The sequence below is a fragment of the Columba livia genome, chromosome 10 (genome assembly GCF_036013475.1).
Source record: "Columba livia isolate bColLiv1 breed racing homer chromosome 10, bColLiv1.pat.W.v2, whole genome shotgun sequence".
Lineage (NCBI taxonomy): Eukaryota > Metazoa > Chordata > Aves > Columbiformes > Columbidae > Columba > Columba livia.
The window spans coordinates 20,672,093-20,737,050 of NC_088611.1; the positions used below are offsets into that span (position 1 = coordinate 20,672,093).

Genomic DNA, 64,958 nt, shown 5'->3' on the forward strand with positions numbered 1-64,958 from the left:
GCCTGACGGAGGAGCAAAAAGAGAGGGCTGGAGGCAGCAGATCCTAATCTTTATTAAATAAGAACAAAGCTTATGCCGGCTAATGAGAAAAACAAACCGATGAAAGATCCAGCGAGCTCCTCAGAAGGACACAAAGAAATTCTCTCTGAACGAGAGCAGGCTAAAAATATTCCTGAATATTTATTTTGCTGGCAGTGGCTTCACAGGCTCCAGATTCGATGCCGCCTCTTTGGGGATTGGCATGGCCATCACAGTGATTTCAGAGGAGGGTGCTCCAAACTCTGCACGACGCCCAGAGCCGTGGCAGAAACAGCCTCACAGCCCAGATGTGAGAGTGTCAACTGCTCCAGCACTGCGAGACGACAGCCGGTCCCTGTCCACCTCCGTTCCTGTACAGACAACAGAGTGTTTTACCATCATTTTCAGTCCATCATTCTGTTTGGAGCTGGTATGTAAGAGCCAGAGGTGCTGCAGACACTTTTCTCCAGTTTCATTCCCTTTCTTGATGTGGGTTCCAGTGCATGGGGTGCCGAGGCTGCTGCCACCAAGGCTTGTGCTGACGCTGCACATCCTCTGTATCGTGGCATCGGTCACATCGAGGACAACTGGCAGGAAACTGGGAATACTGGTGAGCTTGAGCTCACAATGTTCCCCTCAAAAAAATCTCCACGACCTGCTGGGCCTTGCCAGCTCCAGGTATTCTCCCTGCAGCCATTGTCGGCAAAGATACGGGCATCTTTTGCCACCAAACCACGTGAAGTTGCCCAGGTTGCGCATGTAGCGTAACGAACTCCAAGCGCAGATTGTGCCTGGGGAAACCAGTCCGGGAGAGGAGCGTTTTGGGACACGCAAACCTCTGTGCACCCGTGCAGGGGTTTGCAGAGATTTGGCTGTTCTGCTCCTGTGCTTTCCACCTCCCGTGGGCCCCCACGACCTCTGTCCAGCCCGTTATCTCCAGAGACGGTTCATGGGAGGTGACGATGGCAACGGCAGCGCTGGATCGGACCACCTGGCCGGGGCAGGGGCTGCTCAGAAATCACCTCCCAGCTTCACAACTGTCCCCCACTTTCCCACACAGGCTGAGCCCCGAACTTCAACCTTGAGTGCCACTAAGCTTGGCTGAAAACATTGCTTCTAAAGGCAAAAGCAACACAGCGACAAGGCCTGCTGTTCCTCCTCTGCCTCCGCTGACCATGAAACCTCAGCCTCTGCGCTTTTAATGGGCTGTGGCTGAACTTGCTGCCAGCAGGTCAAAGGGAACATAATTTACTTGGGCTTTGATGCATTTGATACAGTTTGGGCTGAGAAGGGAGAGGGGGAGGATGGGAGACGACGGGGATAAGCGGTGGCAAGGAAGGAGGGAGGTTTGTATGGCAACAGATTCCTATGAAGATGACAGAGCCATTTTCTAGCTAAGAGGGACTTGGCAATAACCAAAGGGGGTTTTGATGGGACTGAAGGGCTCCATGTGCTCGTGGTGGGTGGGAAGCAGCCTGAGCATTTGTCTATAGGCCCCTTTTTATCTGATTAGGAGATTGGCAAGGGGAGGGGGAGGGTGGTGTTTGTATTCTGTATTGCCTGGAAAAACCTTTTACTGCCCAGGCAGGAGGGTCACGGTTCCTCTCCCAGCACCCAGCTCACATCGTGTTTGCATTTCCTTAACACCTTCCTTGTCTTAGAGCCCTTTACCAGCTGCTTCATGAAGCCTCCCTGCCCATTTTCCTGCTGGAAGGAGGTTGCAAAGCACAAATCAGGTAAATGAACCCACGTGGTACCACAGGTGGTGTTTTCGGAGACAGAAACCAGAGGTACCAGTTGCCCAGTCTGCACTTGGAGCATGGGGAGCCCACAAACACCGAGGACAGGCTGAAATCCAGGGAGCACAGCCCTTGCCTCACATACGTTGGGCATTGGAACAGGCTGCCCAGGGCAGTGGTGGAGTCACCATCCCTGGAGGCTGGACAGACGGAAATGAGGTTCTCAGGACATGGGGCAGTGCCAGTGTTAGCAGTTGAACTCCATGATCTTGAGGGTCTTTTCCAACCTAAATGATTCTATTCTATGATCGCCTCTGGCTGTGCTTTCTCACAGCAAACTGGTCGAGATTGTCTCACCAGCCCTGTCCTCACTGGTGTTTTACAGCCCCCAAAAACACTGTAAAAATGCCCATCTTGCCCCCTTAGCAACCGTTCTCAGTCTTGGAGAAGTCAGGGGCCATCATGTGCTTCTTGATGTAGGTTTTTCTACAGGTACCTGAGCTGTATCTTGGCTATAGGCTTCAGGACAGGACTGAATTAAAGCAGAAGCCAGCAGCTTTTGCAAAGAGCCGCCTCCTGATGGCAACACTTTGGGGATCACATCACACACTTCATGGGCTGTCAGCACTTGGGCCAGAGCCTGACACTTTCAGACACAGGTTTCTTCCCCCTTTTTTTTGTTGGGGGGTGGAAATAGAGGAAAGGGGTAACATCCCTTTTGAGAACCTAAATGTTTTACTCTCTAGTTTTTCTCTTGGCCGGCTGTTGTTTACACAGGGGCGCAGAGGCTGGCGGGGGGAAGCGAAGCGATGTGGCTGCTGTGGTTTCAGTTCTCACTCCACCTCGCTACTGAGAAACTGGACCCGTGGTTTGGTTTGTGGCTTGTGGGGGGAGAGGAAAGGTCCTTGGATCCTATCCCTGCTGGGGATGCTCTCCCAGCCCTGCAGAGGTGCCGGCAATGCTGACAGGGGCTCGAGTAGGAGGAGAGAAAACCAGCCCCCCCACAACAAACCCCACTCCGGCAGCCCACGGTGCATTAATATTCACTGCAGAGCGAGGGGTGTAAATTCACTGCTATCTCCCTGGAGTTTGCCGTTTATGCCGTTCGTTTCACATAGATGTCACTACTGCCTTATGAGCACTCCTCCGAGCCAGCCGCTTAAATGGACCCAGTGCATTATAGTAATGGAGTAACTGTATAAAAACAATGAAATCCAATCTCTTTAAACTGATTTGATGTCTGCCTGAACCACAACATTTCCTGCTAATGGCTTCCTTCATTTTGTAACTGTGATCTCCACCTGATCAGATTACAGCTGTTTTTAATTACAAAGCTAATAGAGTTTGTAGGCAGTGTCGGGCAGACGGCGCATGCCTGGGGTGGGCAGGGGGTGGCGGGGGCTCCGGGTGACTCTGTGAACACACTCAGCCCATCAAGCTGGCTGTCACAACACGGGGAGCGGGGGGCAGCACGGAGGGACGGTGATATTTTTTGGCAGGGAGCCAGCGTGCCGGGCTTGGGGCCGGTTTGCGTGACAGCCCCGGGTTGTGCTCCTGCTCCGTGCTCAGGGTGCCTTGTCACCAGGCCAGGGATTTGTGACATTTGGTGCCTCCTGCAAAGTGCCAGGCTTGCAGGAAGGCATGAGAAGGGCAAAAAGAGCTTTTCTTGATGACAGAGTATAAAAAGACCAAGGGAAATAAAAATAAAGGCATAAGGACCAGCATATGATGCAGGGTGCCATTTGACTGGTGCAACTGATGGGGCAGGAAAGAGCATTATGGATAACTGACAGTGGAAAGAGACCTCAAGATTGATGTCTTTCTTACGGGGCAGTGCTGTCAGCTGCGGGTCTGTGTCTTCTGTCCGGCCCAAGGCAGCAAAACCCCGGGGACCATCTCCAGGGCTCAGCCCGGTCCCTGGTGGCCTTGTTTAGTCCAGTGGTTTGTTTGTCTATTGATTGCTCCATCTCTCTGGGTGAGGGGCACAGACCAGCATCGCTGCAGGGAGAAAAGCCGTTTGAATGAGCCATTCCCGGGCAGCACTGGCCAGGGGTGCCTGCGTTCGGTAGAGCACGGGCATACATAGAATTAGAGAGTGGTTTGGGTTGGAAGGGACCACCAAAGCTCATCCAGTGCCACCCCTGCCATGAGCAGGGACATCTTCACCAGCTCAGGTTGCTCAGAGCCCCGTCCAGCCTGGCCTGGGATGTCTCCAGGGATGGGGCATCTACCACTTCTCTGGGAAAAATGTGCCAGTGTTTCAATACCCTCATTGTTTGACTCTCTGATGGTGGGGAAAAAACCTGTGGGTGTGTTACAGATGCTTCTGGGTACCTCATGCTGGTGTTTGGGATTTACCTGAGCTTGGGCTCAGTTGAAGCTGGCTGAAAAAATCTCAGCAGAGAAACAGCAACATTTCCCGCTCGTACCACCCTGTCCTGCTGCATAAAACTCTTTGGTAGGTTGGTGGAGTTACTCTTGGCTACCAAAGCATAATGCCGGGCAAGTGGGATGGCTCGGTGGTGAGCAGCTGGGGAAGGGTGGGAGCAGGCAGCAGGAGCACCCCAACTCAGCCAGGTCCTCATGGGGGTGTCCCCAGGCAGTGTGACACTCGCCAGAGCTGCCACCTCGATTCGCCCCGCCATGGGGGATGCTTGTCTCTTGCTGTTGTAATGCCGGAGCCGCGCATGGTGCATTATGCACCAGCCTGGTAAATGATTTAGGGTCCCCATCAAAAGAGCATCAATTATGTACCCTGGGACTTAATTATTCAGCTTGACAGGAGTCCCGTTAATTTCATTGACTTCTTGTTCTCCCCTTTCACAACAGAGCCATGGATGCTCTGCTGCAGAGGGTGCGTTGTTGCGTGTTTCTGCGCCTTCCTGGTATTGCCCAAGCTCATGTTTCCCTCCTTCCCGTAGCAGATGAGGAAAACAAACCCGAGAGACAATTCTGGGGTAAGATGCGGGTCTGGGCTCACGCACCATCGCTGCTGTGCTCTGCCCTTGAGGTGCATTGGGGACTGGACTCTGCCACCAGTTCCTAAATGAGAAAATTTAGGAGGCTTTGGGCATGTTGTAGGTGAGCTGGGTGCTGAGATGAACTTCTGTGATTTCCAAAGTCCTTTCTGCCGCCTGGTCGCCCACCCATAGCAGAGAAGAGAGTTCCCGCAGCCCTTCCAGATGCTGCCCACCACACCGGGAGCCATCAGCGAGCACCATCATTCAAGTCAGCGCTTCATTCCTCTCCTCCCCCCGGCTTTTCTTCTCCTTGTGCCTCTTCCTTTATCTGAACTTTTAATCCCCACGTCTTTTGCAGATTTTTACAGTAACTCAAGCCTTTGAGGATTGCTAATGCCATACTGTTTTCACAGGGACGCTAATACATGCTGCAAAAATGCCAGGTGTCACAAGCTGGTCGCTGCTGCTGGGAGGCTGCAGGTCACGGCAACCATGGGCGAGCAGGAGCGAGGACATGAGGACACAAGGACATGAGGACACAGCCGTGCTCGAGGGGCTCAGCTCCAGCAGGCGAGGCCCCGGATTTGACAGGATTTCCTCTCCGCGCCATCTCCTCACCTTGTCTTGGTACGTCTTCAAACATGTTTATTTTTCAACCCTTAAAAACTACCTTTTTCCTAAAATAAATAAATGATACTAAGATGGGGAGCCTAGGATTTTAAAGCGACCCTACAATAACAAAGCAGTGTGTGCAGATCAGTTGTCACCAGCAACCCTACAATAACAAAATAATACACACAACCCCATGCAACGCTAGAACAACCGTGACAGGCATGCGAGGAAGGAAATATATTTTCCAGTGTCAAGCTTAACGAGACTTTGTTCTGCCGTAAACTCAGGGCTCAGAAGGGGGATGTAAGGACCAAAACACCTTGAGCAGCGTAATTTTAATGTCACGCAGCAGGCAGGGTCGTCGGACACACGGCAAACAGCACTTCGTTGAGTGGGGTTTGATAGTCTGCAAAGGAAAAGAAAGCGAGGTTTTGCGATAAAACAGGAAGTTCTCTCGAATCCTGGAGCCTTTGAAGAATTGTCAAAGGAATGAGAAGCCTGTATGTTTGAAAAGGCTCTGGGCTGTGGAGCCGAAGGGGGCAGAGGGACACAGGAGAGGGAGGCACCGAGCACAGACCTTCTCCAGTCCCACACTCTGCTCTTTGTTCCCATCTTTTTTGTTATTATTATTTGATGCTTTTTCATTGCTGAATTTTTCTGTTGTTTCCTGGCACACACACATGCGCTCTCTGAGGTTAGCAGGAGTTTTCTCAGTTAGAGCAAAGCCCAATCCTCCGCAGGGCCGTTGCGGCTTTGCCCACACCTTGCTGTGAGTGGAAGTAGCTCTGTGTTCCAGGCTGTGCTCATGCCTGACACACAAAACCATTTTTTTGAGGAAGTGTTTCTGGAGTTTGAAAAGGTCTGGTTAGCTGCCTTTTTTGTTAAATTTATGCTGCTTCTATTTTTCGCGCGTGGCACTTCTGCATGGCTGCGGGAGCGGGTGGGCGATACCTCCCCTTCCCAGAGCACCTGGTCAGCCGAGAGCCACCAAAGAAAATTCCTGTATGATTTCCGACACATTTTCTCAGCGTTTGAAATACATATATGCTGAAAAAGTGTAGTTTGGTGGCTTAACTGTTACTAAAGGGAATCTGTTTGCCTCGATACTGATGATGATGGAAGGTTAAAGCCAAGAGGAAACGGCCTCAAGTTGCGCCAGGGGAGGTTGAGGTTGGATCTGGGGAACAATTTCTTCCCCAAAGGGCTGTGGGGCATTGGAACAGGCTGCCCAGGGCAGTGCTGGAGTCACCATCCCTGGAGGGTTGGACAGACGGAGATGAGGTTCTCAGAGACATGGGGTAGTGCCAGGGGTGGGTTATGGCCGGACTTGGTGATCTTGAGGGTCTTTTCCAACCCAAACCGTTGTGTGATGAAAGGCTGCGCAGGACTGATGTTAAAGGCCTGTTGTATGGCCGTACAGGGGCCTGGACACTAGACTCAAGAGGGGCTTTCAGCCAGTGGAAGGCATTGGGAGGATGCCCAGCGCTGGCAGGACGCCTGCGGGCACCTCTCTGCAAGCAGTGGGTTTAATTTCCTTGCAAGCCCAAAGTGTGGGAGGACCAACTCTTTCTTCCTACCCACCGAGGGAAACAGGATCTGCCCTTCCCCAGGCAAAAACTGCTGGTGCTGAGTTCCTTTTCCCCTTGCAGGGTTCCCTTCCCAGTGCCCAGAAATGGCAAGACGTGAGCGGCGAGGTGGCCGAGAGGAAGCACCCACGGGAAGAGCCAAGAGACTGTCATGAAACTACGCTCTCTTCTGTGCTAATTGTACGCTTGGGACCAAATTTAGCCTGGTGTAACTCTGCTGAAGTCGCCAGGGATTCATTTGGCCTCTGGTGGCTCCATTGTTTTAGTTAAATGAGTCAGAAGGAGCAGCCTATTCTTATCTGTGCACAGTGGGGCGGTGACAGTAATGGCTCGGTGAGGCAGACCCCAAAAGCAGCGTGACAAGGACCCGGGATTGGGGCTACCACGAGCCGAACGGGGCTGCAAGAGGAAATGTTTTGACATTTGGGTTATAGATGGAGGCAGGCTCGGCGTGGGCGCGCTAGCAGCGCTCACCGCCGCTGCAGGCAGAGGGGAAGGGGGCTGACAGGTTCCCTGAATATTTGGCGGTGCCGTTTGGAGTTCCTCAATTCTTCAGCCACCGGAGAGGGAAGCTGTGGCTCTGGAAAGGGCACGTGGTGTCTAAGGGGACTTCACGCCGCTTCCCGGCCCGGTGAGAAAGGGAGCCCAGGTTGGAAACGTCCAAAAAACACCAGCTGCATCCCTGGGCTGCTCGTTGGGTGGGAAGGAGGGGTGGGATGGAGCATGAGCTTGTGCAGGGCTGGAGGAGATGTCTTGGGCAAAAGTTTTGGCTATTGGCCCAAGGCAGCATTCCAGCTTGGTGTGTTGTGAATTCCCTCAAACTTTCACTATTTTACTGCCTTTGTTGTAAATTATTTCTTCTTTAGGTTAGATGCAAGGAAGAAAATTGTTGCCCCTGAGGGTGGTGAGAGCCTGGCCCAGGTTGGCCAGAGAGGTGGTGGATGAACCATCCCTGGAGACATCCCAGGCCAGGCTGGACGGGGCTCTGAGCAACCTGAGCTGGTGAAGATGTCCCTGCTCATGGCAGGGGGGGCACTGGGGGAGCTGGGACGGTGCCTTCAACACAAACTGTTGTATGATTCTGTGATTCTAGAGAATTCAGCAAGCTGTGATTTTTCCAGCCCAGGTTTCCAAGCAGGGAGGTGTTTGCTGGTTGGGCTGTGGGAGCCATGAGCCTTGGTCTGCCACATCCAGATGGTTTTGGATGGGAAACGGAGTGGGCAATGGAGAACAACGCTGTCCCACGCCTGCTGCTGCACCCCGTCCCCTCTTTTCATGCTGTGCCCACCGGGCACATAAAGCACAAGACTTCAGTCTCCGAGCCTGTCAACCTTTCACCGTGGCTAAACACACTTTAAACCTGAGTACAAAGGCAGATCTTCTTCTGAGGATGGAGATAACAATAGGTAGGAAGGGAGGGGAGAGCAGAGCTGGAGCCGCGCTCCTGCACCTCCACGGCTGGAACAGGCTCATTCCCCGCGTCCGGGGCCAGATAATAAGCAGAACCACAGGAGCTATTCAGGAGGCTCTGACCCTGGCCAGGTAACTACATAATGAGCCTGTTTGAATTGCTCCGGTCCCTGCCAAAGGGGTGGGATCAGGGGATGCTTTTGTTTGCAATAATGAACCTGTAATTATGCTGCATTTCTTGGTTTTAGCCGCATTTTTTTGTGTGCGCGTTGTTCTCTTTGTATTGACAGATTTATGGCCGGGATACTCCGGCGCAGCAGCAGCCGTACGGCACTGTGTGGAGACTGTCTGCCTGTCGTCTCGGAAAGGTGCGGGGAGAGGGGGGGGAAAGGGGGGTCTTTGTACCACCTCAACCCCCGAAGGGTTAAATAAATACATTAAAATTAATACAAACAACAGAGGCGCCGCCTTTCCAAAAGTCACTGTTTCAGCAAGGCAAAAAAAAAAACAAATCTTTTGAGCTCCAGGTGAATCTAAAAAAAAACCAAACAAGTAGGGAACAATTAAACTGCGTAAATAAATAAATAACACACACCAGATTTCAGCTCCAAGGCGTTCAATAAAATGACGCTTTGAAATGCAAGGATTAAGCAGGGTAGGTGACAAGGTAACTTTGTTAACAGGCTAATCTCTCGCCTTAACAGAGACAGGGGATTTACATGTGACTGCACAAAACTGCTTTATGGTCTCTTTTTCCATCTGGAGATAGAAGGAAGAGGGCAGGATGAGATGGGACAGGGTTGGATCTTTTAGCACCATTTGTAGGATGGATTTAACCTGCCTTTTTTTTTTTAGGTTTGTTTGTGTGCTTTTTAAGCAAGTCTGCGCGGAAATGTGTCACTAATAATCCACTGTTTCCAAACAGTTCAGGTAAGGGATGATGAACATGTCATGGGATGATGAATAGTTGGGTAAAAGCATCGGCGGTACCATTTCTCCCTGAACAGTTTTATTTGCTTTCTTATAAAAAGCCCATCAGCAGCACGGGGTATTCAAAATGTTATGTCAGGACTTCGCCCTGAGTCTTTCCCTCGGTTTCAGCACCTCTTCACCAAGGGACATGTGAAATCCAAATCCAGGTTACTTTTTTTTAAATGGCTCCTCTCCTCTTTGGGGAGGGAAAGATATAAAATAAAATTAAAGAAAAAAGAGCTTTATGTCTTTATGTTTCTGTTACTAAAATATGATAGTGCTGGGAGGGTGAATCTGCAATGAGACCTGGATCCCCCTGTGAGGGTTTGTTCACCCAAACTGGTGGCTGTTTCACTGTACCCCAGGTCCAGCCCCCCCACAGTGGGCAGGGGGCTCCTCACTTTGCAGTTGAAGTCTCTTGAGCATGAGTGAGAATCCCCACGGTGAACCAGGGGGCAATCTGGACTTCAAATCTTCTCTAGGCTTCTTCATTCTGGATAAAAATCACGATGAGAGAGCCGTCTCCCCCACAACGTTCGTTTGAAACTCAACAGAAAACAGCAGGCTGAGCATGTTTTCTGTTTTTAAATAGATCTGGTGAAAGTATTCATCGAGTATTTGTCTTTGTTGCAGCGTTGCTGGGTGTTGGTGCTGGCTGCTGGGACTGATCCTGGAAGGAGAATCTGTGTCAAGTCACCAGCCCGTTTCCAGATCCATGTGCTGGACCATTTCTGGCTGAGATTTCAGCTTTCTAAGGTGAGTGAGGGTGACCTCATCTGTAAGGGCATGGAACTGAGGTCCCAGTGAGGGAGGCTGCGGTCCCCACTCTTGTTGCTGGGCCAGAGGAGAGGCTTTTTTCTCCTTTGCTGTGACAGTTGGGTAGCAGGAGGGAACACTGCTTCACAGTTGAGTACAACCATTTAAATGTTTCCAAGCCATCAGCCCAAAGAGTCTTCTCTACTAACTAAAACAGAAAATGAAAAGGATGTGATGGCGCATTACCTTTCAGCCTCCCAACCTCAGGGTTCTGTCCATGCATTTCAAGCAGGAAGGTGGATGTAAAGGCTTAGCAGTGCATGTCCCCAAAACAACCATAGCCAACTTGCCCACAAATGTGCCAGCGGGTCACGGAGGTGATAAGAGTCCAGGCAGAGGTCAGAGCTGCCGTGGTGTGGCCAGAGGGGAGCCAGGGGACCCGGATAGGGCTGTCACGTGGAGTCACCATTTCCCCTGGAAGCCACTCAGCTCCCCGGCACACACAGCACCTTCCAAAGAACATGCCCAACTTTGAGCTGAGTTGAGTGAACCTGATGGAATTGCTGGTCCAAGCCCCAGCCATGACTTGAGTGGTGGGGACCTGGAGTGTCACGTTGAGGCTCCTCATCACCAGTCCAAACCCTCAACACAGCTTGGGGGTGACAATAAAACTTGTCCACTTGCCACTGCCATGTGCCAGGTCCCAGCGAGGGTCATTGGAGGTGGACTGCTGGCTGTGAGCACATCAGGCCCTTTCCCAAGCATGGATGGAACAGAAAGTATGCGTTACCCCTCTTTAAAAATGAGACATAATCCCAACTCCACTCTTTGGATGCTAAAACATATTCAAACTGAGCAGCAGACACTTATTCTGTGCAGGAATCCGACCAATTGTTTCCCTTCCCTCTCTTGTCCTTATACCTTAAATCATTTTGACCTTTAATTGGCCCTAATTTGCCCACAGACGGCCCTGGGACCCTTCAACACATTTGCTTGTAATTGGGTCCCTTTGTTATTTTTCCAGAGAGCCACTGCTGGTTGTTTCTTTTTGAAAACATTGCAGCGTGTCATTGAGAGCGGAGCCGCTTTTAAATTAGCCCTGCTGGGGGCCAGGAGAGCCCTGTGAAAAACCCAGCAGAGAGAGACAGGGCTATCTAAACGCAATTATCATATCACTGCAAAAACGTGAAACCAGCCTGAGCTTAAGCAAACATCACCCGCCCCTCGGCTGGAGGGTGGTAAATACTTTGCTGGGACACGCAGGGCTGAACGCCATGGAAGAGGTTTTTCTGCCATCCCACGTTTTGCTCTTGCTCGTTATGGTCTGGCAATGTAACTTTGCGATGTGGTTTTATTTAAATCCACCTGGTTTCAGCAAGTGGTTGCTCTGGTCCAGCTACAGGGAAGGAATAGGAAAGTCCGGGAGAGGAGCAGCAAGAGCAGTGAGAAGTTCTTTACCCTAAGGGTGGTGAGAGCCTGGCCCAGGTTGGCCAGAGAGGTGGTGGATGAACCATCCCTGGAGACATCCCAGGCCAGGCTGGACGGGGCTCTGAGCAACCTGAGCTGGTGAAGGTGTCCCTGCTCATGGCAGGGGGGGCACTGGGGGAGCTGGGAAGATCCCTTCAACTCAAACTGTTCTACAATTTTATGACTTTATTAGCAGCCCAAGCAAGGTCCTGTGTGCACTATTAATCTGGCTGTTGCCACGGTTCACCCCCAGCCCCGCTCATAATGTCATTAAGATCTTAACTGTCCAGAGCTAAATCAGAACAGCAAGGGAGGGATGATACTGCAGCTTGATAGCATCTGCACTGCCTCCTGCGCTAATGGACAGTTGTTCTGTAACCGAGTCTCCTGGCTCAGTTAGCCTTGCAACACTGAGACTTCGCTTTAATATTCACTCTGTGCAGACCTTGAAATCAAGTTAAGTTCCAGCACTGTCAAGCCTCTGACCATGGGCTGTTGTGCCATTGGTCCTTTTGTCACCAGCTGAGATGGAAGCTGGTCCCCGGGCAGCTGGAAGCTGCAGCATGTCCCATAAAGGCATTTTAGCACCAGATCCCAAATAAGTTTTACTTTCTGTGGCTTAAAGCATCCATGCAGGCATCACCCTCAGACTTCTAGTGCCTTGGAATGGGTTAGCAAATTACATCTCATGTTGATAGATTGAGGGCGATGGAGAAGGACTTGCTGCTCTGCGAAAGCAGCAGGTATGATGATGTCTGTGTTTCCTCGAGGTCGTGCGCTGAGGCAGGCATGGCACAGTGGTGACTGCAACGTAAAATGCACATGTTTGGAAGGGAGACATTGTCCTGCCCTGCCAGCGTGGCTGTTAAATCATTGCTGAAACCAGCAGAGATGGACCCTTAGAAACAGGGTCCTCCATTGCCTGTGGATATGTCTTGATCTGAGAGGCTGGACGCTGTAGTTTGTAACAGTCACGGCACCTAATTAGAGTGGAAGGTGGGTAGAATTAGCTCAGTAAAGTGAATCTTAACAGCTGGCAGCAAGACTCCTAGTTGCGTAAGGCTCCTACTACAGCTTGGGAACACATCATGGGCTCTGAGATGCCGGGGGAAGAAGTCTTCAGCATCTGTATCTCTCTTCTCGCTTAACTGTACATTTTTTCCATTTTTTTCTGATGTTTCTGTCCATCTTGTTTAGGATCCAAGGCGTTTTGTTTCTGCTAATAAGGTTCTGGTGAGACGTGGGCTTGTGCTGGAGCTGAGCGGTGGATCCCACCACACAATGTGAGAGGATGCGCACCCCGTGCGTTCAGTGTCAGGCCAGGCCTGGCAGAGCCTGGTCCACATAAGTGTGTTTAGACACATGATCCTTCCCCTGGAGCTCAGAGTGCCCAGGATTCTTGCGTATGTAAATGTTTGCAAGGTCAGGGCTCTGTTTGTATTGCCTGTTTACTAATTTAAGTTTATATTTAAGCTTCTGATGTTCGGTTCTTTTTTTTTTTTTTCAATCCAGCCGTAATTTTAAGGAGCAGTTTTTTTTATTTTGCTTTTTGAGCAGATGTGTGAAATGCTCCTTGTGAGTTCAGCATGTTGCTGCTGTTGATACACAATCTGGGTCCAGCGGTTTGAGTTGGGGTCTCTAGTTTTGCACAGTGATGAGGACAATACTGTACAAAGCCTTCTTGATTCATCTCTGTTCCTGACGCTCTTTTTTCCCATTTGCTGGTTGGACAGGCTTTCTCTGTTTCAGCATCCCTCGTGTCGGACCATTGTATAGGTCTGTGCTCGGTGCTGAGTCAGAAAGCTGAGCATCTGTCCATCTCTCCTGCCTTCAAGCAAGACAAGCACAACAGGGCATGACTGCATCTGCCAGCTGCTATTACAAGCCCAAAGCCGTGCTGGGGGCTTGGACAAAACCAAAGCATCACCCTGGAGATGTCCATGTCATGGAAGCCCTTTGACAGCATCACCTTGGTCAGATTTGGAGAAAAAACGCCTTGCTGGTGGGGGCCGGTGGCGTGGGAGTTTTCTCCTGCCGTGCTCTGATTGCAGCGTGTGGAGAAGCGGGGAGTGCTGGGCTTCAGGGCTGTCAGTCCAGCGCTAGAAAATTCCCCTTTCAACAATTCTCTTTTTTTATGAAAACAGAAAATCCCGTAAGGTCAGGCGGGAAGAAGTTGTTTTTCCAAAATACACCCAGTGACGAATTTGGGAAAATTGGAGGGAGGCCAAGGAGCTACAGCAGAGAGTGAAAGTTGGGTGATTTTCCCAAGAGTGACCCGGGAAGCTTTCAAAACCACCCCCATGCCCACCACTGCCGCAGGAGAGCGAAAACCTTGGCGGGCAGAGGAGCCGCTGCCACCGCCGCTGCCTCCTCCTCTTGCTGCCAGATAAAGAGGCCAGACTCTCCTTTTTCAGCCCATTCTGCTCACACAATGGGAGAGGGGGATCAGCGCCAAAATTACAAGTGTGAGCCCTTAATGCATCAGGTTGAACAATGGGCTTCGGTGGCGTCTGCCTTGTCGCGAGGAGCGGTACAGCTAGTTCTGACTACCCAGTGCCATGGAAAAAAAAACTCATTGTCCTGGCAAAATGCTCCCCAGAATGAAAACACTCTCCTCCTCCTCCTTTCTTCAGCTTCTTAATGGGAAGCAAAATAACAAATCCAGGCCCACAATTAAACAAACATGCCACTAACTGAGCAGAGCTCAAGTGAAACAGATGTTGTTGCAGTTGGACCAGGCTGGGAGCGAGCCACGCTGGCGGGACACAGCTCCCGGGATGCTGTTGCTGCAAGGGTTCCTTTGCCATGCCGCCGCCTTCTCCCTCCACTAATCTTTCTTTCTTTTTCTCCGGTGTGCCTTTTCCTTCCTCTCGTCATCCTCTCAGCGCATCCCTTCCATTCATCCCTCCTGGCTGCCCCACTTCATCCCAACATCTTGTTCATCGCAGATGGTGATTTTCACTTTTTAACACTCAAAGCCACAGATTTTATTTCAGAAAGGGCAAAGCCACTTCAATGTGCTTTTTAGCAATTATGTTTCTCTGTTTCTTTTCTCTTGCTCAAATCTGGTGCAGGGACCAGCTCTGTCCCCTCCCTGGCCCACAGTTTCCAACAAGGATGCTCAATGCCACCTCCTGGTTCCTGTGGCCTCCCTGAGTTTGATGGTTGCAGTGCAGGTGCCTGTTGGGCAGGAGCTGGGCACATGCAGCATTCCCATCCCAAAAGTTCTGCCCCATTTCTTGCTGCTCCCAAAAATCACTGACATCTCTGCAACACGAGAAATTTGGTTTTGGAGAGGTGAGAGAGATGGCTAAAGAAGGGCAAGAAAAAAGGGAAGCTGGGTCCTTTCTATATTGGGCTGAATCTATCTTCTCTGAGGCTTCACAGCTCTGGTGCAGCCCAGGATGGGGGTCTCATTACATCTGAGGCTTGAAGTCCCAAAGTCCTCAACTGGTGCTTCTGACAGCCTGTGCATCCCTCAGCTTTGCTGGGATCTATTCCTTCCAACTCCACATTGAAGGGACCAAAATAATTTGGTGCATCCCAGAGCTGGAGGCTGGTTGGCCTCGCTCGCTCCCCTGCAAAGCTCTGCCAGGCTCGGAGCAACCAGAGTGACTCGGGAGCTCGGTCAGAGCCCAGAAACTCCTTGGGGGTTGGACACAATCTTTGCAGGTCTTCTGTTCTTACTCCCTGGAGCAAAACCTTTCTTTCTCATCTGGGAGCCATGGTCACCAACACCTTGTTGAGGTGTTTTGAAGAGGAATTCAGGGCTGTAACATGGGGCATCTGTGCCCACACACATTTTTGGCTTGTGTTTTGTTCTGCTTGCTCGTACCAGTACAAGGTCCTGTGCAGTGGGGTTTTGCCTTGCCCCAGGCTGCTGTAGCACAGCGACTTCTGCAACTATTAATAGAAGCTTGAAGATGTAAGAAAAGTTACTTCTCTTTCAAGCAGGGGAGCTGGAAGAAGCGGGAAGATCCCTGAAATCTTTGCCAGGCTGTCTCAGAACAGGGACTGGACCAGCCCCCAGAGCTCTGGGTCACTCGCACAGTTTGGGACTGGAGCATCCCTCACCCACCGTGCCCAGCAGTGCTGAGGGTGGAGCAGGTAAGCAGCTCCAAGTGAAGCCTCACTTGGTTTAACCTATTTGGTAGGTGAGACGGGCTGGATATGTGGGGGCACTGGCAATATTAAGCCAATGCCACTTAGTGCTCTGCTTTGGTAAGGAGCCAGCCAAATGCATGGCCACGATGGCCCAGGACTGCTGGGTCACTCATACGACAAATAGAACAGCAGTGAACAAACAACAGGGAGCTTTTAGCAAAAAGCACCCCTGCCATCAAAAATTCCCCTCCAGTTCAAAATGGAAACCAAATCCAGGTGAACTTCCAGGGTTCCAGACCAGGGTGGTGCCGAAGGTAAATCACAGCAAACCAACCAAACACATATCAGTTTACTTACAACCTAAGATTTGGTTTGGGTTTTTTTTATACTTTTTGATCTACTTACACTGAGGCAAAGCACCTCAGATGGAAAATTGGATCAGCGTATTGGTTTATACTTCCTTTTTCACAGTTGATACAAACAGTGTGTGCATGTATGTGGCTACATGTCTGATAAATGCAGCAGCAGTTTTACAAGGTTGACTCCATTAGAGCAATTGACGACATGACCTAAAATGGCTAAGAATTACTATCCAGAAGTGGATATAAAATTATCAGACTTCAAGAAACTCAGGAGAAATCCCAAAACCACAAGTTGGTTTTGGTCTCTGTAGCTATTTGGGCCAGGTGGAAGCAGAAGTAGTGGGGACTTCTCTTTGCTTATCCACTCAGTTTCTGAAAGTGTGTCTACACAGTTGTGAGTGTCTCAGCCTCTTCTAGAGCAGATCCTGTAAAGCTCCAGCAAGAGCAGCTTTTCTGACTGTAAATTCACCCTGGTTTGGCTGTAACATCTCAGATACCTCATATCGCATGGACTCTTGAGAGATACAACCTGGATGCATTGCTTTAGGTCCAACTGGGTATTTACTGGAAAGAGAAGGTAAAGCAACGGGGAAACACCCAGTGTGACACAGAGCACGGAATGAGGGCAGGACTGAGCAGAGCTAAGAGATACTGCCTGACGGCAATTCCCAACCATTGTAAAGCCCTCAGGAGAGCTGCTCTGAACTGGAATAGTTTGTAACAGCCCTCAGGGACCAGGGTCAAAGCAAGGAAGATATCAGCCAGCTTTGTCACCCTCACAGGACTGGAGCTCAGCATGACTTGGACAGCAAAGGATCTGTTTCTTTTCTCACTGGAAAACAGGGATCTAGGGCTGCCAGCTGATTAGGTCTCTTCTGATGGCAAGTGCAAAATTAGAGCGTCACATAACCCTGTGATCTGCCCAGTGATCCAGTGATCGCTTTCTCTTTTAGGTCCTTCTCTCCCTCCTGGCAGGAGCCCTCGCTTGTGCAGAGCACTGCGGATGTGACACCGTGCCCATGCAGCCCTAGGGGAGCCTTATTCATTCCAGTGCCACCATCGGGAGAAAAACCGGGAAATCTGCCCTGTCCCTGCAGCCAGACCAGCTCTGGAGGAGCCCTTGTCCCTCAGGCCACTGGTGACAGGATGCCTGACACCCACGTACGCCTCCAAGCCTGCAGCGAGATCTCTCTGATGCAAAACCCCTTTGGCCCTGTGCTGCTATGCAAGGAGTCTTCACGCTCTTTGCATTTCAATCGCGTGCATCTACATCCAATCATCAGGGAATCTTATCATCGCTCCCATAAAGTCCACTCTGCTCCGTAATTACAGGGGCCAAACTAAGAGGGTCCTTAAACTGTTTGTGAGTCAGGTGATCAGGATGTGGCCTAAGGTATCCAAACTTCCAGCAATAAAGGGGACATCACCAGGGACATCATCGTTAGCTAACCCCCTTCAGGGGCTGCTATGTGGCAAGCACTGGAATGCACCACTTTTCTTCATCTTGCTGGATATAATTACTTTCAGTGTTATTTAAAGCTCTGACTAATCGCATGGCAATGGCCAGGTTTATAATGCAACAGTGTGTAGCCTGGAGCAAATTCTGACATAATTACGCTGTATAAATTCCCCCATTAGAAATGACACTGCGTTGGCATTGTGTACAAAGCCGCCGTGGTCCAGTCAACTGGCTCTGTGAAAATCTGTCTGACAATTGTTCACCCTGTCGGTATCTTATTGACACCTCTTATGATGATGAAACTGTTACATGACAGTGAACAGGAGCCAAAAGCTGCACGAGTCTCTCCTTTCACTTGGTTGAGCGCAGTCACTTTCTTGCCTGGTTTCCTCCGGACAAGCTCTTGCTCAGTTCTGATCGCTCTGAAGTAGAAGCATATGGTTATGGTACAAATCACAAAGGCCACAGAAACCCTGGTTGGGGTTGCATCATTTGCCACAAGGAGTGATTACTCCCCTAGGTCCCGTCCCTTCACTGCCATGTGATTATGGTCCGGTTTAGGATTCGTTCCAACCTGGCATCGCCTTGTGCCGTTGCAGCAGGAGCCAAGCGATGCAATGAATATGGGTTATGAAAACAAACATGTGTAGGGTGTTTTAAAGGCAGTTTGATCACCTCCCTGAGGAAGGTGGCAGTGGGAGGAACACACTGAAAATGTGTCTTAAACAACAGGCTTGCTAGCAACAGAATAGCAATAAACGGTGATGTGGTTCAGGGGAGAGAGGAGCAGAATTCCAGTCTCCCTCTAACCTGGGAGACCTGGGATAATTTGAAGTATGGGGAACAGGATCTGGAGCCTTTCCAGATCTTGGGTTTCAAGCTGGCTCAGGAGGCCTCCAGCACAGGCAAACTTAAGAGAGAAACACAGAGGGTTTTGAGTTATAGCTGAAAAAGAGGGAGAAGTTGAATACCTGCATCCCTACCTGTAGGGGATTGTTCCTTGCAGTATGCTGTCTATACCAGTTAATTTACAAAACCCCCAAAAGTTTTTTTCCCTTGTGAAATAGGCTGTTCTTTAAGAGAGGTATTGTCATGTCCATTTCCAAGTCTTTGAGGCTTTGTGCAGCACAAGTAACACAGGTAGCATTTGTCAATTTTCAACCTGTAAGATGTAAACCCATTAACCCCCTCTAAACCTCAAGCAATAACCTATGTCTTTGCTTGTTTTCAGTGTCATCAAGAAAGCTGTGATGTCAATGCACCACCGTCTCCTTCCTAAGCAGTAAGTAGTGCCCCTAAGACAGAGATTTTTGCACCAAGATGCAATTGCACGTATGGAAACAGCGGTATTGTCCCCTGCTTGTGTCCCCAAAGCTTGGTGTCCCCACACTGACCTGGGTGCAGCGTGGAAGAACTCAGCTCTGCTGTTCCCTATGGCAAACCAAGCTGTGGCTAAAGGAGTGTTCTGATACCCTGAGCTGCCAATTCAGAACTTTCCTAAACCCAGCAGTAAAATTTGCCTCCGATTCCTTTTTAGGAAGAGAAGGGTATAGTATAAAGTCCCATTTTCTAGGCGTTAAAAGTTTACAACCCACGCCATTAAAAGCGGCATTCTGTGTCTCACTTAATGTTTGGACTTCAAGAACAGCAAGGAGGAAAAGAGAAGGTTCCCTGTTTGTTCTACAAAACAGGAAAGTGGTTGCTTTCTATACTGTAAATATGCATTAGAAAGCTCTTATAGGCTCGTGCTGGGGATTTGATGTTTTTAACTGACTGCATTCCTTACATTTTTGTATAACTGCCAAGAAAGCTAAATAAAATAGCTTTTTTAGTGTTTTCTCTAAGAATAGCCCTGCTTCTTTGTAAATATAGCAAAGGAATTGTTGATAATAATTCTTTGGGAGAATAACTGGTGTTATTGATGTTAAAAGTAGAAAGATTGCTGTTTCTCTGTCTCAAGAAATACAGCTAACCAAGTGGGCTGCGACTTCAGAAAGCCTCAACATTCCTTAGCCAGTCGCTGTGATTGGAATGGTTTCATTCCTGTGCCAGAAGGTGTAAATTGGAGGAGATGGCACTCAAGTTCAAGTTAAAAAAAAGACACCACCACCAACAACAACAACGACAACATTGCATTTTCTTTCAGAATGCAAAACCGATTTTTTTCCCTCCTTGTTTGCATTTCTCAGTTTGCAGATGGTTCTGTCTTCTGCCAATTTACCCTGAAAAGCTGGGGGTTAATCTGCTCGGTCTGACTCAAATATGCACAACTAACACTTGGGCACCTCCACACCTCTTAGGCGAAGTCCCACCCTCCTGAAGATACCAGCAGGCAAAGGCTGTCGTTCTCGTCTAGAAGCTGGAAAGTCGAGCCAAATTTTAGACTACAGGTCCCTGGCTGTTGCTGGTTTGATGCTCCTCGTATGCCAAGACCTTAGATGTGTTTTGTAACACCAGATGATAAACTCGTGGTAAAAGCAGGTGAGAATTTGAACCAACCTGTGCCATACTCCAACTGCTGAACGTTGCTGCCATTACCAGCATGTGGAAGGTTCATAACCCATTCTCATGTCACTTCCAGGAAAGGAAAAGGCTAAAATTACTTTTTTTAGGGTTGACTGACAGTATCTGCCTTCCCTTCAGTTGAGACAACCTCTCACAAAGGTTCCCTGTTATTAACCAGACTTGCACTTCAGTTAAGCGTGCAGAGATTTGGGGCTCGTTCAACCAAGTCTCGTCAGGGCTGGTAGCCCTCGTTAGGATTCTTTTTCAAAACAGAGACTTGGTGGGGCCAGACGCTGCGTTCTGTTTGTTCTGACTCTGCCTCCTCCCCGCTGCCCTGGTTGCTCCCCACATCTGCCGAGAAAGGTGGTAAATGGTTGTTCCTGATTCACCTTTGCCAATGCCACTCAGCAGTTTATAGACTTTTACTATATTCTTTCTCACTTGTTTATGTGCCAGACTGAAACGCCCCAGTCTTTTTAGTTATTCCTCATAGATACGTGTTGCTAAAATAGGATAATTTGGGGAAAGGAGGTAACCAGTCAGTCCTGTCATGACTTTTTTTTCCTCGATTATCAGTTTGGTTATGTGGTCTCCATGTCAGTGAGATTTACACTGTGCCAGATGGCATTTAAGGCCAAGCATCTTGGCACCTTTTGAGTCAAAGGAATTGTTCTTTTACCTTCAAGCCTGTGCTTGTGTCGCAGCTTCGATGATATTCTCTACCCAAAGGTATGATATCGAGAACGACACCAAAATTCATGGAGCCTGCGAGGGAAAGGCATCTTCCTCCTTTCTACAAGTGACCTGAGAACATGAGCTGAAGAAGGGTGGAAGGCAGAGTTCCCACCCTGTAAGGATTTTCAAGATTTAAAGGAATTAAAACAGGCCCCAGTGGTCCCTGTATCTACCAATTAAAAACAAGACACCCAACACCACCAACCTGTTTGTCTTTATCAAGACTGAGAGACGCCGCACAAGCGGACTGCAGCGTTAATGCCCTTGTCTGTGGTTTAGGAAATGCCCATCCAGGTCCTTCACCTGACATTTCCAGTGTGCATCTGAGCTGTTGGTTGCTCTGCTTGCATTCCTCAATGTCACGTTGTCACAGCTAGTTCCAAATTTGAGTTGAATCTCAAGCAAACAGGACCTTGTTCAGGTCCAAAGAGCAGCCAGCTTACCCGGGTCATGGAGCTTCAGTCCGAAATGAGGACAAGATTATGAAAATTGCTTGTTATTTCTGTCATTCAAAGCAAATCCACATGCTAAACTTGATTTGTCTTAACCTTTTTACTGCTCTTTGGAAAACTGAGCACTGTGAGAAGGATTGTGGGGAGTACAATGAGAGAAGAATAGGTTAAACATCGCCGGTATGCTCGAATTGGGGTTAGAGACAGAACCCAATGGGAGACGTAGTTTGGGATCCAAACCACTTTGTGACTTCTGCGTAACTGGAGAATTGAGCCATAATGGGATGCAGAGTGTCTGCATGTTTGTCTGCCCATGAGAGGCACAGCTGCTTTTAAGTTGCCTGGACCACAGGCCCCAAAAGATCTTGTACAAACTATAGGATAAAATAACTGTTGCCTCCCCAAATCCCTCCATGTGCCTAAGGAAGAGGGACGTGAGTGAGGGCTGAGTTCCCAGAGCGGGTGCTGGGAGCACAGTGTGAGAGCGTGCGATGCTGTGCAGAAACACGGCTTAAGGTCAGACTCAGCTCTAAAGCTTCCCCAGAATCCCAAATCCTCTTTTTATATGAATTTCACTCAAACACAAACAATTAAAGAATTTCATCTTCTCCTACTGTGGTGGGAAAGCCTGGATGCTTCTCTGGTCTCTAAACTTGATTAAGTAGCTCCAGAGTGTTCCCTACTTGAGGGTCCCGCTCGGCTTCAGGCATCCCATATCTTTGTGTTTGATGCAAATAAATTGGTCACTGATGCCGGTTGGCACTGGGGAAGAGAAATAACATCGCCTGTTGCAAAGGAAGATAAAAAGAAGATAAAGGCAGCTATGATCCTCACGTCTGCTCATATGATTGGAGTCACTTGGTAGGACTCCCCTCAACAGCAGCTTTTCAGAGACCTCAGCGTGGGCTATCGCACATCTCCACTATCTGCCTCCTTTATGTTTCTCCTCCTAAGGATGACACCCATGCCAGCTTTTGAGCTTAAGCACCATGTGTTCTGACACCCGCCTGGAGATGCTTTTTGTCATTTTGATTTTGGAATCTGCCCCATTAATAGCAATGTTCTGGTGGAACGGGAAGAAGCTTTCCCACCCTGGGCCGGATTGCTCTGGATGCCAGCAGCTCTGTCATCACCGGGGTTTGTTGGAGCGTGCAGTATGTTAACATCCTGCCAGCTCACCTTTCACAAGCTGAGTCAAAAGCACGAGTCCCACCAGTGCAAATAAGGTGTCTGCTGGTTTCTCCCTGGTGCACTGAGGCAGAGCAGCCCTTCCTTGTCAGTCGTTGGCCAAAACTGTTGATTCTGGAACAAGTGACTGTGCTGGTTGTGAAGGATGCCAAAACTTCTTGAAAGCTGGGAGGCAAAGGTGTTTTCTTTTTAAATGAATTAAGCTGTAGAAGGAATTTCCCTGAGAGCTTGTTTGCTATCGGGAGTGAAAATGGCTCTTCCTTCTCCATCTCCACTCAACGCTCAGAGCCACATCCAGAGAACCTTTAGACACATTTCTCCACACTCTCTGCATTGCAGTTCATCTGCATTCATTTCTAGAGGGCTGATGAAAGTTCCAGGTGAGTCCAACGTGAATTTGCATGCTGGTTTAGTGTAATGGACTTCGTTCAGCCTAGGGAGAATATAGCAGCTGTAGAGCACATTTTCTGTTCTGTCTGACATTTCTAGCAGGGCTGAGCTGGAGGAAGTTTGGTCCAGTTTAGTTAAAATCACAGCCAGTTCCTGAACTGCTTGTCTAAAGCCCAGGTCTGGCACACCCCACGTTCTGTACATGCTCGCTGTTTTCCTGAGAGCCACCCCTGCTCAGTTTAGCTGGCAGTTCCTCCCTTCTCTCCCTCAACACCAGGCTGAGAGGGGATTTCTGGCCAGCTCCAGGTCCCAGGGTCACCCAGACACCTCCCGACCCCCTTGTGCCTCCCTTGAGAAATGTAGCTGTGCAAAAGAAAAGCACCTCCCGAGATCCGTGTGTGCCCAAAGCGGCACAGACCTGCCAGATTGCTGACCGCTGCCATGCGTTAGGTGACTGAGGCAGGACCTCCCGATGTGAGAGCACTTTGCAGACACACGGGAGAGTGATCCCATGGTAAGAGTGGCTTTCAAAAAACAAGTCTTATTGAGAGGAGTGGTAAACCCAGCTATAACATGTACCTGAAGGCATAGATAACACCAGCTGGCACTGATAAAGCAGCAGAGCTGTGAGCCCTTGGCTTCTGTTGGAAATAGGACCTCTACCAGCATCCATAAATAAATATCCCCCTGTGTGTTTACACACTGAAATACCTCTGCAAACCTGGCTCCTTCCCTGTTTCCCATACTCAGCTGCCATTTCTTTTGCACAGCAGCAGGAGCGAGGGGCTCGGCTGTAATTTGGGGCTGTGTTGTGCTAAGTGCTGTACAGGCACAGAACAAAAGACCTCTGACCGCTTCCCAGCATCTAGCTCTTGTTGTTTTAAAAACAACCCTCCCTGGTTCTCTCTCTCTTTTTTTTTTGTTTTCCTTTATTCATTGTTTTCTTGCTTCCTTTATATTCCTGGTGCCTCCAAGCTCAAATACTTTTGCTGAGCTCCTGAGTGAGCCAGGCCCAGCTGAACACATGGAAAAAGGACTTTTTACCTGTGTCCTGCTTATCTGCAAGAGGTAAGTGTGGCTGGAGTGATGCTGCAAGGGTTGAAATGAAAGGTGTTCAGGGTAGCGCTGCACAACAAACTTAGTGCTTCAAAGTTCCCGCTGGGATTAGGGAACATAAGCACGGCTAAAAAAACCCCAAAAGTTTAGACCGTGGAGAACTGAGCAGATGCAAACATGTGACACAAAACTGGAAATCTGGGCTCCAAGAGAGGCAAATGTACCCCAGCTGCGCCTGGAGCGGGCGGGTTGTGCTTTTCCTGTGCCAGGCTGTTCATCCGACAGCAACCACCAAGATGGGATTTCCTCCTGGTTTACGTGAAGGAACTTCACTTCTTGCACCTTGACTCTTAACTAGGTAAAAGTTACTGTATTAACAATCAACCAACCTTGGGGTCTAGCTCTGAGCGCCGATTTGCATCCATCCCTGAGTTACATAAATCTAAGCCACCTTATTTTAGAGGAAAAGTTCCTGAGCTGACGATTCGTGTGAAATTCCAAAGGGAGAGGTGTACTTTCTGGGTGCTTTGATGCATTTCAGGTTCATTTTGGGGCTCTGCGATTCATGGCAGATGGTTCTCTGATTATTTTATATTAAGGAGCAACTTCCAGTAACATCAGTGGGAGCAGGATTTTAGCTCTAAAGCTATTATTAACTAATGCAGCACAACAATGCCTGGCTTTCGTTCTGTTTTGTTTTCTCCCAGGGTCGGAACGTGTGTGTATCCCATTAACTCTGTCCTCGCTGCTCTCAAGATGTTTCGCACAAATGATTTTATTTTTTTTGTAAGAAAATATATTTTATTAGGCAGTTTTATGAGAGCTGACAAAATGCCTCATAAATAACCCAGCAGGAAATATGGGGTAAATAAAATTTTTACAACTTTATCATAAACCTGAGAAGTCTTTGGTTCCTTTTTGAATGGAATGAGCAAGGTATTTCATTAAAGGAAAAGACATGCTCTCTAAAGCCCAACAATTATAGGCACAATGCCTTTTTAACCTGCAATTCGGTCAAACAGGTTTGGTGGCAGTGGAAAATGTCAAAGGCCCTGGTTTGACACTTTGGGTTGTGCTCCCCACAGATCAATTTGTGCTGTAGGTTCCCTACGCAGCAGAGATGGAGAACTGGTGTGTGCCCGGCCTAAGGAAACACAGATCTGGGGATCAGGCTTAGGACAGGCTGAGTTTTTATCTTGCCTTTGTACATCTCCAAGTAGAGCGGGACCGTGGCTGGGCCCCGACGTGCAAAGGGACTACAAACAAATATGGTCCCCAGGTCTTCAGCACAAGCCTGAAATGTGATGGTTTGGTCAAAGACCAAGAGTCCGAAATAGCAGCGCTTGGAACAAGCCTCAGTCCCTGAGCTTTGCGTGAAGGGGGAATTCAGCTCTCAGCGGGAGGATCTTTGACGTGTGATATTTTGGTACTGTGGGAAGACGGGAGGGGGTGCCACTTTTAAGTCTTTTGCACTTGCAAAAATTCATACTGACATCCATGACTATTTTCTACTTACAGGGAAACAGAAGTTTGGCAAAATACCACCTGTTCCTGGGTGCCTAAGAGGTTTGGGAACTACCTCCCAAAGGAAGTGAGAAAGTGCCATTGCATGCATGCCTGCTTGGTCTGATGAAATACCAGAGGAAATGATGTGGGGTGAAGGTCTTTGCTACCTCTCACACCTCTGGTTCTCTGATCCACCCTCTGGGTTGGTGAAAACTGAGACAGAACAGTCATAGAAAGGCTGAGCTTCACAGAAGAGCTGGAGATGGTCAGGTATGCGTGTTATCTTCCCTGTGCTGAGAGCAGGGCTCTCACACTCATCAGAGGAAGACCAAAGTGGCCTCCACCACCCAGACCTCACCTTGCTGGCACCACAGGCTGTAGCACACAGCTATGTCCCCCACCCTTCCCCCAGGGCCTTACTGCATAAAGCCCACCACCCAGGGTGGTATGGGCCCCACCTTCCCTTGGAGGCTCTGTTGCATTCCCCTGCCTTCCCACCTTGCTAGATAGCCCTACCCCACCCACCCACCACATCACCCAGGTCCCCAGGACACCTACAACAGCTTCCTACAGGAATGTCCTGTCGGGAAAGCCTTTAAAGTCTTTGTAGCTCTAATACCATGTAAAAAAGGAGTGAAGCCCACCCCACACCATCAGGCCAAAGCCCTTTTGATGTTGATTTCTTTTATGGCCGCCAGCCGCATTTTGGGAATGGGACATCTACAGGAGAGCTGGTCCTTGCACTGACAGGTTTGCAGTCTTGCGGCCTGATCCTACACCGTGCTTTAGAGTGGATATTAGGAACAATTTCTTCCTGGAAAGGGCTGTGGGGCATTGGAACAGGCTGCCCAGGGCAGTGCTGGAGTCACCATCCCTGGAGGGGTTGAGCAGATGGAGATGAGGTTCTCAGGGACGTGGGGTAGTGCTGGGGGGTTAATGGTTGGATTCAGTGATCTTGAGGGTCTCTTCCAACCTAATTGCTGCTATGATACTATGATTCTATGCTGGGTACTCAGAGCGTTCACTGACTTTGAAGCCAAGTCAGGGTGTCCCTGGGAGCTTTGCTCCTGCTTCTGGCACGTTGTCTGGAAAGCTCTGTGTAAATAGGAGAGACAATTACTGCGGTCCTTTCCCGAAAGGAAATTCCATATTGGCGCTGAGCAGCACGTTAGAATGGCAGAACACAGCCCTGACGAACCACGGGCTGCACGCAGGGTTCTGCCCTCCCCCAGCAGCGACTGACAGCACGTCAAGGGAAATTGGCTTTTCGGTGGGACATGCTGCTTCAGTGAAAGCCCATATGTTGCTGAGTTATCTGTTCTGGATCCCTTGTATTGTCCCCACGCCTCTGTCACCGCCCCTCTGCCTCTACCCTCCCCTCAGGCCCCCGCCGTGACACAGAGGTTAAATAAAATATCATTTCCTTCTGATGTAGCCTTTGTCTTTGGCAATCAAAATGCCCTTCAGGCCCTCGTGGATTCAACCTTCCAGGTCAGGGTAGGACATGGGAAACCCCTTCCCAGGCATTTCACTGTAGATAGTGTCGCGGCTGATTCATGAGATCATGCAAAGCGCTGCCTTCCACCACGGCTGCTGCTTTGGGTGCTGTTGCTTCTTGGCTTGGGCTCTACCTGCTTTTCCCTCCCCACAACAGCCCCTCTCCTTCTAGCTGGGTTTTACAACCCAGGGGAGGAACAGGCTGGGGAGTCGGGGGAGCCAGCGAACCCTGTCCCTGCTCCAGGAGGGGCTGACCCGGGCAAGCAGCGATGCTTTTGCAATCCCGCTGCTCCCCTTTGGGCCCTGGAGTGCCAGAGTGGATAGAAGAAGCATGAGGGTTCCTGTTGTGATACTGCTGAGCAGATACAGCAAGAGATGGGGGAATATATGTATATCTGCCTATAGAGCATCACTTGTGTGCCATTTCCTTAGCTTGAGGGTGCAATACAGAACAATGGCATATATTTTTATTATAGCTCCTCTGATCTGCTCCTGTTCAGGAGCTTCCTGGAGACTCCCTCTAATGTAACACCAACTGATGGTGTAAGAGGAAGACCTACAAAGGAAAGTGTGTTACCTGCCTTTTATTATGGACTGGTGTTATTTTAATTTCTCTTTCCTTGTGTAGTTTTACATACTTGGGTTGAAAGTGCAAAGAGGCAGCAGGGAGAGAGAGAGCACTGACTTACCCTGTAATATGCAACACAGGATAAAAGGGAGAAAGGTTGACAGTGTTTTTTGCTATTTGTGTGTTCTCCAGGGTAAGTGGGATGGGTGTGGAAGGCAAGTCTCCAGTGCTGGTGTCCCATGCATTTTGCTGGCTGGGTTTGTCCATTGCTAATGTGGTTAAGTGTGCAAATGTGTGGCGGTGGGAGCATGCTGCTGTCATGGATGATCCGCTCCAGGTGCAAGCCTCTGTGAGTTCAGGGCTTTCACCCACTTTCCTGTCTGATCAAAACTATTCTGGTTCAGCCCCACACAGGAATATATGTTGGTAGAAAATCCTGCTGGTGATAAGTGTCCATGACTCGTCAGCTGTCATCCACAAACCAGTGTCGATTGGCATGGCTCAGATAGTGAGACAACTGCCAGGTGTGTCCTGGGACTCGGCCCCAAGCATCTGTCTGCTCACCGTAGCAGACCAGGTAGGGATGCAGGAAAAGGCAAACACTGAGTAAAGGACAAGGTATGGGTGGTGTGTGTGTGTCCACCTTACCATGGGGTTATCCATGGGTCAAACCCTATGCTTTTGGATGGAGCTGTCGGGAGTCAGCTCACAGGACTTTGGGCTATGAGGCTGTTCCCTGGTTTTCTTGCAGAAATAGAGCCTATTTATCCATTTAATTATTTTTATTCAGCAACCTCCTAATTAACTATCTAAAGCATTTCAAAAAGCCAAATTGGCAAGACACAAAAACCAGAGGGAGACAGCAGGGAGGGGAAAGCGCCTGAGAGACGGGAATAGAAGACAAATGGCCCCCACCCCAGCCATGGTCCCAGCCCCCCATTCTCACCCTGCTAACATCCCTCCCTCCGGTAAACAGAGACAGGCAGGTTGGCACCTTGTCTCCCCGGACAAAAGAGCTGGCCCTTTGTTTCGCTGTGTGACTCCCTGGCAGATGGGGGCTGGAGGGTGCCTGAGGGGTCTGCTTCACGGAAAGCCTCCAGTATGCAAAATGCACCCACAGGCAGACAGGAGAGCCATGGGGATGGGTTTCCTCCCCTGGAAGAGCTGCCTGAAACAGTTTCTATCTCTTGACGGTTCTTTTCTGACTTTGAGAAAACATAAATAGTCTGTAGTTTTCCTAACCGAGCCTCTTGCTTTTATAGGAACTGAGAGGGGAAACCTGGGATTTGGAGCCAAACTTTATTTCTGGAGAGGGAGAAAGCCAAAATCCTGACAGTAGGAATGCGCGCATATCTTAAATATTTAAAATTATTGCGCAGAATTTCTTAAGAGGTGAGAATCTGGCCCGCAAATCAGTGAGATGCAAGTTTTGCAAAGTCCTAATACCTGCCAATCCCTGCTTTCAGCCCCAAGGGATTTGCTGGGTTTTATTCTTGTTGCATTCAGGGGGGCGAGCAAGGCAGACAGGGAGGAAATAGCCAAGCCAAGGCACAGGAGTTGATGAGAAGCACATAGCTAGTCAGTCAAACATCGGTGTGTTTTAACCAAGTCTTCTTCCAAGGCCATTGCACCGCATATCCAGCCTGACTTAGGTGTATGTGCTTCCTCCAGGCTCCTACACCACAAAAAGCTGTGCTGAGGCAACTAAATCACTGAAAATATATTGCGTACTTCAGCTGAGGTGTTCAGCCACTGCATGGGGAGACTCGGCGCACATTTTCATACCCAGCTCTACTGTGATGGCAGCTCAGATCTGTCCTTGCCTTGTGGAGTGGGAGACTCTGGGTTGAAAGCAGTCCCAGTCAATGGACCTGTTGTGCTGGCTTGGAGGTCGCGGACCAGCTGGTAACAGGAAGATGCCCACACTGCTGTTGGCATGATTTGTCCCCTTGTTTCATTATTTTGCTTCCCTACTCTGACCTATTATTAGCAGACCCACCTTCTACCTTGTGCTTCTGTTTCCCCTGATATATTTGTAAAAGGCCTCTTATTCTCCTTAATCCCTTTGGCTATAATTAACTCATTCTGCATTTTTGCTGCCCTTATCTTTTCCCTGCAAGCCTTAACTGACTGAATATTCTTGTTTGGTTGCCTCCCTGTTTTCCATTTCTACTAAAGGTTTTCTTTTTAATCCTTAGATCTCTGAGCAAGCTTTGCACACTCCTATTTCTTGCATTCTTCTTTATTTACTCTTCTTTTTCTCTTCGACCTTAGTGAGTGTGTGTGTAAGGACCCCGTCTGCCTTATACATGTGTAGGTTTCAGGATCACCTCACGTGGCACCTTACTTGCTCAATTTCTTAATTCCCTTCAACACATTCAATTTTTTGGGTTATGTGGATTTTGTCCTTCCCACTTGGGAGATTCCCACCTTCTCAGGCACTTCCTTTCTTTCACCCCAATACCTTTTGTTCTACAGAAACCACATGAAGGAAAAAATATATGTATTTTTAAAAAATTATTATTTGTGTAGGGTTTATTATTTTTGATCCAGAAAACTAGAAGGGCTGAATGAGGGCTCAGTGGATCTCTATCAAAACTGTCGTTAGAGTTTGCATCCTTATGACATCCCAGTGTCTCTTCCCAACATGACTCTCCAAAGAGCCCTTTCCTTTGTGCCTCTCACCCGCCAGCTTTTCCATCCTTCCTCTCAGCTGGATTTGCCTTTACCATGATGACTTTGAGCATGTTTTGTTCTGATTTATTTTACCTCCTGTGCCAGCAGTGATATCTGCAAGGGGGCTGCACTCCTGCCACTGGGGCTCAGCCGCACACAGAGAGGAACAAATTGGGGGCGCATGATGGGGATCCATTGTGGTTACCTGAAGGGAACATGCCAGGGCCAGGCTGATGCTGTGTGGTTGTGGACCTGGGTGGTCAAAGGCCACAGGGGATGGTGAAGACCCGTTTGCCATCGCCATGCTGAGGAAGCCGGTCTCACTCGCCAGCTTAGGCTAGAGAAGGAGCCACCTTCTCAGTCCTCAGCTCGCCGCTAGCACCCGCCTCGGGACCAGGCATGGCGAGAGGGACCTTCTGCTGCTTACAGAGGTGTAAACAGAAGCGTGATCTTCAGCCATGCTTTTCCTCTCCCTCTTGCAAATCCTGCTGGGAACTCTGAGGAGCATCGTCAAGCTGTGCAGGTACCCCCGTAATTCGGTGGGTGGGGATGGTGATAAGCAACCTGTTCTTTTGTCCCCATTATTGTGGAAACAGAGGCTAAGGGAGACCCCCTTGGAGAGGAGTCACAGGTGAAATTGTGTGTGTTGTTGGCCTCCAGGATGCTGCCAGTGTCTTGAAGAGCAGAAAGACAATTAAATTGGCAGTTCTTACCCCATTGCCAGCCCCCTTTGTCCTTCCCACCACATTCCCCAGGCCTAGACCTCCATGGAGGCAAGGGCTGTGCTGCATGGAGAGCGGGATGGTGGCGGGAGGTTTATGGGGTGACACGTGGGCCACCTTCCCTCCTCAGGTTCAAGCAGCCGCCCGCTCTGATCCGAGTGACAGCAGCTGCAGATGTCCCTGCACATGGCCAGTTTTGCCGGTCCTGACTCCCAGCATCGCTTTTTGCAGTGGCCATGGGCATTTTTTGCGCCTTTTGCTCTCCTCCAGTTTCAGGCTCTGCCGCCGCAGAGCTGCGGTTCAGCAGGGCAGAGCAGGGGAGGAAGGAGGAAGAAGGTGTGTGGGGGGGTTGCTTTACAGAAATTAAAACAAAAAAAAAGTGAAAAGGCAGTCATTGGGGGCCTGGGCACGCTGGTGGTTTCGCCACTTCCGTTGCCTGATCCACCTTTTCAGACACGCACAAGGAGGCTTCTGAGAAGCGGCCCCGGGCGCTTCAGCATAACTGTGCACACGCATGTGTGCAGACGCACGGCCGTGCACATGTGTGTGCAGACACACAGCTGTGCACATGTGTTTGTGCAGACACATGGCCGTGCACATGCGTTTGTGCAGATACACAGCCGCGCACACGTGTGTGTGCAGACACACGGCCGTGCACACGTGTGTGTGCAGACACACGGCCGTGCACACGTGTGTGTGCAGACACACGGCCGTGCATGCAGGCTTGCACGCTGGGAAGGAGCCCGTCAGGCCGGGCTGCTCCCCAGCTCACGCTCACGCACACACACCTACCACCCTCCTGCCACAAAAGAGGTTTCTTTCATTTCCTGCGAGAGGAGGAGGAGGGAGAGAGGCAACTTGAAGGCTGCAAATTCCTCAGCCACATATCTCGCCCCCCTCTCCTCTTCTCTCCTCTCTTACGCTGCCTGCCAGCTCCATGTTCAGGAGCCGCGGCTCCCGCTTCCCATACAAGTAGGCAAGGCTGAACAACGGTACTTTTAAACCTTCTGAGACGTTTCTGTTGCTTCGCGGTGTTTTTTCCACAGCATTTGTGTGCTTTGCCTGTCGGATGCACCTCAAGGCTGCTCTAACTCTGTAGGGCCAAGTGGCAGTTCAGCTGGTTAGGAGCACAGACGTGCCTTGTGCTGTGGTTGAAGCTTTTTCCCCCCCAAGCTGTCCCCTTCTTGCCCCCAGCCAACCCCAGGAAGCCTGTCTACATGCATATTGACAATTACCCTGTGCCGGAGCAAGGCTTTTCCAAACCTTAAGCAGTATACATGGCATTTCAAAGGGATATTGCTGTCAAGCACCCAGCTTGTCACAAAACCCTGAGCTGGAGCTGCCAAAGCAGCAGGTGGTACCTGGTGTGTTAGTTTAATCCTCAGCTCTCCTAAGCCAGGGTTACTTTCCCTCATGAGTAGCTAGGACAAGCACGGGAGAGGGAGAGAGAGTTTGTTTCACAGTTACTTGGTGCTTGCAGGCTCTCTCTTTTCTACAAGGTAGGTAGTATTACTTCTCCTGTGTCGTGGACAGAGACCTTAAGGGTAGTGGTTAAGACCTTGTTCTTTCCAGATCTGCAGCAAAGCTGTGTGGGGTTCCTTAGCCTGCTCAGAGCATCCTGGTGCTGTGTTGTGGCCCAGGCAGAGCTGTGGGCAACGCAGGAGGGAGTCCAGCTGCCTCTCCTGCTTTTCTGCCTGACACTGCAGACGTAAACGGGTAGTATTAATCAGAAACCATGCCTGAAAGGCAAGTGGATTTTGTGTTCATCTAAACAGGGGAAATCCTGTGCACAGAGATTTCAGGACCTGGTGGCTGGAGTGCAGAATGCATGGGGAGAAAGTCCGCTTTTGCAGAACGTTTCCCAAGGCATCCAAGGACTCTCTCAAACCCACAAAGCCTGCCCCAAAACCACAGCTGCATCAAAAGGGGAAGAGTCCACAGCAGAACTCGGAGCACATTAAACCTTGCAAAATAGGTCTCTTTCTGTGGCGAGGGGTATGTGTATAAATACATACATACGTGTGCGTGGAGGGGGAGCTGGGTTTGTCCAGCATGGGAGCTGAAAGCGAAAGCAGGCTGCAGGAATGCTGAGCAGGGCGGTGATTTCAGGCAGGGCTGGAGTGCGTGGAGGAGCAGCCCGCAGCCGTGGCTCCGCAAGGAGAATGACCCGTCTTCCCAGGCCATAATGCAGTGTAAATAAAGGAGACTGGCTGGTTTGTGAGCCACAGAGGTAAATTCAGCAAGCATGTAAATGGAAGAGTGAAATAGTGGGAAGGGAGCACCAAGAAACAGCGTGCAGATGTAAAGATGTCCAACGCATGCAGGGTGCGTAGGCCAAAAGGAGCGTGATTTCTGTGTGGCAGTAAGGAAGAATGTAGGAAAAGAGAGTAAAAAGAGGATGTTAAAATATAGCCAGCTGTCTAACGTGCTGGTACCACCTCTGTTCTTGTCAGTGCTGACACAACTTTAGCTGCTGTTGAGTGGGAGTTGTGCAGGCGCCCATGCAGGCGGTGTTCAATGTTCAAGCTGGCCCCGGTGAGACTCTACCTGAGGTGGCTGCATTCCTGTGCGTTGACTCAGGAGCTCTGAGTTAACTCTTTCGAGGATGTAGGACCTTGCTGAGTGGGTGTGGGACCCTCATGGACAGCTTTGCTGGAGCTGGAGTGACACTGGCCAAAGGGATCTTGCCAAAGAAAGGAAATTCAGGGATTCTGGACATAGTGTCTGCCAGAGCTGTTGCTTCATTTGGACAAGCCTCTGGTGCTTGTGCACACTTTGTGGACTTGCCTACGGTATGATTTGCAGTCAGAGCTGCATATTTTGGCTGTTGTGCTTCTCCAGCTTCAAGTTTCCATTCCTAGGACATGACCATGTCCAAGGCCTGAACTAACACAGACTAATGGTTTGCTACAACCCTATGTGAGGTAGATAATTCCTGCCTTAAGTGAGCAGGCAGACATACTAAACCTCTGAGTTAAGCAGGTGTAGAGCCTACCCTAGATCTCAGGACTCTGTAGCTCCTGGGCACAGTGGACTCACCTCCTGGATCACTTTCGAAAGCACAGAAGAAGGAAATGCCCTGGAGATCCCGGCTGCTATCCCAGTTCTTGTGAGCACAAGGTCAGCAGAAGAAAAGCTACTCCATGCTACAGCTGGGCTGCATGCAGACAGGCTCCAGTGAGCAAACCAAAACCCTTGTTCCCCCGTCATGTCATCCAGGCCAGGGATGTGGTTGGAGCTCCCTGACCTCCTTTGGCTCACCCATCCAGTCCTCCTTCCCCAGGAACCAGAACAGATCTGCTATAGCCCTCAAGATGGGAAAACCAAGGAGTGGCAGAGACCAGGGATTGCAGTAGCGTTTCCATCTCTGGGATTATCTGTGTCTCACTTTCCACTGGAGCAAAATTCACTTTCACACCCCTCAAAGTCAGCCTGCTGTGGAAGTGATGGAGAGAGAGGAGAGCAAGCAGGTAATGCAGCAGGGGAGCATTTCTATGCACCTTTCCTGGGTAGAAGCATCCTCTCCGTTCCCATCACTTTCAGGACCAGCTGTGATTTCTGGCCATGCCACACACAGCCATCACCCTCTGGGTTCCTTTCCCTTTCATTGTCCCTCTGGAGAACAAGACTCCTGTTAAAAACCCTGCAAGTATCACTGAGAGCCAGCCCTATTATTCACCAGCCAGTGAAGCAAGACAGGCGTATTCTCCCACAACCTAGGGATGCCCCTCTGAGCTGTTACCAATGGGGCTATCTTTAATGGGATCAGAGCCTGCCCTTTTCCACATCCCAGTGGGACAACACCTGCCCACCAGAGAACAAAGAGGAAACCTGTTGTGATGGGAAAAAAGACAGAGTTCTCCCCAGAGAGGCAGCGAGGCTGTTTGATTAAGAGCATCTTTCTCCCAGCCAGCTGGTTTGCTACCAAAACAACCAACTAAACTTAATCTTTATGCAAGAGAGAAAAGCCTCTGTGAAGCAAATGCCACAGGTCCAGTTTTAGTCTCCTATGAGAAATCTATGGAAATCTTTGCAGAAAAAAGGCTGTAGGAGCAGGAGGAAAAGATATTTTTGCCTAAAACCACTATTTTAAATTTATTTTTTAAAGTAAATTCAAAGCAATATTTAAAATGCTGCAGCAAAGATATCTAACCAGAAGCTTCATCTCTAACTTGTCCTCCTCAAAAGACCCAGCAGTTACCCACTGCTGTACATTTCTCTCAAGCTGTGTGTCTCAGGGATCTCAATACATCTTTGCAGAGATGCAGGATGCCAGCCAGGCAGCTCTAATTCCAGCTGTGCCTTCTGCACGAATGTCCCCTGGAGACTGACTGTCCCACGTGTGCACATCTGCCCCAGGAGTGCCCTTCGTCTGGAGCATCCCAGCCCTGGGGTGACGAGCTAGGACAGGGCCAACCAACACACATCTCCTCAACAGCTCTGCCGGACTCCAAACCGGGCTGTGCCTGCTTTTTGGCTGTCCATTTCTCGAATCGGAGACCATGGGCTTGGTTGCCAATACTTATCCCATGAGCGTAGGTGCAGGCTCCAAGGGGGCCAGAAGAAAGTTATCTGTGTCCCAGGGGCCACTTTGTGCTACGTGGTTCATTAGTCTGTCCAGAGTTAGGGTGGAAGAACTCAGGCATGCTTGGATGTGTTTGTGCATCCCAGTTTCTTTGGCAGTTCTGTGATTCTGGCAGAAGTGTAATTGTGAGCGGAGCTTTATTCCAGTGGATGCAGCACGTAACAAGAAGTTCACCTTCAGTTAGAGAGGATCTTAATATGACCTTCCGTAAAAAAGGGGCATTGTTTTGAGTTGTTAAACAGCTGCTGTGTTCTACCTCAGTAATGGTTGCAGTTCAGCAGTGAATAATATAGGCTTTAGATAAACAGCCGGTAAAATAATTTGGGATCCTTCCTGGTGGGGGGAAGCAGGCAAGTTACTCTACAAAAATAAATGATTATTCTCTCTGCCTAGGAAATGAAGTGGTCTTTTCATCACCAAGTGGGCTGGCGCATAAAATCTCTTCCCGCTCTTGTGCGCTGGAAACAGCCCGATGCCGTTTGTGGGACTCTCACCATCTTCACCTTCGCAGGAAGCAACAGGCTGTTTTAGTTCGGATTCATGCATCCTCTCTCTTTTCTCCTGCGAACCTTGTCTGCTTTTCCATCTCATCCCCAATATTCTTAAAAATAACCCTCCCAAAATGCCTATCTACTGTTCTGCATGGGCACGGACACCATCTCCTTTTTTTGAGCAGTCACAACGTGACTCCAAATCTCTCCCTCCCGCGAAGCACCGAGTGTCCGCTCCGTACACGCCGCGCCTGCCGCGCTGGGGCAGGACGGCAGAGCGCCGGGCCTTGGGTCTTGGCCTCCATCGGATGAACAATTTCCCGTTGAAGGTTACTCACTTCCTGTTTTCCGTATTTAGACAATCTGGGGAGGCTTTGATTTGTTGTAAACTTCAGCTGGTTTAAACGTTAAGTCGCGGGAGACCGAGGCGGGGGTGGGGAGGAGGGGAAAAGCCTGGAGACAAATTAGGGCTATTTCATACCGTGACTGTGTTCTGTCGCTGTTTTGCAGTGCCCATTGGAGCATGTGAAAGGAAGGTCAGGGGCTGACAGCATGGGAGATGGAGACAGGGCTGCTTCACACCGCGCTGCGTGTGCGCGGGGCTCCGTGTGCGCGCACGGCATCGGGAGCAGCCGGGCAATCCGCTCCAATGACTCATTTCTCCAGTGTGTCATCTTTGCTGCACACAGCGGGATGGAGATGCTAAGGGCAGGGCAACAGGTCAGCAGGGAGGAGGCTCTAACCTGGAGAGGAGAGTGCTGTGCCCTTTCCCAGCGCCTATCAGCACACACCACACGCTGATGTTTGTTAGAACTTGCCCAGAAGTCTGCTAGGCTGGAGCGAGTCAACGCTTGTACACAGCTGATAGGGCAGGTCATGTCTTTTTTCTGCCTGTTTTGCAAGGGGAAACTGAGGCGTGGAGTGCTGTAACTTTGCTCATTATCAGAAAGTGTGTGAGGGATTGGGGTGAGTCCTGGCATAGGTCAAGCAATGGTCTGTCTCCAGGGATGTGCTTCTTCATGAGGAACATCTTCCCTGTGCTGGTGGGAGTTATGCTTGCAGAGAGGAAAATACTGCACAGCCCAGAGTGCCTGTGGGTACAAAGGTGATGTGAATGGTTTTGGTCTATTCCTTTTTGTTCATCTGGTTCTCTTCTAGCAGATTAGTTCTCAAAATTATTGCTTTTACTTCCAGATTTTACAAGGGAGAAAAAAAAAAAAAAAGAGGAGAGGAGAGAAGCAGGATAATAAGTGGGACTAAAACCATGGACTTCATTGGGGCAAACTTTGGCTTCTTCAAGGTTCTACTTGGAAGAATCCCATGGGTTGGAGCTCTAGAAGGTAAGGGAGTCCAAGAGAGCTGGCTAATATTCAAACATCACCTCCTCCAAGCTCGAGACCGATGTATCCCTACGAGCAAGAAATCTAATTAAGGGAGTAAGAGGTGAGGAAGGCCAGGTTCCACTTCAAAGTACATTTGGCCAGGGATGTCAAGGACAACAAGAAGGGCTTCTTCAAGTATGTCGGCAGCAAAAGGAAGGTGAGGGAAGACATAGGTCCACTGCTGAATGAGATGGATGCCCTGGTGATGCATGATACAGAGAAGGCAGAGTTCCTGAATGCCACCTTCGCTTCTGTCTTTACTGCGAAGGCCGGCCCTCAGGAATCCCAGACTCTAGAGATAGGGAAGAAAGTCTGGCAAAAGGAAGACTTTCCCTTGATTGAGGAAGAACAAGTCTACGCAAAAAAATCCATGGGTCCCGATGGGATGCACCCACAAGTGCTGAGAGAGTTGGCAGATATTATTCCTAAGCTGCTCTTCATCATCTTTGAAAGGTTGTAGAGAACAGGAGAGGTGCCTGATTACTGCAAGAAAGACAACGTCACTCCAGTCTTCAAAAAAAGCAAGAAAGATGACCCAGGAAACTACAGGGCAGTCAGCCTCATGTCCATCCCTGAAAAGGTGATGGAGCAACTTATTCTGGATGTCATGTCCGAGCATGTGGAAGAGAAAGTTATCAGGAGTAGTCAGCATGGATTCACCAAGGGGAAATCATGTTTAACCAACCTGATAGCCTTCTATGATGGTATGACTGGCTGGGTAGATGAGGGAAGAGCAGTGGATGTTGTCTACCTTGACTTCAGCAAGGCCTTTGACGCCGTCTCTCGTAACATCTTCACAGGTAAGCTCAGAAGTGTGACTTGGATGAGTGCATGGTGAGATGGATTGAGAACTGGCTGGATGGCAGAGCTCAGAGGGTTGTGATCGATGGTGCAGAGGCTGTTTGGAGGCCTGTAGTTAGTGGGGTTCCCCAGGGGTCAGTATTAGGTCCTGTCCTGTTCAACCTGTTCATCAATGAGCTGGATGAAGAGACTGATTGCACCCTCAGCCAGTTCACTGATGATACCAAACTGTGTGGAAGGGTTTGACACACCAGAAGGCTGTGCTGCCATCCAGTGAGACCTGGACAGGCTGGAGAACTGGGCAGAGAAGAACCTGATGAAGTTCAACAAGGGCAAGTGTAGGATTCTGCACCTGGGGAGGAACAACCCCAGGCACCAGTACAGGTTAGGGGTGGACATGCTGGAAAACAGCTTTGTAGAGAAGGACCTGGGAGTTCTGGTGGTCAGCAGGTTGACCGTGAGTCAACAATGTGCTCTTGTGCCCAAGAAGGTAAATGGTGTCCTGAGGTGCATTAGAAAAACTGTGACCAGCAGGTCGAGGGAAGTTGTTCCTCCTGCTCTGCTCTGTCCTGGTGAGGCCACATCTGGAATTCTGCATCCAGTTCTGAGCTCCCCAGTTGAAGAAGAACAAGGAATTACTGGAGGGAGTCCAGCGGCAGGCTACGAAGATGCTGAGGAGTCTGGAGCATCACAACCGGAAGAGCCAACATAATGCTTTCCCGGGTTATGTAATCTGCCATGTCCTCTCTGCCTGATGGAGAGCAGGCAGGAGCTGAACTGAGCTCCAGAGGAAAATATAAGCACTGGCAAAGACTTTAGCAAAGTGCTGAAGTGTTTAGGAGAAAGGAGGGTCCATGTTCACACTCTGGTGTTGAGAGGCCCAACTCCAAATGATTCACATGTGTTCTTGACCCTGCTGAGCTGGACTCAGCTTTCCTCCGAATAATTCCAGGTGGGCCAGAGTGCAGAACCACAGGGAGAGGCAGGGGAACAGGACATGGGCCGGTAGCTGTTCTCTCTCCGGCATTGCTGCGTAGGCTGGCTTAAGATTATACCTCCGCGATTCAGCTTTTATAGACCAAACAGTAGCAGTTCCCTCCCTGTTGGTATGTTGAAGCCTTTCCCTGAAGGAGGAGTTAGTTCTCTATTGTGTTACTACCTGCTGGATGTTTGTTTTCCGCTGTATGTCCTACCCTGCAATTGCATTTTGCTCAGCTGAGCTTTTGGTGCTCGGAAATGCAACTTAAGTTTATACTGCAAATGCCGTGTAGCTCTCTCTGCGGTCTCTCCCGTAAGTTTCCTCTGATGGGGCCCTCGAGCTCCCAGCAGCACCTTGGTGCAACCTGAGCCCTGGGTTTGGGACAGAGCTCTGGATCTGACAGCGACACATCAGACGGGAATCAGGATTGACCGCAAAGCCGGCACCACGGAGAATTGCAGCCAAAGCTGTTCAAGCAAATGGTGCCTCTGAATCGGCCCCAGCCGGCTGCCCCGATGCGGAGGTTTGATCTGTTAGATCCAGAGCAGCCTGGTTTGCACTCATATCACCACGCTTAAAGAACAGTCACTTAATCTCACTTAGAAATGTTTACTTGAGAGGACCAGATGGCCCAGGGAGTTGGGCTAAACAAAGCATTTTACTTCTAGGTCACGCATTCTAATCCAGTCCAGGTTGGTGATAAATGAACATATTCACCTGATAGCCACTTTTGGCTTCGTTTTTGGTGTTTTTCAGGCTGGTTTCCAAGGGGAGATGTCACACCACAAAACTTCCCTCTGTGCCCTGCCGCAGTTGGTACTGATTTGACCGTCTCTGTGGAGAAGCCAAGGATCAAATAGATGCTCCATGGCACCAGAGTGTTTTCTTTGCAGCCCGCAGGTGAGGGGAAGTTGTCCTGTGTCCTGTCCTGCCCTGCGGATGGCCAGGATTTCAGTGTGCAAAGCTGCCAGTCCAAGCCCCCCTCCACCAAGGTGAAATTCATTAAAAAAATTAGGGAAATGTTTAATTGCAGTTGACATATAGGCACTCTCTGCTATGAACTTTACTTGCAATCACAGATAACAGCATCAAAATTAATGCCTGCTTCCCACTTGTCCTGCTATAAGCAATAAACGTTTGGCAAGTCAGTAAATAACAAAATTCTCATGTGGCCATCTACAGGTCACCAGGATACTTAAGAAGTTTGCGTTAATTATACCATGTTTGCCATCAAAGAGGGGATATTAACCCTTTGGAACTGTTGCAGGAAAGCAGTGGAGTCATTTGGAAATGAGTAAATGAAATCTTGTCACTAAAAGTGCAACCTTGGCAAAATAAATAGTAAAAAAAGAGAGATGTTTAAAGCAAAAACCTGACTAGCCATCATGGAAAATACAGTACCTTTTCAGCTTGCCTTTTATTTATTTTGTATTTTGACATCAAACACTCCCTGTAACCTAATCTTCTTGGCTTTTGATGTGGCCGTGGAGACATGACAATTAAGCACGGCTTAAAACAATAATCCCAACAACGGGAACCAAAGGCAAGTAATGTCAGGGTTCCCCCCTCACAAAAAGCCAGTCCCCCAGTGTTTGGTGGTAGCGAAAGGACCGTAAATCCCGATTTGTTGCCTCGATATCTGCTCTGTGCTTACGTTTTGCGTTGAACTTTGCACACTTGCTCCATTTCCATTCCCTGCTGTTTGTTTTTCTTCCGCTATGCAAAACGTCTGGAGACAAACACGATACACACGCGTTGCAGAGAGATGGTTTGATCTCTCGCAGATTAGTGCCACCTGACAAATAGGGGATTATTTGTTATCTGTGTCGCAGGAACCGCTGAAGACCCCGCTCAGAAGAGGCTCCTCGGGGCGCTGGGGGTGCAGCCCCTCCCAATTGGGGTTAGGGCCCCAATTCTGCGAGCGGGTCGCACAGACTCTGCTCAGCGCCCGCACAGGGGACACCAAGGTAAACCCTTATCAAAGTGTGAACGGGTGTGCAATGTGCAACCAAAGCAAATAGCTGATTCTAAATTATTTTCAAGTGATGTTTGTTCTCCTGTTCGCTCCTCATCTCTGCTATTCAAATACAAAGGGAGAACGACTGAGTTTAGTTCTAACCCCGTTTTAAGCCTGTCTGAAAATGAGCACGTTTTTTTTTTAAATGAAGCTTGCACGGTATGCTATAAACTGCCCTCTTTTTTTTTTTTTTATGGATGTTTGCACTAAGCCTTGCTAAACAAGTTAGAGAGATGATTAACTCATCTGAAGCGGCGCGGGAAGGCTTCGTCCCGGCTGTGTGTGCTTTCTTCAGCACACGTAGAGCCGCCGCGACTCCTTGGCGTTGTCGAGCAGGGCTCGCAAACAGGGCTGGGGCTGCACGGGTAAGGAGAAGCAGTGGCAGAAAGGGCTGGAATTTGCACACACATGCTGAAAAAGGAACTCAGGTTATTTTTTTCCTTAATGAGTAAAGAGTTATCCCCAAGTCGGTTTCCACAGAAGTGAGACGCAGCTCCCTGGGGTGCGGGGGGGGGTTTGAAGGAGGAAACCCAAAGTTCATGAGCAGTTTTCTTGAAAATATTGTTTTAATAGCACCAGTACTCAGCCCCACACGCGGAAGAGGGACTTTGCAAGGCTTCACTTTGCTTTGTAGAGCCCTGAGGAGTTCCTTGTGTGGGTCACACTCGACCGTGTGGTGAAAACAGACGCAAAGTTCTGGCCACGGGTGAACTGCCCGGTGAGCACCCACTGCTGCACCCCACATCCCCCCGAGCAGCTCTGGGTCACCCCCCATCGCTCCCTTCACCCCACGGATGATGCCAAATGGTAAGAAACAGGTTCCCAGGTTGACGGCAGCGCAAGAACCTGGAGAGCTTCGCCCCGTCTCACACGGGCCCTGCCTTGAAACCTATCAAGGCAGACGGCCCCTTTGCCGTGTTTTAAACCTTGTTTTTAATTGAAAAGTATTTCTCCAAACACTTTAAAAAAAAAACAACAAAAGCCTGGAGAAAAACAGCACTTCATCATCTGCAACGCGGCTGCTGCCGTAGATTTTTAACCTGGTTTAGAAACTTCAGCGCATTTAACTGCGCGACCTCGTCACCCCAAAACGGCACCGGAGAATGAGCTTTTGTACCTGTGCTTTTTATACTAAATCACTCACCAACTACTTGTTTTGTCCTACCCTGGTAGGTACAAATAGGTACTGAGGTACCTATATAGGTAGGTATTGAAATATCAATAGGCGGCTCTGCATAATGTTTAAGCTAATAATTCTGCTGGCAACAATGATGGTAATTTTTCCTTTCTCCCTATGAAAAGCAGCCGTTGTGACACGAAACTGGGCACAGGTACTTTCACAAAAAAGGTATTTTATTATTTCTTAGCAATATTCACCTTGAAGGAATATGAGGAGAGCATACACTTTTTACAGACAATATATAAACATGTTGTACATAATTAACAATAACTTAGTTCACTAATCCAAAAAATAAGCGAAATAAAAAAATTAAAATAAAAACAGAAAATACTGCAGAATTTTATTTTTTTATGCTGATACAAGTACAAAATAATTTAAATCTCGACTGCCGTTGTCTATGCTGCAGTGACCGACGATATATTGCACTTTGTCAACTGTATCAGTAATCCCTGTGTGCCACCCACATCCCTTCCCGCCCCTGCCCAAATCCTACGGAAATTTGAGTTGGGTACAAATAATGTACAACTGTACCATTGTGAAAGGTAAAAAGTAAAAAAGACCCAATTCTTTAACCTCAGTAGATTAAAAACTCTTATTATTTCTCCCAACCAATTTAACTTCCCGTTTATTTCCACTTCTTTACAAAGTGCAGCTATATGCCTGTGCAGACCAGAGAAAGGAGGAGAGCGGGATTTTCATGGCTGCTTGGTTCTTAATTCATTATCGAATATTGGAATTACACGTTTAGAACAAAAATTAATATACATCCATTTGATTTGTTTCATTGTGTTTTTTCGTTAGAGCGGGACTTTTGCAGTAAAGAGACAATTGGCTTGATCCAAAAACAAATAACATAGAAAAACCCCAACAACAACAACAACAAAAAAGTTAAAAAATAAGAAGCTTGTCACAGAGTTAAGCTTAATGTGGTTTACATTATCAAACCCCTCTGTTCATTGGGGCATTTTCATCAGAAGTATAGCTAAATATGTACATTGTATGTTATACTGGAGCTTGTGTTCACGAGAGGCATCGGATCATAACAATCAATAGAATACACTTCACATTGGTAATAGCTTTGTTTGCGCTCATTTACGTACATTATGGTTTAATAATGGGAGATTTAATTATTTTTTTTTAATTTTTATTTCTTTTTTCGTATAAAATACGCTACGGAAAAGGACCGTTCCCTTTGGAATGATGGCTTTCCCTCGCCTCATCAGCTGTCGCCGCGTCTGGGATCTGACGGATGGGTGAAGCTCAGAAGTGATTGTCTCTCTCTCTTTCCCCCTCTCCAGTGATCTCAACTTCATCTTCCTGCCCTTGGTCCCGTCCACGGGGTCCCGGCCGCTGTGGCCGCACTGCTGCAAGTTTACCCAAGCAGCTCAGCTGCATTTTTAAGCGACAGCTGCAAACACACCACAACAAAAATGCTTCAACCTCCAAAGGCTGCGAGTTGGATGTTTTTATGCCCTGCGATGCAACGTTTTTTTGCTGTGCTCAAGTTAGCTGCGACAGTTTGGTCAACGCGTGTATCTCACCCCTCTCGCCAGCACAGGATTGCCTTCCCAAGAGGTTTGTTTTGCCCCAACATTTTGTCTGATTGGGCTGTTTTGAGAAATAAAGTAGCTGGGGTGGGGGGGAGCTATTTTTTTAAATTAGGGAAAAAAAAAAATGAAGAAATTACATCAAAATAATCACTGTCTTGGGCGCATTAAAATCCTGATTACGACAACAATTTTGCTTTGTTCTGCCCCCTCAAATCTTTTCCCCCTTCCTAGGAGATATTTCAGATTAGCTCCATCTATCTGTCATACCAAGGGGGCTGCTGGATATGCCCCCCCCCCTCCTTGTTTCGAAGGCAGGTTTTCTTACAGGGTATAGCCATTGCAAACAACAGCACAAAAACATGCAATCAGAGGGGTTGCGGCTTTTTGTGGAAAACAAGAGCAAAATAAATATGACTTTGTGTCTGATTTCATGTTTAAAAATTACGTTTTTATAAAGATGTCCTTTTTTTTTTTTTTTTAATCTTTTTTTCCCCATCCCAAACAAAGTCCACGATAGAAATCCAGCATGTCTGGCTTCCAGTGAGCCGATTCCATCCTGGGAAGCTGCTTATATCTCTTTACAATATTCACAGTAATAACAAAGAGAGAAAGGAAAGCCAGTTCCGAGCCTTTTCCTTCAGCTTCTGCCACCTTTTCCTTCCTGCTGGACCATTAAGTATCGAACAGGTGAGTTCTTTTTCCCTTATACCTGAGGGGGCAAAGTGCATTACAGGCACCACTACACGTTTCTGCAGAAGACCGATGGGTCAATTTGCGAGGTTTTTAGGTCCAGCGTTAAGAGTTAAACCACAAGGAGCAAAGATCCCCTTTCGCCATCCCTACATTCTCCTCCTGGCAGAACATTTTCTTACTTGGGTGTCGTCTTAGGCAAAGCCCCGCGTTCTTCACCTCGGGGTGGTTCTCTCGCCGGGTTTTATCCCATGGCCGTGACCATGCTGGACGGGTGCGGGTGTCCGAATGAGATGCTGGAGGATGGGTGGATGGGGGTAGGTGTCGGTAGGATGTGTCCGGAGTGGCTGAACGGTGGCAAATGCCCCATGGGCGCCATGTGGCTGGCGAGGGCAGCGGCGCTGAACGGGGACGATTTCTCCTGCATGCACTTGGACAGTTCCTCAAAACACTCGGAGCCCTTCTTGCTTTTCTTTGATTTGTTGGACATTTTCCTATTCCTGGTCTGAATTCCTTCCTTTTTCATGGTCAGAGGCCTGTTCACCTGCAAGAAATGAGAAAATCAGGCTCATGCAGACAAAATGACCTTATTGTGCAAAAATGAAAATATTTGGACAGCCCCCATGTGTTTTTCCTGGATGGAGACCTTTTTCTGGCCAAAAAAAAAATGGTGTTTCTCTCTGCAGAACTTGTTTATATTGATTTGTTTAACAAAACCACACACACAAAAAAAGCCCTAGACATGAAAAACAAATTGAACTGAATTTGGCAGCTGATGACTCTCTTTCCTGTAGGCTTACCCTCAGTCCTTGTTCATTTCCTAATAGAAGAGATCAAACTAGAAGGCACATGTTGACCCAAATTCAGTCCTTAGACATGAGCAATCTTGTACCAGTAACCTCCGTTACTTAGAATTTAAATAATGTTCCAACATGTCAAGTGATTCCTGGTTAGCATTAATTTCTTAATATATATATATATATGTATATACATATATAAAATAAAACAAAGCCTTAGATATCATTCTTTTTAAACAAAATCAAAGTGAAGATGCCCCATTGGGATTAATTTTTGCATAGAGCCCATTCCAAACGGCCTCTGTGTTTCTGGAGGGAAATAGCACACAAAACATGCTCAGTTAAAAAAAGCCAACAAACAAGTGTGGTGGTTCTATTTTGCCTGATTTGCCCAAGCGTTAGAAGCCAAGCTAATACATTGTAATGTCACTGAACTTAGCATCACTATGCTGACAAAGAATGGCTGTCACTTCCCAGGGGAACCTTAGAGACAGGGGAAGGAATAAAACAACAACCAAAACCCTGAAAGCAATAAAAGCCCAGTGTATACCGTGCAGTTAAGACATCAATCCCAGCCAGGCAAGCAGCGACACACGAGATGAGTAAATACTCACATTGTGCAATTTATAGTAGAGTCCGCAGGCGTTACAAACTGGGTCCCCGTTTGCATTACGTCGCCATAAGGTCGTGGTGGTTGTCTGACAGTTGGCACAACAAGTCCCCGCTCTCCGTGCCGCTGACTAACCAAAAATACAGAAAATTTAAACAAAAAATTAAATGTATTGACAGGAGGAAGGAGATCATGAGAAAGGTCAAGTCGGACTGAATATTTAGGTTGGGTAGAACTAGTTGCTATGATTTTTACAGAGCATGATGGCTGAAGGAAATCTGTCCGTTTTATGTCTTGTGGCCGTTCGGGTTTGGTTTAAATTCAAGTGTTCTCCTATGCGGACGGCAGCTCCAGCCCCACGGCGCACCGTGTGTGCAGGGCACGTAAGGAGAGAAACAATGCATCTCTAACTCCACAAACAAACATTTCAGAGGAGAAAACGACATCTGATTTGGTCAGGTCTTCCCTTTGCAGGATTCTAGGATGCGTCATGAAAAGGCATTTGCCTCCTTTTTAATTCTTGTTTCTTAAATGACCAGCTTCATTTGCGCCAATGTTGGGACTGGGTTTGAAAAGAGGAATGATCCTAAAGAATGTGATTTTTTTTCCCTCTACTCTGGCCCTTTAAAGATGGACACAAAAGAAAACCAACCGCATTACTTAACTGGGTGCAGTATTTATCAGAGCCATCACTGAAAATTCAGTTTCCATTTACAAGTGAAAGGGAGAAAACAAAACCGGCTCCAACTTTCTTTAAATATTTAGCAAACCAAATTTCATGCCTTGCAGCAATGATTCCACTGACCCGTCTGCCGCCTCTGTCCCTGCTCAGTGCCTTGGCTGACAAGCCCTCAAACAACTGTCTTAATAAAGAAAGCACACACCAAAAAATCCACCATCCTTACTTAAACGATTGTTCTGCTGAAACCGAGGTGGGGGGAAAGAAAAATGCCCGAACATTCACCCACCTCCCAAAACAAGAACAGGAAAAGTAGACCAGCAGGCAGCCAGTAATTTCTGGATGGGCCCTTGTCTAGCAGACCCTACAATAATACGTCCTTTGTGCGAGCACGCGATCGTATAAAGCGTTACGGAGGGGCTAAGTACACCCCGTATTTTGGGAAATAATTTTGTATTGGAAAGCTTCAGCCCTGCTTCTGGAAGTGGTCAAAATACAACCCGTTTCTCTGCAATTGGATTAATGCTGAGGACTCCATATTTTCTTTCCTTAAATTAGCAGAGTTTACTTTTTAACGCATATCAGTGGTGGTAATTTCCCCACGGCCTTGCTCCCTGGGTATTTTTGCAATTAAGCCACTGAGAGGCATTGGGGGAAGCAGCAGCAAAGCTCAGAATCTGGGCGAGCAGTCCTGGGGTGGGTTTCCCGGACAAGAGCTTTATTTTATTCCCTGCTCTGCCAGGCGCTGGTGCCGCTCGGACCGAGCTAAAGAGGAGCAGCGGGTTCTGTTCACACTCGCTCCCGATTTACGCCCTGGCCCTCTGTAACTTTCCCAAAGCTGATGGACAGCTCGGCAGCTTAAGGCAAGAATCAGGCCCTGGGAGACTCATATATTCCAGTCTCTTACTCGCCTGTGAGAAGAGGCCAAAGGCAGAAAGAGGGGGTACCCCCTACCGCAAGTACACTCATGCAACCCAAACACAATTAATGCCAGACTTCCAAGCACTGACATTATTAATATGATGGCTTTGCTATTGCATGTCAGATGAACGAGTTCCCAAAGATGGCCAAACAAACTACAGTGGAAAAAAAAGGGGCAATAAACAAAGCTGTAAATCAATTAAAAACAAAACATTAAAACAACTAAACTGCAAGAAAACCTCTCCAGTGCCCCCAAAACCTCTCACGGGGAGCAGAGTGTAAGAGCCTCCTAACACAGGGGAAGGTGGAAACCCATGTTTGCATATTTGAGATGGCTTTAGTGATACTCAGCTCTGCTGCTTAACTCTGTGGCCTGTCCCATTCAGGCTGGAAAGCACTTGAGCCTCAGAGACGATAATGTTTCACTGTTGTCTTAACATTTTTCTATATGTCAGTCACTTTAGAAGGCGAGTCATTAAGAAGCTCGCATAGTTGAAATTCTGACTCACGACAGAAATCTTCTGTATCCCATCCCAGTGTTGGAGCAGTAATGCCAATTTTCTGCTCTCCAAACCTCATTGAAATGTGCCCACGAATAGCTGAAGAGACTTAGGCACCATAAATCACAAAGCTCCAAAAAAATATATTTATTATTCTTAGCATTTTACGCATTATTTGTGGAGTAGAGTGTATTAGAAATTTCAAAACAGCAAGCATGACTGGCAAGGCTTGCCTATAGAAACTCTCTAAAGCTTTTAGAGTCAGGAAACAGATACACAAGGTTTCCTTATCTTTAACGTACAGATATCCGGATAGGAAACTACTACCAGGAGCTTAGAAAGGACATTTTTTTTAAATCACTCAAATGAAAATACAAAGTATAGGTGACTCCATGGAAAAATAATAGGACTTTTTTAAAGAAACAGTAGGGGATTGTCTGGGGAGGGAACCAATATTAATATTGCCAGAGAATATAAGAGCGAAAATTACTTCATGGCTTTTATACAAATAATTATTAAGTAGGGAGCAGTAGCTTTGACTCATCTGATTTGTTTTGCTTTTTGGAGCTGGAACTTTTTTTGTTAGTGCACGGTGGAGGACATTGGCTCTCATAACCCTTTCGCTCCCGGTATGTGCCCAAAAACGTCCCGAGAGGCCAAATAAACGAGGAATTAAATTAAAAGCTGTCAGCCGAGGATGAACGGGGAGACGGACACACGATACCCCGCGTGTATTGCAAGCGGCGGGGAGGCTGGGGATGGAGGGGTCTGTGCCGGGGGGTGCAGGGGATGGGGGGGACCTGCCCCGCAGCGCAGCGGTGACCCCGGTGTGACTGACCCCCCCACGCCGGGGCTGGGCGAGGATGAGACACTTTGACTTGTGCCTGCGTGTGGTCTCTTTGCCTAATTTATCCCCAAAGCAAGGAGAAGCAGAGACACCTACCAGCCTTCGTTTCGGTTTAATGAGAGGTCGGTTTTGACCGTTCATTTTGTGGTAGAGCCCGCAGGCGTTACACAGGTAATGCCCGGTGCCGTCTCTTCTCCAGAGAGGGGTAGCAGTTGCTCCGCAGTTCACACACTCTCTGCCTTCTAAATGGAAACACGAAGAAACCGGATTTCTTTCTTTAAAAACAAATTCACAAAAGCTTTTTGCATTGTCCTTTAGGCATTTTCCAGAAGTCAAAACAGTGTGTTAATTCAAGCACAGTCAGACAGCAGTGACATCTACAGCACATGCAGCAAGGAGCTCAGCGTTCCGCAAACGCCCGGACTCCGGTGAGTTATTTTATGTCATGATCACAAATAGGCAGCTCTCTCTGCAAGGTGAGAAAGAGTGACACTCTTATTGTGTCAGATGGAAGTTGTCGTTTCAATAACGAGAACTCCCTTAATCTGCGCCGGGCACTGCTCCTGTATCTATTGCACTCTGAGGGTTCGATCCTGTGTTCTCCCGCCACAAATACACACACACCAACACACACACCTGCGAACACACAAAATGCTAAAGAGAGAGTCAAAGGAAGGGGCTTTCTAGAATTAAATCTAAGCCAAAAGACCTCCCGCTCTGTGCTTTCTTTTTGTTGCAAATGCTACGGGATGAGAAAATAAAGCCGAGCAGCCTGGGAATGGATACAGAGTGCCAAAGGCTCAATTATGATTTCTGTTCTTAAGGCAGAAAAACGCTGTTAATCCTGATTTTTGAGGAAGTTCGGTTTCAGCAAGCTCTCTGGAAATCACTGCTAAAAACAGGCTTTGAGTTCTTTTCTGTTTCTGTGATTTTACAACAATACAGTTTGGATTTGCTAGGGAGCAGTTTAGCTTATTACTGCTTCATTATTAGTTTTAGTGGCCCAACGTGGGAAACAGGGCGTTGTAGAACGGCTCTGTTAAACGCCAGCAAGTAACTCCTAGATATCTGTTTGTGCCTCAGAAAGCCCTCTGCTAAAAGTTCATTTTCCTCCGATGGTTCGAGGGCAGGTCTGCTTAATATAGAAATCTCTCTTAATATAGTTTATGCAAATCCTACAGTATTTAACTGGAGAGGAAATTCTTTTTTGCTAATAACTGCAGCAGGCCACGTTGAGTTCAGCGGGGCTTGTGTCTCCTTTAATCTAGGGAGTGGGTGGCTTTTAAACAACACAGTCTACAGTGAAAAATGAGGGGAGCTCTGCGGCGCTGCATTTGTAGCTTTTGTCCCTCCTAGGGCAGGAAGCTGCAGGAGTCGCCGTGTCGTGAGTCTTAGTTTTCCTACAAAAACACTGAGTGGTCACGAACTTTCCCCAGTTCCTTGCACAGGGGGGTCCCTTACAGAAAATAAAAATCACCCGTAAAACACAACAAAACAAAAGCTTTGTATTTCCCCATTGAATAAAATCATGGGCAACTCCGGACGTCAATTAAAAAGTGCTTTAGATCCCCTTCACTTCGGAGACCTGGGTCTTGAATCTGTTTCCAAACTCGGGAGGCTCGGGCTGCTAATTGCCTTGACTTACTATTCTCTGTACTACTGAAAAGTACATATACATAATGGCAACTGTATTTAAATAATGGCAGAGGGAGTGTTTTTCCCCTCGGAGGAGCCATTTGAAACAGAGCTGATGAGCTTGTACAATAGCTGATATTTTTGTTGCAAAACTCGTAAGAGATCGCATTTCTAAATTATTGTCTGCTTTAAAAATAAATGCATGCGGTGCATTCATTAGCATAGATGTGCTGTGATAGATAAGAATACACACACAAAAGCATATACAGCCATTTATTTTTCAAGGGCTATCTAAATTCAATCTCAATATACCGTGTTTCATTTCCTTCCCTGGCTGAGGATGTTAAACCAGGAAGGTTGGTAGAATTACACGAATTGCCTTAATTTGTCTGTCTAGCTGTACGACTAGAGTGATTTCAAAATGGCATCAAAACTTCGCCCATCACCAAATTCACCAATTTAGGACCGCGCTTTTACGAAGCAATGCAAGGGGTCGTGAGTACAGAAAGGGTCTGCAGTCAGTCGTTAGGAAACAGAGGTATGTGTAGTTAAGGGAGGAAAAAAAAAGGAGCATTTTCTGGTTAAATTTAGGCTGAAGTTAGTGACGACTGGACACCTTAGGCTTTCACACTGGTATGTAAACTATATTTGAACTTTTGCTCCTGTAAAACGTGAAGGAAATAAGGCCCTCTGCGATGTGCAGCGGCCCGGCCGGGTGAGTTTCACTTTCATCCTGCGCCGGGGCCTTGGTTCGTATTAACGAAGAGCCGGGAAATTATCGAGGGAGAAACACCTATCGCTAGGACGTCTCTGCGTGGAAGCCATGGGGGTTTTTACTGACTTGGGGAGCAGGGTCGGGCTTGAGCCCCTCTAGGTGGCCAAGGGCAGCTTTTTCTCTCCAAGGGAAACTTTTTTTCCTCATGTAAATCCCCTCTTTGTACAGCTCGATCCTGCACCGGTCACCACGTCCCTCGGCCCCATCTGAGTGCCCTGGGGCCGGTGCCCGGCGGATCAGCAGCCGCTATGGATGTGTTGGCACCCACAGCATCCAGGTGCGAGCTCCATCCTCTAGTTTAAAACCCCAGAAAAGCGGGACCAAGCCGTCACTTGCCGCCCTGTCCCCAAGAGAGCTGATACAAGCACCCAGCTCACAGCAGCCTGCATCCTCACCCCCAAAGAGCCAGCAAAGCCAACCACGACACACACGCACCCCCCACCTCAGCCCTTCCACCCCGGGGACGTGGCCGGTGCGCAATGGGGCAGGTCGCGGGGTGCAACACTCACCCGAACAGGATCTGGCCTTGCTTCGTGGCTTGGGGGTGAAGCTGGATGCGGGGCCCCCCAGGAAGCTGCCGGGGTGGAAGAGGCTGCTGCTGTAGTCGTGGGCGGCCGGCACGTAGGAGGGGTAGGTGGGGATGGGGTGGTGGGTAGAGGGCTGAGCCCCCATGCTGGTGAGGCTGCTTCTGAGCGGGCTGGCGCTCTCCATCTTCATCCCCTCCGACAGCGACACTTGGTACTTGATGCTGTCTTTGTCCTCCTGCCGGGCTCCGGCAGAGGATGAAGGGGAGGCAGCGCTGGTGGAGTTGGGGTCCGGAGACACTTCCTTGGGAGGGGTCGGGGGGAAACCAAAGAGGTGGGAGCCAGAGTGCGAGGCCGGAGTGAGCGATGACACGGAGGCGGTGCTGGACGTGCTGCTGCCTGGGTACACCGAGATGGCCCCGGGCGCTCCCGCCGCCGAGGGGTGCAGGGGTGTCTTGGTGAAGGGGTTGACGGTCCAGGGGTTGTGGTGATGGGCAGACAGTGCCGCCTTGCTGCTGTCCAGCCAAGGGATCCCGGGGCTGTGGATAAGATGAGGCCGGCACATTTGACTCCCGGTCAAGCGGGCTGTAGGAACACAAGAGTGGTTGGGATCAGCATGAGGCAGCTCAGCCCGAAGCAGCTCTGGGAAGTCCCCCAGCTTCCCAGTCTGCGGGCAGCCGGAGGGGAGCCGGGCATGGCGAGAGATTTCACAACCCGGGGAAGGGCAGCCAGACTGGCACAGCGGCCCCTTCACCCCGGCACCGCCGAGGGAGATACCAGCCAGCCCCGTAAGAGCGATGGACAGCAGGGGGGAACCCAGCCACCCAGGGCAGGAGCAAAGGCACCCCCATGCCTCCCACCCCACCCCGGGGAATAAAGAGCAAACCCATTTCTGCTCTGTCTTCCGAGCAGCCTTAATGTGCTCTGTCTGGCTTCTCAAAACACCCCTAAAGAAAATCCATCGCCGATTTGAATCGGTTTCTATTTTGCATCCGGGAAGCAGCCGTGTCTGAGAAGTTTTAGCCTGTGCACACACTATTTCCCCTTCCTCTCTCACCTCCCCCCTTTCTTTCCCTCCCCTCCGCCAGTCCTTGGTTATCTCTAGGGTTAAAAATCCACCCGTGCCTCCCTTTCTATCCTGTTTTCTTAGATCTCCTTTCCTCCTGGCTCCGACACACCAAGCGAAACTCTTCGCCTCCATGTAGGACACCCGCGGCCCGAACGAAGGGGCCGGGGAGCAGAGGCGGGTGGGGAAGGGGCCGGGGGTGCAAAGGAGGGCAGCGGGTGCTGATTTACCGTGTGCCTGGCTGTAGGAGACCCTGGCCCGGGCATGGGCAGAATTGGCATAGTAGGGATTGCCCTGGGAATCCAGGTGGTTGAAGAAGACGTCGACTTCATCCGGAGGTAGGAGCTGCGCTGGTTCCATGTAGTTGTGAGCCAGTCCGGGATGGTGGCTCTCGGGGTGCTGCCCGTTGAGCACGGCGTGGTGGGCCATCCAACGAGGCTGGTCGGTGGCCACCTCCATGGCCTCGGGGCTCCCCTCCCACCCGCCCCGGACCAGGAGCGAGCGGCGCTCGGTGGGGGAGGGTGGTGCTGCTTGGGGGGGCGGGTGGTGGCTTTTGGCGCTGCCGGTGGGTCTTGGTAGATAGGGTGGCTTTTCTTAGAGAGAAAACCGCCGGGTGAGCGGGGTGCGCCCTCGGAAGGGTGGGGGAGGCCCCCCAAAGTCAGCGTGTCCCTCTGTCAACAGGCGGGTGGCGGCGGCAGGTCCGGGGAAGCGCCGGGGCAGCACCTGTAGGGAGAGACGGGCGGGTTAGCGGCTCCGCACCCCCGGGTGGGCTGCCCGGCTCCCGACCGGCTTGTTTGCCCTAAAGTCAATGGATGGGGAGGGGGAAGCAGAGCCCCTCCCCCCTTCCAAAAATATCCTCTCCTCTAAAGTCCTGGCCTTGCGCCCCCCCCTGCTCATTGCCCCACAAAATAAACAGAGATCCCATTTCAAACTCTTTACCCAAAAAAAAAAAAAGAGGAAAAAAAGTGGCAAAAAGCTTCCTTTTTCTTTTTTTTCCCCCCACTCTCACTACAAACGTCAACAGGAGTTTTTCCAGCTGGCTTCAAAAGCGGGGTAGAAAAAGGAAGAACGGCCGATCTAATATAGCGTAATTCTAGCAAAAACTCCGACTGACACAAAAGGAGAGGAGAAAAGGGAGGGGAGAGAAGCAGAAGAGGGGGGAGAGAAGGGTGTTTAGCGAAAGCAGGGAGTGCGCCCTGGCAGCGGCGCGGTGCCCCCTCCTCCCCGCGCCCCACACTTACCCGGCGCGGGAGGCAGGGTGCTCCGCGGGTGGGTGCTGATGGATGCCTTGGAGGATGCGAGCGCCGCGAAGAAGGGGAGAAAGGAGGCGGGGGATGGGGGGTGAAGAAAATGGAAAAAAAAATGTGGGGTGGGGGGGGAAGCAAAGCGAGCGCGGGAGGAGGAGAGGAGGCTGGATGGAGGGTGTTACTCAGATGGCAAAGCCGCTGCTCTGGCCGGCTCGGTCCCATCCCCGCGCATCCTATATGAGCGCTGGCGCCAGCTGGCCGCGGCGCCGCAGACGGGCCGGGGCGCGCAGGGCCGGCGGCCGGGCCAGCCAATCCCGCCGCCCCACACCGCCCCCAACCGCACCCCCGGCCCCAAACGGAGCCGGCCCGGGGCGGGGGGGGAGCGCGGCGCAGACCCCCCCCTCCTCCGCCCCTCTGCCCCCGCCCGCAGCATCTTCGCCCGGCAGCGCCGTGGGGGCTTTCCCCGCCCGGGCTCTGCACGCCCCTGCGGGGCGGGGACGGCAAAATAGGGGGGTCCCGCCGGGGTGTGCGGGGGGGGGGAGGTGGGGGAGCGAGGATGGAGTGCGGGAAGGGCTCGGCGATGGGGCCGGGTCCGTCGGGCGCTGCCAGGGGCGCCGCCGGGATGCCCGGGGCTGGGGGATTGGAAATCGGCACCGGGGAGATAAATACATTAAAATCCCCTAAATCAGGCACAGCAGCGCGCAGCCGGGAGCAGGACAAACCCCAGCGTGGTCCTTCCCATCACGGTGGTTTGAAATAACTGGCTGAATAGGGGAAAAAAAAAATAAAGAAGAAATAAATGCGAGGCTTTGCGCCAGCCCCGGGGAGCCGGTACGGCGAGGAGGGCCCGGGCAGCGGGGCCACGCCGGGCGGGCTGCGGGGCAGGGTGGGATCCTGCCCGGCTCCCCGGCCTGCAGCGCTGGGACCTGGCCGGGGATGGGCTTTGCTTGTGGCTGCGGCAGAGCAGGGCCAGGCCCGGGGAGCCCAACCGGGCCGGGGCCGAAGGGCGCTTGGGGACCGGCTGCAGCAGCAACCCCGATTTTAATTCCTTCTCCCAATTTTTTTTTAAACGGTTTTAATGTTTGCAATTAATTGTGTGCTTTGGGCCGGTGAGGAGAGGCACAGCCCGAATCAACAGGCGTTTGCTGCGGAGCTTGTAGCGCGGCGCGAGTCGGGTATGGCCAAGGCCCGGGTTGGTCTCCGCCACACCAGAAAGTACCAAACCTGTCTGTTTTTGGGGCGGAAAAGAATAATAATGGGAAAGTCACAATCAACCCCCCAGAGCGCGGCCGGGCGCTGCTGCAGATCTCGTTTCCCTGGCGCTCCCCTCCCATTCCTCAGCCGCTGCTTTCGGGGGAAAACGGAAACGCTCGTAGCAGCCCCTCAAACCTCCCGAGCAGGGATGCAGGACGAGCAAACCGTCCCCCGCCCGGGGAGCGGGGCAGGGGGTGGCAGAGAACGGCCCCTTCGCCCGCCGGGCAGCGGCCGCGGTTCCGGCCCGACGGCGCGGCCGGGACGAAGGGCGCGGGAGCCGGTCGGTGCCGTGCGGGCTGTGCCGGGCTCTGGGGGGGGTGATGCTGGCGCGGGGCGACCCTGAGGATGCTGCTGCCGCTGCTGCCCCCTCCGCCGCCCCGCTCGGCGCTGCCCCCAGGGCCGCCCCCGCGGCGGGCAGCGCGGGGGGCTGGGAGCCGGAGCGGCCTCCCCCGGCCCGGCCGCCCCAGTCACTACGACGCCGGGGCTCTGACGTCACACGCCACTGCCAAATTCGCCAGGAAATGAACCTTTTTTTAAAAAAAATAATAACAATAATAATAATAATAATGACGGTAATAATAATAAAACTCCCTTTCCTCGCCGCGGAGCCCGTCTGGCCGAAGCGACACGGGGCTCCCTCCCTAACTGTTCCTCCACTACTACCCGTTGTACCCCACAAACGTGCCCCCAGAGGACCCCCAACGCAGCAGCTCCACGGGAGGACCCACAGCGCAGCCCGGGGGGGGCGGGGAAGTGGGGGCCGGGATGGGGCCGCCGGAGGCTGGGGCAGGGGGAGCCGGCATTGCTCTCCCCCTCCCTGCATCCTTTCCTCCTGCACCCCAAGCTCTGGTTGGCAACCCGCCCCCCCGCCCCTGTCCTCGGGGCTGCGCGGCGGCGCCCGGAGCGCGGCGCCCCTCGGCCCCTCCTGCCGCCGGGGGGTCGCAAGCGGAGGCCCGGAGGCAGCTCCTCCGTCGGCTGCCGGGCGCGGAAGGGGCGGTGGAGGCGGCTTCTCCTGGGACGGGCTGGGTGGCCCGGGCAGGCCGGGAACAGGCGTTGGGCCGGGCTTGGTGGGAGAGGGGCCGGGGCCGGGGAGGGCAAGTGTCCCCCGCGCTGCGGAGCTGCGTGCCCGCGGCGGAGCGTACGCGGGCGCCTTAGGCCGGAGGTGCCAGGGAGGAAAGGGAATCAAAACAAAATGGAAAAAAAAAAAAGAAACAAAAAAAGTTAAAAAGCAGAGAACCGAGCAAGCTTTCTGAAAATCCGGCTTCTCTCTCCGCGCCTGAAGCGATTTGCTTTCGACATGTACCAAAACCAGCACCAAAGGCACACAAATAACGTCCCAAAACGGATTTTTTTGTTCTTATATTTTTGAAAGAAGGGAAAATATAAAATAAACGCAGGCGTTTGCAGGTAGGTTCCCAGCGCCTCGCTCTACCCGCAGCCCCGAGCTGCCGGCCCAGAGCGCACCGTGCCCGGAGGGTCCGACCCCAGCCGGGATCGCCCCGGCCCCGCCGGCTCCGGCTCCCGCGCGGCGGCGAAACCCAGCGCCTCGCTACGCCCTTATTAATTGATATGGATGTTTTAATTATTGCCCGCCTGCCATCAGCACGGAGCCGCGATTTTTTTTTCTCTTTTTTTTTTTGGTGGTGGGGGGGGAAGCGGGGTGGGCTGTTTGTTTTAGGCAGGTGATAAAATCGCAGTTAACGAGCTGATAATTCGTTCGTGTTTGTTTTAAAAGACAAATTGTAAAGATTAATCAGGCGGCTTGATTTATGGCGAGGCAGACCCCGGCGCTGCCCGGCCGGGGCTCCCTGAAGCCCCCGTCTCGGGTTACCCGGGGGCCGGCAGGCGAAACAAAACAAAAGGGGGCAAACGGGCAGCGGCGGCGGCTCCGGCCGCGCTGTCTTGTGCCGGGCTCCCGCCCCCCACCTCGGCAGAGGGTCCGGCTGCCCCCTCCCCAGTCCGCCGGGATGCTGGCACTGCGGCCGGCGCCTGTTCGCACCCGAATCCTGCGGTTTGCACCCCTCCTCCCTTTGCAAAATAAATTACCCCTCCAGCAGGGATGAACGATTTCTGTTGAGGGAAGCGGTTTAATTCCCGTGGCTGAGCTGGGGGGGATTTTCTAGAGAGCCGGCTCACAAGATTTTACTTTTTATTTTCCCTCCACCGTGTCCCGTCCCTGCTGCCCGCGTTTGGCGAGCGGCTCTCCACCGCTAAATGCCCCGGCGGCACGGCTGGGGTTTTTAATTGAATTAATTCATCCATCGGGAACAGCAGCAGCCTGCGCTGGCTGCTGGAGGCGAGCGGCTTAGCTCCGCTCCGCAGCCGCTGCGCACGGCTGGTTAAACAGCTCTCCCCTCAATTTTCTGCCAAAACTCCGGGGAGAGGGTCTGCCCGGGCCCGGGATCGTCCTGCTCCTCACCCCGCTCCTTGCAAATCTCCTTATTTTCTCCTTTCTTTCTCCCCCCCTTTTTATTTTTTCTCAATTTTTTTCCGACACAACGTGCTCCGTTTTATTAACTTTATTTTGTTATTGCCATTACAATATTTTTCTTTTTTTCTTCTTTTTTAATAAGGGAGCTTTCCCAGATCTGGGAGCACAACTGGTTATTTTGATTTGATTGACAAGTGATGTCATATCGTTAAGGGAGAGGGGAGACGACAACATGTTTTAGCAACAGTTAGTAACGCTATGTGATGGAGTTGACACCTATGCCCGGGCAGAGGCGAAGGCAGAAAACAAATACCACCGGCCGTGCACACAGACCATTTATTTACACACCCGGAGTGGGGTTTCTATCCCTCCCGGTGAACGGAGACCCGGGGTGCAGCATCTTCCCCCGTTTCCCACCGCCTTTCCTCCGAACTACAACCCGCGGCGGCCGCAAGCAGGGAAGGCAGGAAAAGCTTCGTGAAAACACAGTGAAAGAGGGAGAGAAGCGCTCGGTCTCGGTACCCACGGGCGGTTTGCGAGCCCCGGGATGGGCCGGGGAAGGTGGGGGGGGCGCTGGGAGGGCCGCTATGGGCTGGACCGCCCCGACCCCCCCGCCCCGGCAGGTAGAGGAGCAGCCGGCCGCAGGTAGGAGCCCCTCGCCCCCTGGTCTGCCCGCACTGGCAAAACACCCCCTCCCCGGGTTTATTATTCCTCTGGGAGTGATTTTTTTTTGGAGAGGGGAGGTTCTCGCTTTCTGCCTTTTTAATTTATTATTTTTCGGCGTTTTCCTCCCTCTAGTCTGGGCTGCTTTGCTTTTCTTCTTCCCCCGGCCCTCCCGCCCTGCGTTACTAGCGCGTATTAATGGCTGCTAATAGGGTTATAAAATGACACAGTTACCTCTTAACCACAAGACCCTGTTTAAGCTGCATTTAAAAAGAAAAAGAAAGAGACGACTCAGGGAATAAATCACGGAAGACTTAAATCTTTCTTGTGTTTTGGCTGTTTTGGTTTTGGTTGTTTTCTTTTGTTGTTGTTGTGGGTTTTTTTTTTTTTTTGTAAATACTGTAGAAACTTCCTCGCTATCTCCCCATCCCGCAGCCGATTTCTGCGGGGCATTTCCCCGCCGTGGGAACTCTCGGTCCCAGCTTCCCTTCCGCCCTCACCTGCGCTTTGTCCGCAATTTACCCGGTGCCCCCGCAGCCCCCCGGCTCGCTCGACTGCAAATAAGGGGGAGGAAAAGCCCCGGAGTGACCCCAACCTACCCACAAAAAACGCCTTTTGTGCAAGTTCCCTAAGAAAAACGCGTGGGGTGGATGCACACGCACAGCTTTGTCCGGAAAAAGGTATCAATATTTTTTTTCAGGCGCTATCAGGAAAGATTTCGTTCGCAGGAGCTGGCTGGATCGTTATTATTATTATTATTATTATTATTATTATTATTATTATTATTATTATTATTATTATTATTGCTAGGTTACTAGGTTACTTCGGGTGCAGCTGTTGCAGGAGGGAGCAAAGAGGCCGATCCCGCAGGTTTGATTTGTTTCTCCACAAGCAAAACTTCAATGGGGAGGGACCGAGTCACCGGGGAGGGACCGAGCAGGGACCCGCGCTTGTCGCACGCCCGGCACCGGCACCGCCCGCGGGGCTTAAACCAGGCCGGGGTTATAAAGATGCTCCGGGGGAGAACAATCCCCGCGACCAAAACCCGCACCCCCCTTAGTGAAATCGCTTTTCTTATTGAAATAGCCTCAAATCCAGGCATGCTCCTCTCCTTGCTGCCTTTTTTTTTTTTTCCCCTTGCCTTCCAGCCTCTGCACCCCAAAGCAAAAGGCGGATAAAGAGGGGAACTTTGCACGTACAACAACAAAAAATAAAAAGAGAGAGGGGGGTGAAAGAGCCCGCGGAGAGGAGCGGCCCGGTCCCCGATGTGCCTGGGTAATTTTAAATCATGCAAAGCCCCGTAAAGCTGCTGCACGGGACTGGGACGGGAGGACTCCCCGGCAGGCAGGTGCAGGGGGAGCGGGGCCGGGCCCCGCCGGCTTTCCGGGGCACAACAAACCCTCGCAGCTTTTTTTTAATGCCCAAATCTGCCAACAATGGGAGCGAGGAGATAGGATGTGGCTGCGGGGAGGGGGCGCGGGGCTCTGCACACCCTGTCTCCGGGAAGTGTCTGCCTGGTCGCCCTGGGTGAAATGCAACTTTCCAAGATGGAGATTTAAATAATTACCCCGGTGACAATAGCGGGGGGGAATATAAAAAAGCAGCACTCAAACCCAAACGCGGCCCGGCGGCCCCGCTCCCCGCAGGGTGCCGGTGCGGAGAGCGCACCGGGTACTCTCCGGTCAGAGCCCCCGCGGTACCTCCGCTCAGCACAACCCCGGCCGGGCGGGAGGAGGCGGCGCGGGGGGGTCCGGGCTTGCCGGGAGCATTTTTTGGTTCTTTATAAAAACCTTCCAGCTTGTCCCCAAGGAAAACCGCCCCGAGCGGTGCCCTCCAGCAGCGGGACCCGCACCCCGGTGCGCTGCGGTGGCGGAGCCGTCGTGACGGTGCCGCAGCAGCCCCCGGGCCGCGCAGAGCCTCGCAGCCGCATGCCCTTACCTTGCCTTTCGCCCGTTCCTCGTTTTTCTTTCAGTTTTTCGCCCGATGTCTGGAAAGAGTCGGTTCTCCTCCTAAGGCCGTTCCGCGGGCTGGGGAGGGGGCACCGGAGCCTCCCCCGCCTGCCTGCGCCGGGAGCTGCGGCTCTGTGCGGGCGGTGGGTGCGCGGAGCCCGGCGGAGGGGGCGGCCCGGGGTGCGCGCCGCTTAAAACTGGCAGCAGTTTTCGAGCTGAGCCCTTTTTTTTTTCCCTCCCTTCCCTCCTTCCCCCCTTTCCTCCCTCCCTCTCTTCTCCTCTCTCCCTTCTTTCCCTCCCCTTCTCTCTCTCACTCTCCCGCATTCAAGGATGGCACAGCGAGCCACTGTGTATTTATGTACATAATAAGGCAGCTCGTCCCCTCCACTTCATTTGCATCATTACAATATCTGTACAAGCACATCACATTGTCTGTTGCTTGCACCTTTTGTTACGGTTGCTGTCACAGTCTACGCGACTTGACTTTCATATTTTAAATGAATTGATATTATACCAACAACACACACAGTCACATCCCAGGCGCTGGGAAAGCCGCGGTCCCAACCCCTCCCGAGCCGTTCGCTTCTTCCACCGGATCCCAAGGAAGGTGGGGCGGGAGGATCCGCTTTGTAGCATCAATTATTCGTATCATTTTGTTGCTATTCGTATTAATTTTGTTTCCACTTCCTAGTGAAGGAAATGTTTTGGGGTTTGGGATTTTTTTTTTTTTTTTTTTTTTGTATAATCTCGTGTTTCTTCTCCCCCTCTCCCTTCACCAAACTCGGTCTTTTATGCTGTGCACCTGCACGTAACAGAGGCAGCGGTGAAGCTGGAAGAGGCACAAGCAGATATTACGCCACGACTCGTTGTTATAGCTAGGAAAGAAGCGGTAATTTACGTATCTCGTAGAGCACTAGGAAAATTCAGCCAGAACGAATGTTTTCGGAATTGTTTGCGTGCCCAAGCCGCAGCTGGGCAATCCTCACCTGCTGGGTGTGTGCGGGGCTTTGGGGGGGGATCCCCTCGCCAAGCGCCCTGGATGGGGTGGTGGGCGCCGGGGGGGCCGCACCGAGATTCTCCTTGGGGGGCAGGTGAGAACCCCCACCCGGGGCTGCGAGAAAACCATATTAATGGAGAGACAAAGGCCGGACCGTCCCGGGGCGGGGGGGTTGGCCCTGCGGGAACGAAATACGGTGCAGGAAGGGATGGAGAAAAGTTTCGCGGGAGAGGAATTATCATCATAATGGAGGTAAAAATGTGAGCAGAGGAAAGGGAGGGGGGAATCCTATTCTGCTGGCATTTTCTGTCTGTCTTTGTGATATGGTTCGGGGGAAAAAGGGTCCTTGATATGCGGTAGATAATTCTTATCAGCCCCACGCAGCCCATTTCCAAAGTAAGTGTTTTAATTACTCCTCCTGTATTACCCTTCATCCTCTGAGAGGAGATACATCGCCGGATTTATGCAGGGGGAAGAAAATACAAAAGAATGCGGTATTAAAATATATACATATATCTATCCCACTCTTTTTTCCCTTGTGCCTAGGAAGAGGGAGACGCTGTCGCCAGCCGCGCCCTGGGATCGCCCCTGCACGGAACGACTCTCAACCGAGGGACCGTCGCTCAGGCAGAAAAACTATGGGAAAAGCGGGGTTTGAAGCCTGCAGATTTTTTCCCAAGCGGGGACAGATGGGGGTGTCGGAGCCGGGGGCTCGGGGGGGGGTGAGATCGGCGGAGGCTCAGGGCTGCGCACCACGGCTGTCCCGCACTGTCCCGGGGCCACCCCCCAGGTGCCACGGAGGCATTTGGGGCCAGGGGAGTGGAGGGGTTCGATTTTCCCCTCATGCCTCTGGAGGAGAAGGATGTTTTCTTCTGCCGTTTAGCTTTCGTACTAAAGATGTCATCTGAAAGTCTGGAAAGAAAGGGGGAACCGTGCTCTGCTCTCTTCCACGGTAACAACCATATTCTGCATATTGAAAAATATGATAGACAGTGGAGAAGGTGTTGTTTTTTTTTTTTCTTTAAAAAAAGTAGAACCAACCTTTTCAATATTGATTCAACAAAAAAGAGAGGGAGAGAATTTAAAAAGAGAAGAAGCAGCACCAGCAGCAGGGAGAATATAGGCTCAGCAACTCTCCAGGTTCGCTTCCTTATTATTACTATCCAGGGGTAATTTTTCATCTCTGCTAGCTAATCTTTGTTCCTTGTGAAGATAATGAATAGCCCAATCCTTATCTCCTGGGCTCCTGGAGGCTGCTGGAGAATGGGGTTGAACAGGGTTGAAAATTGGTTCCAAAGTGCTGCTGAATAAATGGTGTTCCTTATCTCTCGCTTCCAGATTATCGGAACCCTTTCAAAACTCACACAACAAATACAGCCACCGCATCTAATGCATCATTTACCAGAGCAGATCTCCGCGTTTGATCGGCAGATAGGCAAAATCTATGTATTCCTTGCTTTACTTAGTATGCATGGACGCGGGGCTGCTGTGCATGCGGGGTGCCCCCGGCCGGGCCTGGGACACCCCCGAGGCTCTCAGCACATGCAGGTTTTTGCTGTGGACTCTGTGGAGTGAGGACAGTGTCCCCTGCCTGTCACCAAGCCGGGTGGGACAGCAACCCACCTTGCAAAGTGCTGCCACACGGAGCACTTGGAATTTTGGGGTTGCTCCACTGGGGAGCTGGTGCCTTTGCAGGGAGAAGGGAAGAGGTGTAAGCGTCGTCCTGGGCACCCACTCACATTTGCGCTCATTCCTGCACCCAGGAGCAGTCACTATTCAAGGGGTGCTGTGACCTGGCTGTGGAGCAGCACCCCAACACCCCCCCAGAAAGGCACTTTAAGGCTCAGCTGTGCCCTAGTCCTGCTCCAGCCCTCAGTGGTCTCAGGGCCCAGTCTGTTAAAATCTCCTGGTGTCCCCCTTATCTTGTCCCCCCAAATCCCAGCAGCCGGTTTCCTGCCCTCCCCATCGGTGCTGGGTCATCTCCCCACACCCCAGCCACACGGCAGCCCAGGTGATCCTGGGGGGAGAAAAGGAAACAAACCCCACAGAAAAGGAGTCCTTTGCTCCTGGAGTTGGTGTGAAGTCTGTTCCTTCCAGCTCAGGGCAGTTGCAGCCTCTTCCTTTCTTCCTTTCTTCCTTTCTTCCTTTCTTCCTTTCTTCCTTTCTTCCTTTCTTCCTTTCTTCCTTTTTCTTCCTTTCTTCCTTTTTTTTTTTCTCTCTCTTTCTTCTGCTTTCTCTCTTTTTCTATTTCCACCAGATTTTCTTCTTTCTTATTCTGCATATTATTTCTTTTTTAACAGTAAATATCTCCCAGCCTGTCTGTGCAGTCCCCAGCTCCAGAGCAGGAGATTCCCCAGCCTTGAGCTGCGGACAGATGTCCCCTCAGCTGTCACCCACTCTTTCTTTACCCAGCGGTGTCTGAGCCAGTGCCCAGATACCAAACAAGGTGACATTTTATTTTGCACCACCACAGCACACCCCTGCATCCCCAGTGCTGCCCTGGGCCCCCAGCCCAGGGGGCAGCAGGTTCTGTGGTGGGGACAGGACATCCACAGGGTCCCCTTTGCGTGACCAGCAAAGCTCATCCCTCCGCTACCTGGAAAAGGAGAGGAACTTCCATGGGAAGTTGCGGAGAAGCAGCAGCCCCAGCCTGTGCCCAAGAGTTTTGCAAATGTTCAACTTGTACTAATTTTTTTATGGCTGTATTCACAGTTGTTCCCTGTAAAAAATGGACCTGTGTTAGTTTATTAATAACCTAAACATTACGTATTAAAGACCTATGAGTGACACAAGATGACAAAAAGCTGTATTTTTCCAATATACACAAGCACACATTTAATAACCTTCTATTGCATCTCAGCTAGGCCTTCTCTCTGATGGTTCCCATGGCAACTGAGATAAAAAAGCAGCCATTTTCCATATCTCTATGAAAGTCTATTATATTGCAGGATTAGTTCATCTTCTGCTAAGGTCAAACACAAAGTCATACAACCTGAAATATTTAGAATCCATGTACATTCATTTTTTTATATGCCCTTTCATTTTCCACAAAAGACTGGGCTCCTCGGAGGTTTTATTCCCCAGAAAATGCTAAGCAAAGCAATAAAAAAATCATGATTAGCAGCTGATGAAAAGTTCAATTGTTTTGGGTTTTTTTTCTCTCTCTCTTTTTTTTTTTTTTCCCCTTTAGAGGAAAAAAAAGGAGCCACTATTGTTGGGCAGATAGTGCCTTCCCCATTTATCTCTATCAGCGGCCGCGATCGCAGCCGATACCCGCCGCCTAATTGGGCTGGGGAGCAATTTGCGGGCGGACGGCGTCACCTTCTGGTTGAGCCGGGTGCGACAGCGGCGGTGCCGGGGGGCTGGAGCTGCCCCCCCCTCCCTGAGCATCCCCCAGCCCGGCCGGGGAACGAGCAGGAGCCGGGGGGGGGTTCTCCCGGGGGGGTCCCCCATGGGAGGGACCCCGGGGATGAGCAGCTTTGGGACGGCACCGCTCAACTTGGCGCCGCTTCTTCAAAATGAATCCAATCCCGCTGCGGGCTTGCAAACGTGTGAAGTGTGTCTCTGCCTATTCCTGCCGCTATTCGTTGTATTTATTTTGATGTTTTTATTTATTCGTGTGTTCTGATGAGGTGCTCAAAGCCTTTC

General features: G+C 50.4%; 1 protein-coding gene and 1 long non-coding RNA gene across 7 annotated transcripts; one reads left to right on the forward strand and one right to left on the reverse strand.

Annotated features, from left to right (window-relative positions):
• The first annotated feature begins 32,171 nt into the window (after window positions 1-32,171).
• LOC135580479 (uncharacterized) lies at window positions 32,172-42,090 on the forward strand. Of its 2 annotated transcripts, none has more exons than XR_010475168.1 (3): window positions 32,172-37,998; window positions 39,735-39,878; window positions 40,811-42,090. It is a non-coding gene; the product is annotated as an uncharacterized LOC135580479 (long non-coding RNA). The 2 variants fall into 2 exon arrangements; XR_010475167.1 differs by lacking the exon at window positions 32,172-37,998 and adding an exon at window positions 38,050-38,722.
• A 237-nt stretch (window positions 42,091-42,327) lies between these two features.
• On the reverse strand, window positions 42,328-60,477 carry GATA2 (GATA binding protein 2). Of its 5 annotated transcripts, none has more exons than XM_065075683.1 (6): window positions 60,303-60,477; window positions 53,000-53,492; window positions 51,689-52,288; window positions 48,866-49,044; window positions 45,827-45,952; window positions 42,328-44,959 (listed from the first exon to the last, which is right to left on the reverse strand). In XM_065075683.1, the coding sequence occupies exons 2-6, from the start codon at window positions 53,226-53,228 to the stop codon at window positions 44,660-44,662; spliced, it is 1,434 nt and encodes a 477-aa protein (XP_064931755.1). In that variant the 5' UTR covers window positions 53,229-53,492; window positions 60,303-60,477; the 3' UTR covers window positions 42,328-44,659. The 5 variants fall into 5 exon arrangements, with proteins under 5 accessions (XP_064931755.1, XP_064931754.1, XP_064931756.1 ...); XM_065075682.1 differs by lacking the exon at window positions 60,303-60,477 and adding an exon at window positions 54,011-54,307; XM_065075684.1 differs by lacking the exon at window positions 60,303-60,477 and adding an exon at window positions 54,011-54,304 and having other exon boundaries at window positions 48,866-49,011.
• Between the last annotated feature and the right edge of the window lie 4,481 nt (window positions 60,478-64,958).

Coding starts and splice junctions, on each gene's coding strand:
- GATA2 (XM_065075683.1), bottom strand. CDS start 53,228: ATGGAGGTGGCCACCGACCAGCCTCGTTGGATGGCCCACCACGCCGTG. Junction 52,289..52,999: donor CTCCTACAGCCAGGCACACG/GTAAATCAGCAC, acceptor GTGTTCCTACAG/CCCGCTTGACCGGGAGTCAA. Junction 49,045..51,688: donor CAAGGCCAGATCCTGTTCGG/GTGAGTGTTGCA, acceptor TTGTTTTTAAAG/AAAGAAATCCGGTTTCTTCG.